We start from the raw sequence: 69,509 nt of genomic DNA, 5'->3' as shown, positions 1-69,509 counted from the left end.
ACCTGCCCGTGGGCTTGGGTTTTTTTACTCCATTCCTTCCTTGTAGTACAAGGAATTAGCAGTTACCTTCCCCATTCTAGCTTGACCAGCTGCCTGTGTTTAAATAGGTAAATACATTTCATGTGCTACCTTTGTGTTTTGGGTTTGTTCCTATTAGTGGGGCATCTGGGCCTTGAGTCCAGTGGATGCTGGCTTTGTGTATGTGAATGTCTGAAGTCAGCCACTGAGCTGTCTCCCCCCTCCACTCGCTCCCTATTGTGTTTCCATTCTTCTGCAGTTCTAGGAGTGTTGTAAGTAGTGTCCAGTCTTACTAGGAGCTGGATTGGGATTTAAAGAAATATTGACAAAAACAAAAGTGTGCTGTCTTGACTATTCTGTGTCCCTTCTCTTGTTCTCTAATATTTGGAAGTTTATTTATCTGGCAGAATTATCCATCCAAAAAAAAAAAAAAATACTCAGCTCAGGTAGATGGAGCTTTATTGCTTTCTTTTCTTTGTGCCTGCTACCTGAGAAGAGGAGGATGTGCAAAAGAAAAATAAGATGGAGGGCAGAAGATACGGGGTCTTGGGGGCTTTAAGTGCAAATTGGGCACAGACTTTGAATTCCCGCTCCTTAAAGACTAAAATGGTGTTAAAAGCAAAAGCAAGCTCTGGTTAAGCATGTGGCTGAACGGGCACCCTAGCAAACTTAAGAGTATTATTTGTTTACTTATTTATGAAGGAGTCTATGCTATAGCTAGACATACCCTCTTTTTGCCTCCAGTTAAATTTTTTTCTTCTCAATGTACACTTAGTTTTGGTAAACTGGTTTAAACAGTTGTTACTTTCCTTCAAGCTTTAACTGATGGTACTACATAAATGTTTCCCTATATGGAGTGGATAGACTATCTGTCACAGATGTTTAATCGTTCCAGAAGTAGACTAGTACAAGATTTCTTAAGGAATCCCAGTGTTCTGTATTCTTTCCTGACTCCTAGAATCCGTGACACAACAGGGAAAATATGGTTAGCATATCCTGTTAGCCACTGAGCATATCCTCTTAACCATTCCTGCATTCTCTGTCGCGATAAAGTCGTTGTTATGTGTAATCACCATCAACTGGAAAAGAGATCTTTGAGTAAATCTGCATTGCATGTTCCTGTTTCTCTGCGTAGAAGGTGTGGTGGAGAATGTTAACAGTAGCACCGGTTACAACAAGATGGAAACAAACAGCTGTATGATGCAACAGTCCTCATTCTGCTTGTAACAAGCATAGAAAGGAGTAAACAACAGAAAGAAATGTGCAAATCATGTGCAAAAGTCACATTTTTAGTAGCTGTTTTTCGTATAGCCTTTTCATAGAGCCTCTATTTCACTGTTGAAAGGAGGTTGCCACACTTTTTCTTGTTACAGGTGTCTCGTCTGATTTTGGATAAGGTGTTCATAAACTGAAGACCATTATTAGCTTCACATCTTATTGTTTTAAGCTTGTTTTTTAAGAGCATAATTCCTATCAAAGGATTGCTGATAGTATGAACTTATGAATAAATGTTAACTTTTGGAAAAATCTGTAGATATGTAGTTAGTGGTTGAAAAACCTAAAGCTACAGCTGTGGTATTGTCTCCAGATCTTAGGGGTTTGAATTTTTATAAAAACATATGTAAAGAAGCAACCCGAACTTGAGCTAAGGTAGTAATGTTCTTACAGGTCTACTACTGCTGTAGAAAAAAATCTCTCATGCTTTGGGGACAAAATCTCAGTATATAAAAAACATTAGCTTGTATATATATAGAAAGGTACCTCTTAATGCCTTCAAAGGCTACTAGCCACTGTTTATGTTGTTTTTTAACATGTGTCTGACACATAAGGTCAAAGAAATCACCTGAGCTGTTGTGAGGGGCTGAAAGTGGCCAGGACTTGAGTTGTGTGTCTTATACAGACTGTGTGGTTTCAAGCTTTCTTTGTAAAACCCAGAGCCTGGAATTTGGCAGCTTTACTTGCAGAGAGAGAAATGTCACTCCTGACCTTCGGTACCATTGCTTTTAGGATTTATTGGTTTGACAGATCATCTGTAGCTGAATGCTTGTGTAGCCTGGACTATTTGATAATGAGGGCTTAAGGTAATATTGATGATATTATGGAAATTATCTTGAGGGATTGGAATACAGTCACACAGCACAAGATAACAGACAGTTGTCTGTTACATTAGCCACACTGTGAAGCTTGCATTGATCTTTTCAGTTTTTAGAACCACAGAGTAAATTTAGGTTGGAGGGTACTTCTGGAGGTCATATGGGTCAACCTCCTGACTAGAGCAGTGCTGACGTTGAAAGGGGGTGAAATTTTTCAGGGCTGTGTCCAATAAAATTTTGAGTATTTCCAGAAATGAGCATTTAACAATCTCTGACTTCCTGTTTGGTTTTGTAGTATCTTCAGCGCAGACTTTTATCTAATGTACAGTCTCCCTTGCTGTAGCTTGCCTGTTGCCACTTAAAGAGTGCGGCTTCATATTTTCTGCAACCATCCATTAGGTAGCTGAAGGCTGCAGGTCCTGCAGCTGAATTTCCAAGCTGAAAAAACCCAGCTCAGCTGCCTTGAGCCACGTCATGAGCTGCAGCCTTGTAACAGATTTGGTGGTCCTCAAATGGACTTCCTTCAGGTTGGTCATGTTTGATTTTGTAATGAGGAGCCCCAGACTGGATAGTCATATTCCAGGTGCATCTTACAAGTGTTGAATACGTGGGGAAAATAACTTCCTTGAACTTGCTGCCCGTGCTTTTACTGTGCAGGCTGGTACAGTGGTGGCCTTTATAGCTGCAAGTACTGCTGACTGCTATTCATTGTGGCCACTGTTAGCCCCAGGTCTCTTGGTTTCTTATTTCTTATGTGCAGGGCTAATGGACTTAACAAACTTTCCATCAGCACATCACTTCAGCCAGTCAAGATCCAGTTGAATGGGAGTTCTCTCCTGCCATGTTTTGGGGTGTCCTGCTCCTGTCCTCCACTAGCATTGTTTCGTGTCATCTGCAAACATGAGCGTGCTCTATCCCACCACACAGGTGGGTAAGACATAAACCAGTAGTCTCCAGTACCAGCTCCTGAGGTACTGCACTTGGAGCTGGCCACCTCCTAGATTTCAAATTGTTGACTACTGAAGTCTGAGCACAGAAGTCCACCCCATTTTCCACCCCCATTGTATGTTGTCCATCCATTCCACAGGTAGGTTTTTGTGGTAAGTCTGGGTAAATGCCCACTGCTTTCCCCTTGTCCTTATAGTTCATCACAGAAGACACCCAGGTTGGGCTAGGGTTATAGTGATGACTGTTACCAGTCACCTTGACCCTTGTGGGACTGGACGTGGCTTTGAGGAGGATTCCATAATCTTTCTCCCCTTCATTGAATGGGGATGATGTACAGAAGGGTTCATTACAATCCATCAAATAAAATGATCTTCCATATAGATGTTTTCCTAGGCTTCATTAATCATTGTGGCATATCAAATTTGGAGAAAAAAACTACAGCCTATCTGAACTGCAGTTTTTAAGATGCATGGAAAACTAAGTGGCAGAACCAGAGGTTTCTCAGTGGGCTGCTCATACCTAACTCCATGTGGGCCAGTGAGAAGGTATGTCAGTTCCTTTACATGTAGATACACGTTCAAGCTGCTCAGGTCGAAGTCTCTCGGTGTTACTGATGTGTGGTCCTTTTGTACACAGTTTTTTGCACTGGAAGAAAGACAGAATACAAGGATCATGAACAGGGGTGTGTCATCTCGGAGAAACAACACAGTCTGCAGCCTTCATTCAACAGTAGTGTGTGTACTAGGCAGGTGTCTGAGGAGAACTATCACTTTCATTTTTCTGTTGTTCTAATAACAGTTATTAAACACAACACAGAGTTGTAGCAAAACAAAGCAAGAAGTAATCAGATATTCACTAGTTGCCTATCAGACATGTCTTGCTGTCATCCTAGGTACATTTTGCATACATTTAAAAATAATGACTGATTGAGGGAGCCACTGTACAATAGCAGTCATTTTGTGTGTTGGAAATGGAAGGTTTTAAAAGGGTGGGAAAAGTTTCTTACAGTCATTCCTGAAATAACTTCTCAAAACCCCTGTAAGATGTTGAGAACTGGTCTGCTAAAAGCAGGATTTGAGCCTTACTCCGGTTAGATGAAAATGAAAAGCAGAGAAGTTCACATCCTCTCCAGCTGTGGTCACTGAGTATGTGTTTGGTCAGCCTGCCTGAACCAAACAGGAACTCTGCTTGGAGCACCAAGGCAGTGGGGAGGTGCTATAAATCCAGCCCTTATTGGAATTCTAGCCATGCTGGCTTTGGGAGGGTGATAAATGCTTAGGACAGCTGGAAACTGCACAGCAAGACATTGAGAGCATCAAGCCTTATGTAACGAGATGGCTCAGTACAAATTGAGTGTGAAGTTGCAAGGTAAAGGAAATGAAAGCAGCAAGGGTTTATTGAAAAGCAGAGATACCTGTAAAGAGACATGCATTGAATGCCTTTGAAACAAAAGCCCTGCTGCAGTGAATAGTTGTAATCATAGGTGGGGCATTGTGTCTTAATTGGAGGCTTTCCAGAGGTGAATTTTTGGCAGTCTGCGCAGGTGCATCACACCACACCTCGCCTCAAAAGTCATTTAAAGACAAGTGCCAGAGGGAACTGCTATGGGTGTTAATACCCGAGAAGAGCAACCGCCTCTGAACACACAGGTCCTGAGATGATGGCTGATGTCTCTAGCCAGCCTGGCATCTCTTTTTAATGGATGGGTGATGTGCCAGCTGATCGAACTGCTGCATCCTTTTCCAGGTTGATGCAGTCTGTGCTCAGCCTTGCAGCAGCTCAGCTCACCCCCCGGGCAGTGGGCACACTTGTTGCTCCCCAGAGAAATGAGGTGTTTGCAACTGCTGTTCTGTGATAGCAGTGGGGCCCACGCAAATCTGTACTATGAATTTGAGAAACAGCTCAGGTAAACACATTCTGTTTACTTCTGTCAGCTAATGATTTAACTTTTCGTTTATACAGCTGGAAATTTAGTTAGCCAGGTCTTGTGTGTGTCTCTGCAATGGCATTATCAGAGCAAAATACTGTAAAGATCAAAATCTAGACATTACCAGTGCATTGATAGTGTTGCATCCCATTATTTTCTTTCTGGACAGTCTCTCAAGCAGGAGAGAGGCAGGAGTTGGATGCTTTAGCTTTTCCTAGGCACAGTCTTGGGAGAGACAATCGCTGCACACCAGTGTCTGAGAACACCTGGTGAAGAAGTGGGATCACCTGGTAGCAACCCTGCCTAGTGCTGATGAACCAACCCCCAGGTGAGTGTGTGGTGCTTCTGCTCTTCACCTGTTGCTGGAAGGAGGTGATCTACTGGTGCAGCTGCAAGCCATTATCCAGGTTTGTATCCGTACTGGTAAGGTTTGAAAACAGCTGGGGTTGCTTTCTTTCTGGGCCTCACCATATGTCATGGCACTGGTTTCCCCCGGCTTCTGGTATGAATGTACTTGGAATGGTCAAACCCCAGGATTTAGGGGTGTTAGACAGTACACAAAGCTGAACAAATAAATAATGGAAGAGTACACAGCAACAGAAAAGCTGTCCAAAACTTAGAGGTTGGGTTTTTTCTTGCTAAGGCAATTCTAGGAAGCTGATGGGTCAGATTCCAGTTAGGAACAAAAAGTGGATGTGATTTTGTGTAACTCCCATTTACAAAGTGTGCAGGGACTGGTGCTGCACAAAGCAACACCTGAGATTTCTGCAAAAAGGAACTTGCTTTGCTTTGTCCTTAAGAGCAGCTGTTCTACGTCCCTGTTTCTCTCTCAGCTCTGGTGATCTCAAAGAAACACAGTTGTTTCCTGTGCTGTTTGCTTTCATCCCTCAGGGCCTTCCCATTACACTTTGGGCAATCCCTGCTCTCGGGGAAGTGTGGTCAAAGGAAATCAGGACAAATTCTGTTTGCAGACTCCTTTTTGCTCTTCTGAAACTACTTTCCCTTCCCAACAGTGGAGGCCTTGCCTCCCACCCCTCTAGGGCTGCCTGACTACTTCCAGAGGAGGTGTGAGACTGCAAACTGCAGGAAGCATGGAGCTGCCATTCCCTACCTCCAGCACGGAGCATCCTCTATGCAAGTTGGCACTTTGGTGCTGTCCTCTCAGCCCTGGCTCATCCTACAGCTTCTCCACCAGCCGGTTGCTGGAAGCAGAGAGGCTCTGCGGCTCAGCCTTCCAGGCAACCCTGGGCTGAGTGTGGGAATGGTGCTGAGGGCATGTGCATCTTCAGACTACTTTTGACACTCTGTGAGCTGTTGCCTGTGTGGCCACAGTCAACAGGCTGTGTGGGGCATTGCTTGGGTTCCTCACTGTGGCTGCACGGACCAAGTTTGGTCTTACCTTTCCAGCAAGTTCCTCCCTCCTGAAGTCCCATTAGGCTCTGGCTTTCCTCCACAGTGAGCCAAGTGTCCGTGCCCATTGGCATCATTAGGACCAGATTTGGACAGCAGTGAAAAAGGGCTGCTTCCTGGTTTGCTCTGGTGTAAATCCATGGGTTCTGTTCTAGCAGTAGGGTGTGTGCTGGTACTGCTACACAGTTCCAACCTTGTGGTAAGAAACTTTTAGGGTAAACAAGGATATCAAAGGCCATTCTCCTTTTTCCCCTAGATCCCAGTTATGATGAATAGCAAGATTAAAGGTTTCATTGGCTCCATGTTTTTAATTATTTCCCCGATATGAACATACCACCATGTCTTCCCCCCCTCCTGCCTCCACCTGATCACTACGAAACCTTCAGATCTGAGCTTCGAGAAACTTAATGAAACCACATTCCCAGCACTTGTCAGATGATTGGCAAGCAGTTCCTGACCCTCTGCCTTAGCTTGCAGGGGCCAGGAATGAAGTGTCTTTATCAAAAAGAGCAGTGGTGCTCTGAGCCTGTCTGGCTAAAGGAAAGTAGTAAATTAGTGTTCATGGTGGAAATACCTTGTGTTTGGGTGTATTTCTCCCTCTGACCTCTTGGTCAGGTCAGCCCCCGTGTGTTTTATTTCAGGTGAGCATCAGAGTTTGAATTCATGGTGGCAAAAGGGTAATGTGGCTTGGAATTTGATATTCAAAAATGACAAAGAGTGAAGCACATGAGCAGCCCTTTTGTTCCCTCTGGAGAAGGCTGGTCTCAAGCAGTGCCAAGAGGCTACCTTCTCCATTTACCATGTGTGTGGTGGGTTGACTGGGCTAGACCCGACCCACATGTGGTTTTGCTAAAACCTCTGTGCCTAGTGCCTGGGCACCAAACCCCTGATCCACTGCCACTCCTCCTCTCGGCTGGAAGGGTTAGCTTTCTTCAGACATCAGCTTCATCTAATTTGAAGCTTAGCTTTTTCATCTCTGGTGCTCATCAACAGAAAAATAAGATTGCTTTAAGTTATCAAAACTCACAAATTACTTTTTTTCTTTCCTTTTCTTTTTGGACAGAAAGTATCTTAAGCCTGAGAGAGATTTCATGCCATATGTTGCAACTGACTACCAGAACAGGAATGACCTGTAGACAGAAGATCAGCCTTGGTGTGAAGGCTTGTGATTCTTGCTTCAGGCAGAATTCCATCCACCAGGGAAGCTAAAAGCTCTAGGTCTGGCTAATGTTACGTCTCAAAGCCCCACTAGGCAGTGAGCCAGTTCAGCAGGTGAGTGAGAGGGAGTGCATCTCCAGTGTGTGAGCTCCTTTTTTCTCTGTCTGCAGAGGTTACTCTAAGCTCTGAGTGTCTGGCTACACTACCTTGCAGGGACCTCAGCAGGGCAGCCCATGGGAAGAGTAGAGAAGACCAAGTCCCTCTGCTTCCTCCTGCCCTGCCTTGGGCTGCTGGTGACCAGAGGAGCAAAGCAAGAGACACAAACTGCTTCTGATGAGCAGTGGCCAGGAGCTGGCACGCTCTGCAGAGCCTTGCAGGGGGGCTTGTGACCAGGCAGCATTTCAGGGATGGGCTCTGGACTCCCTGGTGATGCTTCTCCAAGCCCAGCATCCCTGGGTGCTACAGTGGCCCAGGAGCTCAGCCAGGCACTCCTTGTGCTGACGTGAGGGCTGCCTGGGATGTTTTTAAGAGAAACACTGCAGGTGCTTTCTAAAATCTGATGTAATTCTAATTTTTGGAAGTGGGAAAAACTGAACCCGTGTTTTATTTCTTACTGACGGTTTTTGAAATGCCCAAGTTTTCACTTTGTCAACTCTTGCATAGAAAACTTTCTTTTTGAGAAACTTTTAAAAACCTTCTCTCGTTCTGTCCATTGGTGACTAGCTGATTATTGGATTTTCTCCCAGAATGGAAACTTGGCTGTTACCAGCCCAGTACTCCTGAATGAAAAAGATTTTTTTGTTTGTTTGGGTGGGGTTTTTTTTGTTTTGTTTTTTGGGTATTTTTTGTTAGAGCATTTAAATAAGTATGAACAGATGTCCTGAGAAAATTGCCCAAACCTTGCTTGTTTAAAACCAGATTATGGGTTTTCTGGGGAGGAATCAGTTAAGCGGGTACAACCCAGTCTCACCTCTGAGAAAAGTTTTCCCTATTTCCTGCCAGAACATCCCCCTTGCAGGCAGACAGGGTGCAGGGGCATGCAAATCTCAGCCCTATCAATGGTTTTGATGTCATTCTTTCTGCAGACAGTCGGTTACAGACTTAGACCTTCACCTCAGAGGAGTAGGATGTGCAGAGCATAAGAAAAGACCATCATCCCAATGGTCCCAATATACATCTCCTTCTCTACCACCCAATTTACCCTGTACCTAATCAATCTGCTGATCCTATGCTTTTCACTTCTGGGCCACTTAAACAACACTCCTATCGTTACTAGCCTAGAGTTATGATTTCCTTTGGCATATGGTTCTTGATATGAAAATGTACTCCAACTGGTTCCTTGGCTGCAACAATGAACTGGTGAGTTTTAATTTCTTGATGCAGCTATCAATTTTCACATCAGGAGGTCCATGACTAGATTTTAGAAGGGCGGTGTCTCCTGCCCTGTCCCTAAAATGTGCTCAGGTTCTGTTGCCACAGTTACTCTGCCAGGGTTTGTTCAGGTTGCCCAGTTGCTGGCAAACTGGAACCAGGGAAGAGCCCTGAGGAACTGGAGTTACCTGATGGAATTGAAGGGAAAGTAGAAGGAGATGCTAAAAAAGATTGAAGTCTCCTGGCCCCAGAGCCTTTGTTTGCTGCTCAGCTCTTGTTTGTATTATACTGTATTTTATTATAAGCATATACATAGGTATCTATACATGTGTATTTATAACTGCATAACCTTCCAGTGCTTTTATTTTGGACCATAAATGAAATGAAAATACTTTTGAATCCTGAGCAGAAAAAACACTGTTCCCTGCTCAATTGTGCAAGGGGCCAGAGTGTTTAACAGAGATGAGGTACTAGGGAGAAGTCGAAGCAGAGGTGAGATGTGAAGTGGATCTGCCTGCCTGGGCACTCCTGCTGTGCTTGTGCATGCCATAGAAATATCTGTGTGTTCCTGCTTTTGTGTCCCTGACAGGCAAGTGCACACCCAAAGAGCACTGCTGTTTTCATCCTGGTCTGGAGGGAAACTACTGGCACTGGACATAGCCGAGATAGTGGTGACAGGAATCTGCAGCTCTGATTCTGCTGGGAATTCATGTTACAGCCAAAGCAGGTCCAGGAGCAAAGTTCTTTTGGTCTCAACTTACCTCCTCCTGTGCTCTACACCTTTTGATCAGAGGTGCCTGGAGAGGGACTCACCAGCACCCCGTCAGCCTACACGCCGAGCACAGCTCACCCACAGCTGCTGCCTGCAGAGAAGCAGAGGGTATGGCAGTGCTATCTGCAGGAGAGGGTTCTCCAGTGTGCCATCCCACATTCAGACTGGTCCCTGAGCTCTGGCTCATGCAAGAGTGTCACCTGTTTATCTCCAGTGTGCAGAGCATGGTGTCCACAGACAGACGTATCTTGTACCACAAACCTGGGCACAAAAGTGAGGCCTCCGCTCCTCTGCAAGCATCTGGGGAGGACAGGAGTTTTCTCGCCTCAGGATTCTGGTCTTCCAAGTCATTATTTGGAAGCAGTTATTCACTAGGGGGTCTGTGTCTGATTGAGGCTGTCCAAATGGCTGCAGTAGGATCTTCTGTCATGTGGGAACTGCAGGCTCTGCAATGGCTTTTGGTTTCTGCCACTGTAGTTTCAAAATATATGTGCATTTCTGGGAGAGAGCTTAGTGGCTCAGGCAGGAGTCACTCCTTTGTGCTTACTTTGGCTTCTTTCTCCGCTGAGCAGTCTCCAGGTTCCTGTAATGTGCCAGCCGGTATCAGCCTCTATTTATCCCCTTTCTGTGCATATTTGTGACAATTTTGCTTGCTACAGCCACGGTCGCTTAAGCTGAATAACATTTTCAGGCTGAGCAGGCCAGTAGCAGGGTGGTTATCAGATAGAGGAAATGCATCGTATTTGCTCTGGCCTTTGGTTCCCAGATAATATAACGGCAAATTGTGTTCCTGGAAGCTGGGAGGTGGCTTGCAAGATTACATGGCCTCAAAACACACGAAGGCAGTTTGTCACATGTGACAGAGGAGTGGAGGGGGAGGTGGAAGTGGGGAGCACAGTTGATCTCAGTGCTCGGCAAAGGCCAGATGTGGCTGGTGGCTTTTTCACATTGGGAGTGAGAAGCAGCAGCAGTTGTTCCCAGGCCATTCTCCTCAATGGATTTTGGTGGGTTTGGAACATAATTCATTGGAGAGTAGCTGCTACTTGAAGAGCAGTAAGAGATTGTGCTTGTCTCCTATTAAACATTTCCCTTTCTTCTTTCCCTGTCATCATTCATATAAGTGGGTGCCTTTTGAAACCCTCCTCCTTTTAGGTTTGAACTACCTCTCCAGGTGGCTGGAGGTGGCTTGGTGCAGTGGAGGAGAGAAATCTAATTAAGTCATCCTCTGCTAAGCTGGACATAGACATGAAGCAAGACCAGACCTGGAAGTAGGTTTTGTGCTACCACAGCACTCAGGGCCAGCGCTCCTGTGTGTGAGCCGTGCACAGTGGGGTGGGTTGGGGCCAGTTCTTATGCACGTCTGACTCAGAGAATGTCAAAGTGCCTTATCATCTCCAGAGGAAGTTTGTTCCAGCTTTGTGTTGTTCGGGCTGTAAGCACTTCCCCGGGAGCGCAGCCTCAGCTGCTGGTGGAAGACTGGGATCAAGCTGAAGTCAGAAATCTTGGCAAATGTTGTAAGATAAAGAGAAAGATACAAGAAAAATGCAACATAAATCAACAGCCTTTAGGATCGGGATTTTCCAGCCCTGGTCCTGCCTGAGGTGTGAGGCACGCTAACAGTGACACCCCTCGTCCAGTGCTCTGGCTCTTCTCCAAAAGTGGGTATTGGGGAGAAGTGGCTAAGCCAGCTGTGCCCCACTCATGCCCCATGTACCAGCATTGTGCTGCTCTGTCCCCTTGGCAGCCTGCCTGGACCTGGAGGCTGCTTCAGGACCTGCTCCAGGAGGCATCACTCCAGCGTGGGCTGTCCCAATAAACAGTGGGTGATGGCCTGCCTTCCTGGGATGGGACTGGGAGGAGTGTGGCTGCTCTGGCTGGTGCCATCAGCAGCCCTGTGCTCTGAGGGGGTTACTGAATAGGCAGCCTCTCATTTCACACCTCTTTCAGGGGAGGCCTCCCACAGAATAACCCCCCTGTGCCTTCCTGGGGGGTGGCATGAGAGCAATGCACGTGGGACAGGCGCAGCATCGGGGCTGCCACTTGCCAGCACTTGTAGCGCTGGGAGGAAGGTGCTCTGCAGCCTCCCAGAGAGGTTCAGCTTGCACAGTTCCAGGTGAGACACACTGCAACAAAAGCTCTTCCCTGGTGTTCTCCTTATTCATATAAATATTTGTGTGTGTATCTATCCAAATATTTTTAAATGGCATTACCTTGGTAGATCTGTGGTTGAAGTTGTTTTCCTGTTAATACAGAGTGCATGTTATCTAGGCTTGTTCCTTTTTTATTTTTTTTTAGATTCACATTCTTCTATTTCTCTTATTTCTTTGAAAATCTGTTTCGTAAGGCCTTGTTTCTGCCTGTCCCCATTCTTCCACTTGCCTTAGATATGGTTATAGACTCAAAATCTTAGACATTGAGATTTCATCCTTCACTTTTTTCCCTTTAGATTTTTTTATTGCCTCTGGTGGGTTATTTAAAGTCCCTCTCAGATTCTTTACCTTCTGCTATTTCAAAAATATGTATTGAAAACATCTTTTTTTTCTGGAGTCTTAACTGATTCTTTGTGGTATTTGTTGGTTCTTTTCTCTTTCTACCTTTTTTTTTTTTTTCATCTCTCAAGTAACATCTCCCAAAACCACATAGACTTCTTCTTATTTTACTCCAGAAGATGCGTAAAGTGATGTTTTACTTTAAAAATGCTTTCCTCAGGATTTTCCGGCTTGCTTTTGCACTTGTAGATTTAATATTTCCCCTCGCTGCTTATGTTTACACTGAACATTTGTTTTCATTTTCAAGTTATTGTTGTGTTCAGTGCAGTCTTATCTCACTGGGTGGAAGCCAAATAGTTTGTAATTAATTGCACATTTTCCTATCATAGTCTATTAGTTCCTGCCAATTAGCTTGTCTCCTTGTTGATAAGATTATTGCTATCTGTATGCTGTAGTAATTCTGCTTACCCAGGGATATTCACGCAGTGATGCTGTTGAGCACAATAGTTTTGAGAATCTCTAGAAATGTTTCCTTAATCAATCCCCTCTCTCCTTGCACCAATCTGTTGCACAAGGCAAGATATTATTTGGTTTTGCTGTTGTTTTTAATCCCTACATTCTTACCATAACTATTTAACAGCTACACTATTCACTGTGAGATGGTTTCTGTGCAGGGATGTTCTCCATTTCTCACTGTACCGTGTAATTCCTCCTCTGGAATATCTTCCCTGGTTTTCAAGAATCACCGATTTGAGGACTGGAGCTGGTTTAGTTGGACCATCCTGTTTAATCGCTGCAGAAGAGGAGCAGACCTGCGTGAACTTGCTTAGTTCCTTTCCAAATGATATCCTGTGGTAATGACCACAGGTTCTAAAGTTTAATTAAGTATGCACAGTGGGAGGAAAAAGTATTTCATTTTGCTTTAAATCTGAGTTATTCATTGAATTACATTAATTTTTATGCTGTAGTGAACAATATATTCATCTTCTGTGTCCTTTCCTTTTTCCTAGACCTCTGTTGTCACCCTGTTTTCATCCAAGGCATCTGTTCCCAAAATGAGGAGTCACTGCGTATTTGATCACTCCTTGGTTGAATTCAGTCCTTATGTCTGCCTGTCCCTCTTCCATTTCCCTGTTTTTCCTGTGAGAATTCTGGTGCTGTGTGGTTACACCATAGATTAATGTGCTGACACCACAGTGTTTGCTGGTTCATTCCTGTTCTCCTACTGCCTTCCCAGACTGCCTGTACACAGCTCAGGTTTTGCTGCTGCTTTACGCACTTGATGCAAGGACACTGAACCTGAAAGCATTATTTTTTTGCCCCCTATTCTATCTTGCCTCAGATATTTATCAATAGATATAATAAAAATATTTTAAAACCTTGACCCACATGCATCCTCGGACCATCACAGCTGTAACACATCTACTATGAACAATGTCCTGTACTGTTTGCCTCTTTTATGGCCTCTAAGCATGGAGCTAATTACCTGCTGTAATCCCAACACAGCTCATTTTGCAGCCCGGTACTGGGTTTGCACAACTGGGGCAGGTTGTCTCCCTGCTGTGTGATGTTTTCATCTGCTGCCTGATTGCCCATTCCCATTGCAGCTTCTGGAGCGATGGGGCAGCAATGCTCCTGGGAAAGACCAGTGGCAGAGATCCCTGCGCGAGAGGGAAGAGAGTTTGCAACCTGCCAAGTTTCTGAATGAGGCTGTTTTGGGCCCTTAGTAAGAAGCAGCAGAGAGTTTAGCTGAGTTTATTTCCAGCTTTGCTGCCTGCCACTGCTCCTGGCCACAGCACAGCCCTGGAAATTGCGGGTCGGGCTGCGGTGCAGGACCTTGCCCTGTGCCCATGACCTCCCTGCCAAGGAAAGACCCCGTGATGGGAATTCGCCGTGAATTTGTGTTTCATCTCTTACCTCTTCCCAGCAGGTCTCGGGGCTTGCACTCCCTCAGACAGTGCTGTTGAGGCACCTGTGTGTGGTGGTCTCCCCTTTCTCCAGGGACGGTGCTGGGCGGAGAAGGCGATGGAGAGCGGGAGCCCAGTGGTCCGGCCCGGGAAGGGAGCGCTCCGACGGAGGCGGCGTGAGCCCTTCTCACAGGCGGGGGGAACGAGCCCCTTTGCACTGGCCATGAAATCAGTCATGTGTAGGTTTTTGTCCAGCCCTGGGGGGTGGGGGGAAGGAATGTGGGTTGGGCGAAGTCTAGGATTACACCACCGCTGAATTTTTTCTTTCCAACACTTTAAATAGCCAGCACCTTTCGGTCCTGCCCTCGCCTCTCCCGTCGGCTCTCGCCCCGACAGCGCCGTCCGCAAGGTAACACCTCTGCCCCCGCTTCCTTCTGCCCTGATCCCCCTGCGCCCCGCACCCTCCCGGGGCTGCCGTGGAGGAGAGGTCACGGAGCATTTTCTGCCTGTTTAATAATTTTCTAGCGTGGAGGGGTCCTCCCAGCCCTTCCTTTCGGCTGCTGTCAAACGCTTGCCAGTGTTTCTTGCTCCTCTTCATGTCCCCAAGTGTTTTATAGGGGACTATGCAGACGGAGGGGAGAGGCTGTAAGTGCTGCTTTGCCCTTTTTTAATTCTCCCCGGATGGGGGAGAGTGTCATTTGCTGCCAGTGCCTTTTCCTGCTCTCCTGGCGAAGGAGTTGCAGGCAGGGATGAATGGCAGCATAAGGCTGGGGCTGGGGGAGCTGCCTTTGCAGGGCAGGAGCAGGCTTGAGGGCTGGCACTGTGTGGAGGAAGGTGCCCTCCTTGGCACAAGGTCCTCAGCAATCCCAGCTTTGACAACGGGGCAGGGGTAAGGAACCACAACCCTCACCCTTTGTCCTGTGGGACTCGGCGGCCAGCGGGGCATCCTGCCCGGGAGGAACAGGCTGAAACACCTCCTGATCCTACTAAATGGCTGCAGCAGAGCTGGTGCCACCTGTGCTGCCCATACCTGTGACCTGAGGCACCACTGTGCATCAACAGTCACATAGGCTGTGCCCTGGCTTTCTTGGGAGGACAGGTGTCCTCTTGGAGGTTTTTGGGGGAAGGTGGGACAGTAGGAGTGGTGCCCACCTACTCTCTGCTGATCTTCTCTCAGCACAGATCTATTTAGAGATGGTGCCAAAGCTTCCTGAGAGCAGTACTGTGGGGAGCCTTGGCAGGCAAAGGGCAGATGTTTGGAAGAGCAGATCCTGGGAAAGGTGAGATCCCAGGTGGTCATGACTTTTGCACCCTTTCTCTTCCTGCTATTAGAAGGATAGCACCATTCTGAAAATCGCCTTTTCACTCAGCCTTGTAGATTGTCAGCAACAGTTGCTACCACCGAAAAGAGAAACTTGTTTCTCTTATTTCAGTTCGTCCTCTTCCTGTGTCTGAGTCTTCTGTGTGTTTTGTGGCTTTCATTGCATGGTCTGTCAAACTAGGCCTTGGTAAGCAGCAACAGGAGAGAAGATAAACCCTTATAAAATACCTTGTCAAGTATTTTATCCTGCTGTTGTCCCCCTCCAGCCCTAAGTCTGTTCCCTGTTCTTGCTATGGTGGAAGCTTCACCCTGGCTGAGCTGCTGTGTCCTTAGTGTGCTTAGAGGATGGGGTTCCAGAAGCAGTAGTGTTTTGAGATGAGTCAATTTAAAATAAGGAAACTGATAGTGGCTTTTAAGAATTGGTTTTGGACTCAGTAGTGAAAGTGTACACATCCCCTTAGTGTCTTGTGCCAGCAGGAATCATGAGGAGCAAGAAAAGAACACTTTGACATGTGTTTGTGCATGTGTCCTTGCCCATCTCTTGCCTCCCACAGCCCAAATTTCTGCCTTATTGCATGGCTTGTGCTGAATGTAACAAAGGAAACTCCTTCTGTAGGTGGGATGGATTACACAGTCCCCGGCGCTGTCAGCAATGGTGAAATGGTGCCTGCACACCCTGGCATGGAAACGGAGAAGGAGAAAGAGGAGGAGGAGGAGGAGGACCAGACCCTGGAGCGTGGACAATGGAACAACAAGCTGGAGTATGTCCTGTCTGTGGCTGGGGAGATTATTGGCTTGGGAAATGTCTGGCGCTTCCCCTACCTCTGCTACAAGAACGGTGGAGGTAAGTGCAACCCTGGCCGTGACCGCCCTGAGGGGCACCTGGTCACCAGTATTTCTCCATGATCCCTCCTGCCTCTGTGACATCTGTGTCTGGCCCTGCCCAGTACTGGCAGCAGCTTCTCAGCAATGCCCAAGTCACGAGTCTGAAGAGAAGGTGCCAACCTGCCAGCATGGTGCCACCATCCCGGCCCCCAGCGGGGGCTGTTTTGACCCAGTGGGACATGGATAACCGGGCAGCAATGTTCCAGGGTCTCTGATGGCTGTAGCTGTGTTTTTCTGGGGTGTGTGGAGCTCTGGTCCTGCTGGTGAGGTGGGTGGCTATCTGCAGCGGGAGGTAGGAAGAGCAGGGAAGGGGCTTGGATCTCTGAAACAGTGTGTCTCATCCCAGGTACTGCTTCCTTGAGGAGCACCAGACATCCTGTGCAAATCAGATGGTGGGTCCTGGTGGCAGACCAGGGAGTGCTGTGGGAGGCCATGGGGCACTGATGTCTTTGCTGGCTCTGCAAGGAGCTGCAGCATTTTCAGGAGGCTCTGGGGGATTCCAAGGAGCTCTTGGCCATAGGTACTGGTTGTGTCTGTGGAGGGGTGACCCTGTGGTGCTGGAGCCAGGTGTCAGGGACAGGGGAGTGTTAAGGGGTTTTCCCCAACTCAGTTAAGAAATATTACATCCCTCCTGCATCCCAAGGAACCCTATTGGCATCTGCCAGAGATGCAAACGTGTCAGAGAGGGGACCCCTGCCTCTGATCCCCATGGGAGGGCTGTGAGGTGTTTGGATGGATGTGCCTGATGCACAGACATGGAGAGTGTTGCTGCTGGTACCAAAGTGCCAGCACACCAGTGCTGCTCAGGCTATGCTTGGCAGTGACCAATGGCTGATCCCCCATGATGCTGGGCTATAGTGCAGCTTGGCAGTGGAGCTGGGATCACTTTGCAGGTGAGCTGTGGGCTTTGACAGGTCTTTGTGCCTGCTTTTAGCTTGTGGTTGACTTTAAGGGAGAAAATTGTTTAAAAAACCAAAACCACTCTTTCTCAAATTTGGCTTGGTGAAATGTAGAGAGAGGGAGCTGCTCTCCCTGTCTGGTGATTAATTGCTAATTGGGCCCTCCGGAAGGGCAGGGGAGAGGGAAAATGGCACTTGGCTGGGAACTGGCAGGGAGTGAGTGCTGGGGACTCGGGGCTGAAATCCCCTGGCTTGAGCTTGGGGTAGTCTCATGGGCCTCACTAAACTGCTTTCATCCCAGTGGCATAAAAGAGGATTAAATGCTGTTCAGCTACTTTCACGCCATGCTTTGCTCAGTGCTTGTTTCTTTTCGCCAGGTGGTCAGGCAGTTTCTTTCCCTGTTGTAAAAAAGATAGTTTTCCTCATTTTCTTTTTCTATGGGAAATGTTTCTTGGCTGCTTGCTGAGCTGTGTCTTTTCTCACCGCTGCACCTCTCTTGGATACTACTCCATCAATGGGAGTGGGACCTGGAATCCTGTCCTGGCACCTTTTGCCCTGGGTGCCATGGGGGAGCTCAGGGAGAGCTCTGTGGAAAGGGGAGGTGCTGTGTGTGGTTGGACAGCAGAGGCAAGACACAAAGGGATTTCTCAGCCTTTTTTTCTTGGAGAAATGGGCCTGAAGCAAAGCCCTGTAGAGCAGCAAAGGCCATGGGGAGTTTGAAGTCTCAGGCAGATTTTTCATCTCCAGTCCCCTTTCCATGAAATTAGAGCAAGGATGGGGCACACGACTCTTGTGCAGAGAGGAGAGCGTTTCCTAAAAGTCTTCTCTGAGGGCAGAGCAGTGTGACAAGGCTGTGCATGACACAAGGCTCTCTCCTGCCTCACAGAACCCAGCCTATCCCAGACACTGCTGTGTCAAATCCCTTGTAATGCCTCAAGTTTAATTTTAAAAGCTGCCAGAGGTTTAGTCCTTTACTCCTTCGAGAAGGCTCATCCAGGCATTTGCTTCTGTCATTCTTCGATAAAGGTGCAGGGCCTTTATTTAATTTCCAGCCCCAAGTCAATCATGGCCAGCCTACAGCTCTTGTACCAGCTCTGCCCTTCGTCTGCCCTGCTGGGTGACTCTTTCTCTCCACGCTGAACTGCGGGTAGACAGTGGGGATAACTGCTCTCAGCTCTTGCTTTTCTTGCCTAAATATGAGCCTCTTCACTAAAAAGGTATCTGCAAAATCTGAATTATGCAAAGAGCCAGTCACTTTTCCTCTCTTTAGGGATATTTTCACATAACAAAGAAAGAGGAGTCCCTTACATATTTAGGGCTCAGCACCTGACACCAAGGCCCTCCATAGTGGAGGAAAGACAAAGAAGAGGAAAAAATTGTTCTTTTTGCTCTTGTTTGCTCTTGCTTTCACCTCCTGTGGCGGGGTCAGGTCCTCCCTGGGCAGGCTGATTGGGAAATACTAGGGAAGCCTGTCTGGTGGTGTGGCTGCCGGCACCACATCCCCCACCAGTGCTCCCCAAATCCGCCATTCCCAAGGCCCACCACTGCTGCCATCCCTGCACGTGGGGAGGGGGACATGGAGGACACGTGTGCCAGTGTTTCCTCTTTTGCTCTCAGCGGGGTTCAGCTGCAGGGAGGGTGGACAAGGCTGGACTGGAGAGATGTCAGCCCAGCGCTGGGGGGCTGCTTGGGCGTGCTGATGGCCCCCTGTCTGCAGCACAGCCCCCACTGTGTGCTGCCCTCCCTGTCACCCCCTCCTCAGAGTCACTGTGCAGGGTGGATCTGCTGGGCTCCTCTCTTCGACTTTTTCTCCTCTGCCACCTAAATGAGATGGGGAGGGCACTGGGGCTGGTGCTGGGGCCATCCCACCCTTGTGTCCCCCCACCTGCAATGTGAGGGGAGTGGGGCAGATCACAGACTTTAGCCCAAACCCATCTCTGCAATTCCTTCCTTATCTCCACCATAATTCAGCATTATTTCACAGCCCACACATCAGGACCCTCCAGTTAGACTTCCAAAGCTTGAAACCTGAGATAACCAGAGGTGCTGAGGAAGGTGACAGGCCAGATTGCAGGCTGCAAATAAGGGAAACCTGGGCTGGAAAGCTCTACCTGCCACCTCAGAGACCTCTACCGGGATACCCTGGGTGCAGTTTAGTTAAATACAAACTTTTTTATGACAACAATCTCTCTTGGAAATAGGCTTGACTTTTATGATGACATGATTTCATGCAAGCTGGGAGTTGAGGGGATGGTGTTGAAACAACCATTTCCCCTTCCATTTGCCCTCATCAATTATTGGTAGAGGGATAGCATGTGGACAGATGCTACCTGGGGCTAGCAGGTATCATAGAACCATTAAGATTGGAAAAGACCTATAAAATCATGGAGTCCAACTGTTAACCCAGCACCCCTTCAACTTCTGTTTGTCCACAGGGAGCTGCCAAGATGCCTTCCCTATTTATTTTGCTCATGTATTCTTTTTGCAATAGTAGGAGGGCTGTGGGTCTGAACCCAGCTGGGACAAGTGGCAGGGTGGGAATCCTGGCCAGTCCCTAAAGCCCCCCTTCCCTCTTCCTGCTCCTGCATGCTAGCTAAGCTTCTTAGGGAAATCTCTTGGGTTTTGAGTCTACTTGTGCACCAGGGTTGTTATGGACTGTCCTGCAGGCCTGTCTCCAGTGCTCTGTGGGGTAAAGGCCATTGCTGCATTTAATATGAGCCTGGGGTAATCAAAAGCCTAATGCATTTTATCTCTCCTGCCCATTTCATGACAGGGCTTGAACAGGAAGGCAGCCCTGGCTGCTGGCATGGGGTACATACCTTCCTGCACTACTTGCTTTTTGTTTGCATGTCTGCTGCTTTTCTGTGAGCAAAGACTGACCAAACCCACAGACTGGGTGAAGATGTCAGTCTCTCTGTGCTCCTCAGTGCCTTGGTGTTGTCATCCATGGGTTTGTCAGCTTATTCAGAATAATCAATGTGAAAGGAGTGACCAACTTGATTAAAAGTCTCAATGGCTTTACAAACAGGGTGTTCTTCTGTACTTCCCTACTGCTATTGATAACTTGCTTTTTACACAAAAATCAGGCCTAGAAGCTTTTCTTCCCTCTGGATCTTTTGTAAACATTGAACTTCTCATGCAATTGCATCATTCCAAGAGATGAAATGTGAGGAAAATCCCTTTTTCCTGACATCCCTTCCATGATCTTCCTGCACCCACAGTCCCCATCCCTCCCAGGAGGAACCTGCCTGGTGACAGGTTAGAGACAGCCTGACCCCAGTTACCCCATGGGGCTTATTTTTCTATCTGCCACTTGAATCTGCCAGGTGCCTTCTTCATCCCCTACCTCATCTTCCTCTTCACCTGTGGGATCCCTGTCTTCTTCCTGGAGACAGCGCTGGGACAGTACACCAGTCAGGGAGGGGTGACGGCCTGGCGCAGGATCTGCCCCCTCTTCGAAGGTGAGTGGAGTGAGCCTGGGAGGGCATGGAGAGGTGGGAAGACTCTTGGACCCCGGGGAGATGAGTGGTGATGTCTCTCCCCACAGCCTAGAGCATTACTCACCTCCATGCATACACTGCCCACCCCTGCCCCCTATCCTGAGTGGGCCACTGACTGCCCCCTTTCCAAAATCACCCTGGAAAAATTGATCACCTTTTCCAACAAACAGCTCCCATTGTTACATTGCATCCCAGGTTCCTTCTTCATGGCCACAGCTCTGGCTGGGAGCTTTGTGCCCAATCAAGGTTGTCCTCCAAGAGCTAAATGGGGAAAACACTTCTGGCGGTTATGAGGAACCTAAAACATTCTGCTGGGTTTTTTTAAGTCAATGCTATGTCATTTTCCTGAGTTTGCAGGTGGCTTAAAACCTTAGTGGTGAAAGGTGTCAGCTCTCTTAATAAATGGCTAGCAGTCAGATCCTCCATTTCTAGCACTATTTCAACACAGTCATCCAGCATCGAGCCACTTTCCATGATTTCTCTGAAAGTCTCAGTTGCTGATGGCTCTGGTGGCCGCCCCGCTGGCACTCATCCAGCAGCGTGCTCAAAATGCAGAGCAGCAGATGCGAACATTGGGTGAGCACCTCCTAAAGGGAATCCTGTTCCTGTCCTCTGGCATGTGGGTCACCTGCCTTTGGGACTTGCTTTCTGCAGGAATTGGCTACGCCTCACAGGTCATCGTCATACTGCTGAACTTCTACTACATCATTGTCCTGGCCTGGGCCTTGTTTTATCTCTTCAGTTCGTTCACCATCGACCTCCCTTGGGGAAGCTGTGACCATGAGTGGAACACAGGTGGGTGTGGAGCCCCCTCCCAGTCCTCCACCACATCCTGGCTGAGGGAAACCTGCTGCTGCCCACGGCCAAACCTCAGGAGAATATCTTGCCCCTGTGTAGGTGGGACACAGGGGTGGAGGGTGCTGGGTCACTGCAGTGCTGCTGGCACTTTTGGGGAAGAGGCTCAGTAGTTCTGGGTCTTTGCTAGAGAACACCACTGCCCAGCCACTTGCAGCACTTACCCAGTGCAGTGCAGTGGTGACCTCCCTGGGCTCCAGCCACCAGGAGCACCTTCCTTCTTGGATCTTCCAGTCAACCTGTTCTGTGTGTTAGCCACCGACCCCGTGCTGGTTGGGACTGTGTCCACTGGAAGAAAAATTAAATGCAGTCATCTTAAGTGTCCCTGGCATGGACTTGTTTTGTGCATCTTTGGGACTACACAAAATTTGTCCCAGAGTCAATGTCAATCAGTGTCAGCACTGTGGATGAAAAGGGAGGGATTTTTCAGATCCTCTGGTACTCCAGGCACTGCTGCTCACACACTCTCTCTCCCTGGGCCTTTCCCACAGGGAACTGCATGGAGCTCCAGAAGGCAAACTCAACATTCAATGTGACCAGCGAAAATGCCACCTCCCCTGTCATCGAGTTCTGGGAGTAAGTAAAGGACAGCCCTGTAGACCCCTTTCCTCTCAGACATATTTTCCCTGGGCAAGGGACAAACTCTGCAGTGGCACATTGTATTAGCCCATCCTTGCCAGAAGAGGACACAAGAGGGGGAGCTGGGCAGGTCAGAGTGAAGGCTCTCAGGGGCAGCACTGTCAGTCAAGGGTAACCTTGCTGGGCTCGTGGTGTTTATCTGGGGCTGAGCTAGCAGGCCTCAGAGCCATCTGACTTTGTCTTTCTCTGATGCTGTATTCCTGTCCCTCTGGACCTTTTGGCCTTCTTGATCTCACTGACCCTCTTTCTTTTGAATCCATGCTGCTATGTGATACCAGCATGTTCCCAGGAGGCTCTGGCATGGTGGGTGGTTACTTTTGTATGTGCGCTACTCTTATTTTAAAAATAGAAAAAGAAGTGATGTTTTCACTATAGAGTGACTAATATGCCAGCTACCCAGAGGATAAAAACTCACCAAAATCAAAATGAAGTTGTAGGATCAACTTATTTCACACTTAAATTTGGTCCCTCGTTTTCATTGTTTTCTCCCCTTGTGTTAGTTACCCTGAGATATGGAGTAATTTTATTTCTGGCATGAAGGCATAGGCCTGCTGGCTTGGAATCTCTGATGGTCCTCAGCATCCCCTGGGAGAGCAGGCCCAGTTAAGCACTGAGCCCTGGCTGCTGGACTGTGCCAGTAACCCCTCTGCTGCCACTGTGCATTTCCCTTGTGTGTTTAGCTGGATGGAGAGCTCTGCCCTCGCTGCCCTCAGCAGCACTGCTGGCTGCTGTTGGTGCATGGAGCACACACACAGTACCTCCAGGGCATCTCCAGCTTAGCACAGGCATGCTGCTCTTGAAGTTTTTAAATTTTCTTTGTCTCCTGCATGCTCCCTGAGCCTGTGCTCTCCCTCTGCCTGCTGCACACACATGGCCTACCTTAGACTACTTTTCTGGAGGCTGGATGCTGGAAAAGTTGATGTTTCCATCACTGCTGTGACCGTCCCGGTTTTACTGGGGAATAAGCACACAGGATTGGAAATTTCCACTGTCCCTTCTTTCTGATGCAGCATCTGTTCCTGCCTTCCCTCGGCAGGGTGGTAGGAGGCTTCTTCAAGAAGCTCTGACCTGTCCAGTGGGCTGACAGGCTCCAGAGGCCTCTTCTGGCTGCAGTACAGTTCCCAGTTAGTTACGGTCCACTGGCATCCTTTGCCCACTGGTTACATAGTCCATGTCCTTAGAAACAGACAAAGAGCAACATGACGAAATGTATCTTGGAGAGCAGTGTGATTTTTCCAACCCCTCTCTGATCCTCTCAATCCACCAAAAGGTTGTGGGGCAGGAAGGGCAACAGTGTGTATTAGACTGTGGTTCTTCTGCAGCACGACCTTCATTTTGGGATAATCACTGTCTTTTGCAGCAGGGTGGGCATTGATGCTGGGTTCCAAGGTAGTGCATGTCCCTCTCTGGCTGTCTCAGGCTTGGGGTTTTAGGATTACACTGTGGTGTAATCCCACTCAGATCCATCTGTGTGGTGTAGGAGATGGAGGAGGGTGAGTCCTTAGTTTTGTAAGCGATAAGGAACATTTGACATACACATGACATGGAAAGCTGCTGTTGTCTGACCTCATCTGAACCAGGGTCTGTCTAGCCCAGGATCTTATCTCCACGCTGGTTGAAAGAGGATGCCCAAGGTGGCCTCTTCTGACTGTGCAGTGGGGATTATGGCAGTCTTGGTTGGGTCTTAGTCACAGAATGGGATGCTGTGCTGCTCTGTGTCCTGAGATAGCTGCTTCTAAAGACAGAAGAAGTGTACTATGGAGAAGTGGTTGGACAGCACTGCTTCTTTGGTGGTCCTGATGGATTCTGCACGGTAAGTGTGGTGTATCCTTCGCTTTGAGGTTTGAAGCATGTCAGAAGTGCAGATGAACTTTGTAATGTGCATGAAAAAGGCCTGGGCAGAGCTTGTGTGTTCAAAATGTTGCATGATCTTGCAGAGAGCAGCTCTTACCATGGAGGACAATACAAATGAAGGGTGGGAGAGGACAGGAGAAGAAATATATTGGCCCAACAGGTCAGCCCTAGAGCGAATGTAGAAGCAAGTGTCTGTGCATCACCTTCCAGGCTGACAGTTTTTCAGGGGAGAGCACTGCTTGATTCCTTGGAGGCTTGCAGCTCAGACCTGAACCTTGTTAGTAAGACAAGGTTCTTGTCTCCCCAGAACCATCAGGCACTGAGAACCAGGGGGGTGTTGGGAACATTAGTGGCCAACATCAGTGACACTTGCATGTTCCTTTGCTTCCTCCCGATGCAGGAGGCGAGTGCTAAAGATCTCCGATGGCATCCAACACCTGGGTGGTCTCCGCTGGGAGCTGGCTCTGTGTCTCTTGCTGGCATGGATCATCTGTTACTTCTGCATTTGGAAAGGAGTCAAGTCCACAGGCAAGGTGAGTCCTTGGTTCAAGTCAAGACTCTTCCCTTGATCACAGCTGGAGTGCTTGTTCTAATCACCTTTTATAGGTTCAGAGAGGTCCTAGAGATTCTCTGGGAACCACTCCTGTCTGTGTAAGCTGCCAGGAGTCTGTAGGGCTCAACTTGCAGCAGGAGTGTGAGCCAGGCCCTGTGTTTTGGGTAGGAAAGGATGGGAGCACTGAGGCATCTCAGGGCATTAACTTCCAAGATGTATACACCCATCTGGTCCCTCTCCATCCACAGGCCCAGGAGACTCTGCAGTCTTCCTATGTGTGGGGTGGTTGCATGTTCGCTTCCCTCCCACTACAGTGTGAGCACGCAGCGTGTTTTTGCCTCTGATGGCAAGTGCAGCTGGAAAATCTTCAAATTCATTAGATATTAACAAAGGTAGCTCTGATGGCCTCAAAGCCCTCTCTGCCTTGTCACCATGGGGGTTGTCTTTTATTCTTTTTGTTTGTCCCAACTCTTCATACAGTTGCTCGTATTCTCCAGCAATAAAGGTTTCCTTTTTTATTCCCCACACTAGTCACCAAAGAGTTATATATTTAAATGCTTTTGAAAAGGATTGGTGTGACTGCCCAGCTCCATTCCATGCTCTCTCTGTCACAAAGTGTGCCACTCTCATTTGCACTGACCCCATTACTTTGTTTCTGCTACCGCCTCCTGACCCCATTCCCAGCCAGCTTTGTCTGGAGCCAGCAAGAACAGATGAAAATGAAAAGGTTTAGTGTGTTTCCTAAATGGTGTCTTCTCTGCATGTCTTGAACAAGACATCATGTGTGAAGGGGTGTAAATTTTAGCTGCACCCATTTCCATAAAGTTGATGGCATGGATGTTAGCAGTTCCCCCTGCTTCCAGAATAGTCTGGGTTATTAAACATGGCAGGGAAATCAAGCATCTTGCAGAGATGATATTTTCTGGTTTCCATGGAGTAAAATTAGAAGAAAAGAGCAACCACTTGCTGTGGTGACCTGTTAAAAGAAAGCAGAGGCAGTCTAATAACAGCAAATATGATACTGAGATACAGCAAACATAGTGTGGGAAGTGCCGAGAACAAATTTGATCTATTTCAGACAGAAGTACCAGTGATGGTGAGATCTTCTTGAAAACAGAAACCTTCTTTCAGTGAAGCAACAGTGTCCATAGGCTTTATCAACCCTCCACATATTTAATAACCTGACTAAAATGATGACTGTGGGAATACAACCCCACTGGGGAAGAGATACACCTTCCTTGTGTGGATTTGCCTGTGGAGGGTCAAACAACACGAGCTGAAATCACCCTACTCAGAACACCAGCAGCAGTTTGCATCCTCCAACGCAGGACCTGCTTGACCCCAAGGAGCACTCACAGATGCAGGAGGTTGTCACAGATGGAACCACTTTGCTGAGGCGTGTGGATCAGATTCAAATAAAACCCTGGATGTTGTTGACCAGCATGTGACAGAACAATCACACTGATCCCTGCAAGGTTCCTAGTGATGTAGTTAGTGCTAGCGATGCCCAAGAAATAAAAAGATTGGGTCTGATCCAAGCACTGACTAATATCTCGTTGGATCCAGATGTTCCTGTTGTTAGATAGAAGTTTGGCACTCTTAATACAGCAAAACATTCTCCAAATTCAGGTCTCTGGTCTCAGTGGAGATATGTGACTGACTGTTGAGTGAAAAGCTTAACACACTAATTTGCACAAGCTGTAAAGCACATAGGATGCTACCAAAATGTGAAATCAAAATCATATATCAATTTGTACTCTGAGCTCCTAAAATTGATGTTATTTAGAGATCCAGGCGAGAATGTGCAACCTGGCAACCTGGAAGAATGGGCACTAGGGTTCAAAGGCAGTAAGTTGTTTTTATGATTTTTGATTTTAATCTAGCTTTCACAGACTGAGAAAGATTAAACTTGCATCCTGTTATTTCCTGAAGGAAACCTTTGGTTGTGTGGTAAATACAGTGATGATGGTTAAACTTGCAGGACCTGCAGGTTTGATAAACTGTCACGGAAGAGCTCTAAATCAGAGGCTCCTTGAAAATTTGAGAATGAAATGAATGATGGTGTTTGCCTGTGTTGAAGGATGCTGTCCTTGGGTTTCTTCAGTGTTTAGGGTGCAGATGGGGATGGATCTGCTGCCACAGCCATCTCAGGCAATCCTGAGCTGCAGCAAGGAAGTGTTTTTCACTGACCACTGTGGTATTACCTGAGACTGCTGTGATATATAGAGAAGGGCACATGAAATGCATAGAAAACACGGAGCTGCAGGCAGAAATGATAATCTAGTATTGTGGTTTTTCAAGGACAGGCTATCTCTCAAATCCTTCTATCCTAAAATACAAAACTGAATCGCTGGAGAGTGTGTATCCTGACTCAAAGGAGGACTCACATTGCAGTGAGGAGCTTTGGACCTTGCTTTATTCACATGGAGTGTATCAGAGTGGATCCAGAAAAAATCTCTTTCTGAATCACCACTCAGATCATAAGAATTACCCAGGGGCAGAGTGAAAGTGGTCATACTGTCCCAGGAAATCATACGCTTGTTCTTTGTAGGACCTCCTTTAATGCAGAAACTGCTGCAGCTGCGGCACAGCCTGTAACTCCTGCTAAGGGATGGTGGCCTTTAGGTGGATTTCGAAACAGCTTATTCTGGATGGATGGGCAGGTGTGATGAATGGATCATTTCACATCATTACATTTTGCACTTCCTCCAGAGATGAGCCTTAGCTCTCCAGTGCACCACCGAGGCTGAGGAAAGAGCTGTGGGGTTGCGTCCAGGTGAAGCATGCTGGTGCAAGTCCTCACTCAGCACGTCCACACAGGAAAAACCTGAAAGAGCAACATTTCTTTTTTGGCCTAGCATGATACGATGGGCTGAACAACCTCTTTTCAGGGTGGCCAATAACTCTTGAAGGTGCGGAAGCAATGCAAAGGGATTAATGACATTACCTGAATTTCTGGGGAGGCTGTGAGCCCTTGGTATCAGTTTGTTTGTACGGGAAACATAGAATACAACGTTGTGTTGTGGTGGCATGCTACAGAAAGTAGCCTAAACAGTCCTGAGAGTGCCCTGGTAATCCCCAAATTGAGTGTTACATTTACCAGAGGTCAAGTCCCTGAAAGGATTACTGGATACCGGCCTCCAGCTTTCCCCCGAGGGATGTGGCTCCTTTGCTAGAGGAAGGAATTTCAACCCTACCTGAGTACATCTACATTGCTCATGGGGCTGGTGGCATAAAAAGCAGGAGGACACAGGTTAGAGGTTCTGTTTGGGTCTGCATCCGTGATGGCAATTCTGAGATGTGCTGCCCTGCTCTGCGTGAAATACCCGTGTTGGGTAATTGTACAGGGGTCAGTCAGAGGCAGCCTCTGTGAGTCCCTGCAGTGGGCAGAGGTGGGTGCCAGCCCTGAGCTGGGCACCCCCCACTGTCCCTGGTGGTCCTTTGGTGGCAATCACATTTCAGAGTGTATCTCTTACCTGCACATCCCTCTACCCTTACTACTAAATCCTGTGGAGAAGAGACTGTCTGTGTTTGATTCAGACTATTTGGAGTAGGGACGTGCAAATAGATACTGGGGGCAGCTCCTTCTCTGATGCATGTAGATATTACACTGCTGGCTTCAGTAGAGCTACTATGCCTCTAGCCTGGTGACACCCTGGCTCATGGTCTGGATTGCTCTTGGGACTAGAAAGGTTTTCTCTGGCTCCAGACATGTAATGGCATGTGACAATTTTTCTGGGTGCATTTTAGAATGCATTTCTTTCTATTGCAGGAGACAGGAAGGTGCTGGGTGAAGCAGCCTGATGTGTCCCCTGGCCATCTCTCCGAGCCCAGGGGTCAGTGCAGTGCTGCCAGCACTGGGTGCTCTGGCCCATGCTGCTCTCTCACACTTGTCCCTTCATCCCCCTCCCAGGTGGTGTATTTCACAGCCACGTTCCCATACATCATGCTGATTGTTCTGCTGATCAGGGGAGTCTCCCTGCCCGGGGCATCCCAGGGAATCCTCTTTTACCTTTATCCAGACATCAGTCGCCTTGGGGACCCCCAGGTAAGGTGGAGGGGGGACTGAATGGATGAGCTGTGCTTGCATGGATTCCTGTGCATGGTTTCCTACCCTCATTCTCTCCTTTTTGTTTTCCCACTTTCTTTCTTCCAATTTCTTCCTTCTGACTCCTCTTTTCCCCCTCGGTGGCCATAAGGCAGGGCTGTGATATTGGTGCATACTCTGACAGTCCCTGCTTTCTTGCCCTCCGGTGCTGTTACCTGAGTTGAGCCTGACTTGCTCAGGGGGCATGGGCACTGGGATTTAACCCTTCATCATGAGTGGTGCCAGCTTTCCTCCCCCTTTCCTGGGGAGGCTCCTCTGCTGCAAAGGCAGATGGTGCCACTTTGCACTGTGCTGGCAGCTTGTGGGGTTGAGCCCCGCTCCTGACATGTTTGCTTCAGCTTCCTGGGGAAGCATGCCGGATGCATGGATGGTGGGAGCCATGGCATGCTGCAGCAGCAGTCCCCAGGATCTGGCTGCCCTCCTTGCCTTCCCATCCCCGGTGAGAAATTCCTGCCTGTTTGACAGGAGGGTCAGCGCCCGACTGCTGCTTTTAATCTCTTTGGGACAAGTTCTTCCACGTTAAATCCTGGCTCCAGCTGAGCTGCTGTACCAGCCTTTGTGTGAAGGTGTTTCCAAAGGAGATTAAAGGGTGCCTGCTTGGAAAATAGGCCAGCAAAACCCTTGGTAACCTCATTAACTCTTTCTAGTCTAGCACCAGTGTTGCCTTGGTTATTAATTTTGTGAATGGGAACATAAGTGCTGGGGGAGGTACAGCTCCAGCTGATCCTGCCCTCCCTGATGGAGGAGAGAGGATGCCTCTTCCCTGGGGGCGGGGGGTATAGCAGTGTGTCAGAGGCTTCAGGTCATCCCCGGGCTCTGCCTGTGCCCAGGGTGCATCGTGGCTCCGTGCAAGTCAGTTTGACTTACAGCTTCTGATCCGGGGAGGTAAACACAAGTGTCCGGTTTCCAGCTTCAGGCAGTCTGGTTTTTATCATGGGAAAGACTCAGAGTTCCTACTCAGCTTTCTGGAAGTCACTCTCTGGTCAGGGCTGTGCCTGAGCATGGGGTGAGAAGCCTATTTTGCAGTGCCAGCTCCTCTCTTTCTCTATTTTGTCTGTGGACAGGAGGTGGGTAGGACAGCTGTTCCCTTGGCATGAAGGTGCAGGAAGGCTTGGAAGGGGGTTAGGACAGGTCTGTGTTTGCAGTGTTTGTGCCTCCATTCATGCTGATGAGGTGCAAGAGGCTTCTGAAATAATATTTTTGAATGGTGCTCCTTCCCTCATGAAAAGTCCTGTTGTTACTGTGGCTGCGTTGCCCAGGGGACTGAATTAAACCACCTCAGGCGTGGCATGGTTGGTACTAGTTGTGTCCTCATTAGGTCTGTCCTGGCAAACTTTTTCAATTACAGCCTGAGCTTTAGAAGCACAGTTTCCTTCCAGCCTGGAAAATGCTAATGTGCCGGTGGAAAAGCAGAGTAACCCTTCAGAGCAAGAGGAAAACTCTGATGAACCAGGGAAAGGAAAATTTGCTCCTTCGTCCCTCCCTCCGCAACTCCATCATTCCCCAGTGAATGCTTCACTTCTGTGGGAAAAGGAGTCGGCAGCAGTGGTTACCTTCCTCCAGCAAGCTTTAACCACCCTACTGAACCGATTAGCAAGGCTTGAGGCTTCTCTTTCATTTTCCCATCAGAGGGAAGGTTTAGTGCCCCAAGCCCCACGTGTGTGTGTCTGTGCCCCCCTGTGTCTGTGTAGGGACAGTGTGAGTCCTACCATGCCCTTGGGACCAAGTCGATTATACTTGATTTGTGTTCATAGGACAGTGAGCTGTTTACCCACAGCCCTGCACTGCCCGGCAAAATGGAGGATTCTTTAGTGCCTGGGAAGGGATTCTGGGAGTTAAAAAAAAAAATTAGGAACACCCTCTGCAATCTGAACCTTATGATAAAGGCTTCTCAAGGGGAGGTTTAAACAAAGGGCAAACAATAAACAAGGGGACAAAATCAAAACTCCTCTAAGTTGTATGAAAAACTAGGTGAAAAGAGGGGATGAATTATTTATCAGATTCTATCAAGGGAGCAGCAGCAGATGTGTCAGAATATCAGGCTGTTGTGTGGGAAATCATTGCTTTTCACCTGCCAAATGACCTTGGATAGAACCGGGAAATCCTGCCTATGAGAGTCAGGCAAGCTGATTGATGGTAGTCTCTTCTGGCCATGAAGTCTACAGTGCTCTAAATCTTCCCGCACCTTCATTTTCTAAATCTATGAAATGCTTATAATTAAAATGGTAAATGAATTGCATTTGACAGGTAGATCAGACTATACAGAGAAACTGCCAAATAAAAGTTTTGAATAATGAAGTCCAGTTCCACTTAAATACAAGCAGATAACAGCAAAACCACCAAAGAGATCATCAATTTTGAACTGTGTGCCTCCAAGCGAAATAAAACCCAGAAAAACAACCCCACAGTTAGTTTTTTATATATATAATAGTTAATATTATGATATTAGCATGTCAGCCATAACTAAGTCCAAAGTTTTTTCCCCCATCTTGATTGCATTTTCTGTGCTCCAGAAGGTTCCTTCTTATTTCATAGAACAGGTTGTGTTTTAACCAAAAGGGACTCATGGGGTCGTCTACCATTTCTACTTTTGTTCACTCCACCCTTTGCAATTATCAGTTTTATCAATTATCTATTTCAGTAGAAAATACTGGAAATTTATGAATATGATTAAGGAGAATGATCACTAGTGCAATCCACTAGTGATAAGCTGAAATGAGAGGAATTTAGAGAGGAATAAGGCTTAAGTGTGTGAAAATTGTCATTTAAAGAACTTTTCTCAGATGCTGGCAGGCTCTCTGTTGCTTGATGCTTTCATACCACTGCCAGGCACTGTTTAAATAGACAGATTTAAAGTGAGGACTGATGGGCTTGATGCAGAAAGTGCCAGCTGGGTGTTTGGGTTTGCTTTAAAGAGAAGAAATGTAATAGTCTCCTTTCACTCATATCAAATCTCAAGTGATTGTAGCTAAATTTCATTAAATTTAATGAGTGAGAATGGAGAAGGAGGTAAATTCAGCAGCCTCTGAGCATATCTGTCTCTGGAAAAGAAGTGAATGTTTCTCAAAACCTCCCACTCTTGTTTTCCTCTTGAAATTTCCAGAAACCCCTCCACCTTGCTGTATGTGCTTGCACTTTATCCAGTCTTTAGATAAAGGAAGAACTTTCTGTGACAAGCTGTTTTCCAGCCACCCCAGACGTGCTGAAGGCCCTTGAATTTGGGGGCTGTATCCCAGTCCTGGGGGCAAGAAAGCGCCAGAGGTGCCAAGGGCCAGCAGAAGTGTGCATTACTTTTCAGATATCCTTCCCTACATTCCTCTCATTTCCTTTCACCCCGATGGTTGCTTTTTGGAGCAGCGTTTGCCCCTGCAGTTTTCCCCCCGGGGGTTTTGCTTCCCAACAGGTATGACAGGAAGGGGAGGCAAGAGAAGAAGATGCCCCCAGTTTTTTGGGGGGGTCTGTCTGCTCTGCCTATGGCTGGAGAGGGAGAATGCTGATGGCTGGCTCATGGTTTGGACTGGAGCAGCTCTTACTGCTGAGGCTGTGCTGAGGATCAGCCTCTTAGGCCACCACAGGGAGGATGAGAGGTGTGTGCATCTTGCAGGGCTGTGACCAAGGGCCCCTGTAGCCACACTGGGGAAGAGGTCAGAGCCCCAAATCCTCTCCAAATTCAGGCCCTTCCTGATGCTGCTCCATGGCCAGCAAGAGCTGCTGCTTCCCAGCGAGAGGGGAGGGCGACCATGGGCTTGCTAAATATTATTTGTTCCCCTTATTTATTGTTTTCCCAGCAGGCCTTTGACTCGGCCCTGTGTGCTGGGTTTGTGCTGTTGCCGGCCCCCCGCCTCCCCTTCCTGGCGGCCGGAGTGTTTGTTTTCCTGCCGGAGGACAAACCGCTGTTCCTGTGTGTGGACACATGCACCAGCTGGGCTGCCCTGGCACGCTGTTCTTGCTCCCACCATGTGCCCTCATGCCCTGGCAGAGGGTCTGCAAGACCAGGCACTGCTCACACTCTTCCTGGGGGACAGAGGGCAGGTACTGGGCAGCAGGGAGGAAGAGCCTGTAGCCCGCACAGCAATGCCAAAGGGGCTCAGGGCTGGAATCATCTCCGCCTTGCTGGAGCAATGCATCCACGTGGGGTGAACCACAGCTGTATTTACCTTGCAGGGCTTCCTCCTCCCACGCCTCTTCCCAGCCCTGCCAGCATGGGACTCGGGTGGCTGTCTGGCAACAGCCGTGCAGCCCTGCTGAGTCTGATCTCAGAGCTGACATAGCAGGAAGGAATAAAGCTGTCTGTCTGTCTGCCCACGAGCAGCAGGGCATGGAGGACCATAAAGCTCAGCTTCCCAGGCAGCAAGGAGCATCCCTCGGAGCACTCCTTGCCCCTTCACACCTCCCTGGGGCAGGCAGCTGCATTTTTGGGGATGAACCAGAAACCTATTTGTTTTCTTGTGGTGTTTAAAGAAACCCCAGTGGTGGAAGGGCCCTGCTGGTTGTAAAGTGTCCCTATGGGTCTGCAGTTCCCTGAGGTGTGGGAGTGACATGAGGTCAGTGGTCTCTGATGGGGATTATGAGGGCCTTCAGTGCTGACACAGGGAGATTAAGTGGGAAAGAAAGCCCCTGTCCCCCATTCCCAAGGAGCCTAAGGATGTATTTTCTAAGCAGAGCTGGGGCTTGGGACTGGGAACATGATGCTTGGCTGAGTGTTGGCTGTACAGAAGGACCAGGAACATTTTACAGAAATGATAGTGACTTGTTCCTTGCCTCCTCTCCCCTGGGATAAATGGGAATGAGGGAAAGCCTGGCCTGTGCAGCAGGGCCCCAGGGCTGCACAGCTCTGTGCTGCTGCAGTGCTGTGGGGTGTGGGCTGTGTCTTGGGGCTGGGGCCTGTGGGCTAGTCCTGAGTGAAGGGGGAAAGGCAATCATCTGGAAATGGTGCTCCGGGAGTCTTGCAGCAAAACCTTAGGAATCACGATCTCCCCTTTTAAGGCTTGAGTGATATGTTTGTGTGGTGCAGTGGGTGGCTGGTGGGTAGTGCCAGCACCACAGGCTGACTTGTGAGCCATGATGTTGTGAGCAAAAGAAATGCTGGTTGAACTGTAGCTCAAGACCTGGGCGGTTTTTGTTCTCTACTCTGCATTACACCGAGTGTGACTCTCCACACAGCATGTACCCACCCTCTGCTGTATCATCACTGCCTGCTGATGGGGATGCTCTCAGCATGGCACCTGTATTTGATGTATGGCATACACTGGGGTTCAGTAACATTTGCTCAAAAATGGTCTTTACTGTTGTAAGTGCTTTGAGATCTTCCTAAGGAAGGATCTGTTTCAGTACAGGGTGCTATTAAATTTCAGTACAAGTAATAAAGCAAATATTGCCGAGAAAATTAAGGGACGAAGGAATGGCTATAACCATCTTGGATAACTGCAGCTCAGGTGTAAAGGTTTTGGCTAAAAACTGAGAGCAGGAGGTTATTACAAACTCAACAACATGTTCAAAGAAATTGAATTATGAACTAAATAAACTGGATGGCTTAGAAAACTGTAGACAAGAATAAAATCAAAATACCCATGCTGCCAATATACCAGTGAAATCTGAACAGGATAAACTTTACCAGTCTCTTTGGGAGCAGCAGCCAGAGAACAGCAGGATGTTTTTATCTGCAGTGGAAAGAGAGCCCTGTCTGACCCCAGCGAGCCCCTTTAGTCAGAGAGGTCTGGGAACAGTTGAAAGAAACATTTTTCTGAGTCACTGCAGGGAGAGAAATGAGCAGAGGCAGCAGGTTGGGAAGGAAAGATTTTTTCAGCTGTTTGCTGAAGTGAGTGGTCTGTGTAGCCCCCGTGAGCCCATGGGGCTGGATGGGCAGCACTGCCTTTGGTGAGAGGCTGGAGGAGGCTGGACCCTCTTCCAACCCCACTGCTCCTACAGTCCTGGGAATTGCTGCTGCTGCTAAACTCCATCACTAGTGGGTCAGGAGCATGTCTTGTTGCATCCCACTGACCCCCACTGAATTTGGGAACTGCAAGGAGGCTGGGAAGGTCATAAATGTGTCTTGGTTTCTGGCCCAAGAGCTGTAGTAACCTTTTAAAACACGAAATAATGTGCGCACAGCCTGAGCTGGTGCTCGCAGTCATGCTGACTAAGTAGGATCATAAGCTCTGCAAGTCAAGCTTAGCTTTATTTACAGTTTCTGCTACAGGCTGCCTTGCTTCAAATGGGAGCATATGCTAAGGCAGGTCCTGTATTCCCCAAAGATACCCCTTTGGGGCTGGACTCCCACACAGTCCGGTGTGCATCCCAGAGCATGCAGCAAAGTGGGGAGCCTACAGACCCCGTGCTGGTCTCTGCTACACAGTCGGGGATTTTAGAAATGAGCCACTTCATAAGCCACGGAGCTAATGAAGCTTGGTGTCTTGATATTTGGCTTCTACCACGGATGGTAAAGCAGCAGTTCTTTTCCTGCCCCAGGGGTATTTCTCATGTCTCTCGTTTGTGTGATTTATCTGATATTTAACACTGGTTGACTCTTCCTCCCTGTAGCTTTCTGCTCAGTGGGGACCCTGAGTTCCTGTCTTTTTCCTGTTCCCTAACTGTTCTGAAATTCATAGGTAGTTGATATTCTTGAGGTTTCTAACAACTGTTAAATCTGGTTGAAACTTGTCAACTGGGTCTAATGTTACGACAAGCATGGGGTAGGCAGTTTAATGACAAAAGTCTTATCTTGACAAATTAAACTACAAGAGCTACAAACCCCATGAGAGGGTGTGTTTTGAGCTGGAATTTGATGGAAAACAAGAGCTCTAGCAATAACTAGCAAAATAAAAAGCAAACCTAACAAAACATTTCACCCCAATCTGTGCAAAGATGTTTAAATTATTGATGCAAAGGTGTCAGCTGGTCCAGCTCACCTCAGTCCCTTGCTGTGCCTAAAAGATAGCTGCAGAGTGAAAGCTGTGCCCTTACTGCCCACAAGCACAGTGATGCTTTAGGAATCAATTTTTTAAAGGGCTTTGATCTTTTTCTAGTATTTTTGAAATGAAAAAAATAACTAATACTGTGCTCTCTAAACACATCTTCCCATTCATCTCCTCCAAAAAGAGTAAAATATACTGAGGTCAATCACTTTTCCGACTTCCCAGTGCCTTGAACTAGGTGTTCCAGTCCCACCTCATCACCTGTCCCTTCCCATTCTACAAATCAGAGACTTGATCTCACTCCCTTTTTGATCTGAAACCCAAAGTCCAGGATTTCCATGGACCAAAGTGGAGGATATGGGGTCAAACATCAGGTTGCTCGCAGGAAAGTCAGAGAGAGCAGTTTCACCAAATCCAGCCCTAGCAATGCTCCTCTTTCTCTCCCTATGGACAGCCTTGCTGGGGTTTGCATCAGTGGGCAGGGAGAGGATTCATTGTGTGCCTGTGCCTTGAGCTAAACCTGGAATTTCCTCCAGAAAAACCACAGCTAATGGTACCCTAGCATGCCTTCATGAGGCCTATCAGCCCAGGAAGGGGAAGAGGTAAATATGAAACCAAACCTCTTGCCACACGATTGCACTTTGGCCAGTGTGGAAGAGGAAGGTCAGAACAGTGCTTTGGTAAGGGTGGCCTGAGCAACAGGGGTGGCTGGGCAGGTGCTGCCAAGCTGACCATTGCCTCAGGACATGAGACCTTGGCTGACAGGTACAAGTGTGATTTGAAGTCATCAAAACCAATGTGGTGCTTTCCATTAACACCTGTTCTTCTCAGAGGGGTCCTGGGGCAAGGCTCATGTTTGTCTGAGGGTGGCACTGCTGGGAGAGGACCGTATAGCCAAACGGAGACTTTTCTCATAAAGTTGTCCCAGTGATACTTTTCTTCTGCTTTTCTTTCCTGACTAGCTTATCTTTTGTCTAAAGAATGTGGCTACCCTTCAGCAGTGGTTGGATTATTGTCTCATCTCTGTTTTATAAACCCCTTGGGAAAAAAGACCTTAGAAAACAGAGGTTTATTAAATAATGTTTGTCATTGCTTCATTCCTCGCTGTTGGTTCCCGCTTTTGCTGTTCTCTGCAGAAGGCAGTGACAGTGGCTGCATTGGTGACTGCACACAGCTAGGCTTTCAGATCAAATTTGGCATTGACAAATGTCAGCCTTGGAGCACTGGGATGTGTTATTGACAGTGAGAGCAAAGCGCCTCATGGGAATAACAGTGGTTTTGCATGTTCTTTTAGGAGCTGTCTTTTGCAAACAACTCTGTTTATTTCTAGTACTCCTCTCCTCCCCAGTTAATTTGCTTTTAAGTATTGGAGCCTTTCCATTAGGTCTTGGAGAAAAGGGCCACCACCAGAAGCTGTATCCATGCTACTCAGAGGGAGACCAAGCTTACCCAAATCAAGTTCCCCTTCTCTGGTAGCAGAGGGTTCCCTCAGCTCTCATGGGAAGTATTTATCCAGTCTCTCCCTGCTGGAAGGCTCTCCACAGTTGCAGGGTTCTGCAGATTTGTCAGAGAAAGAAAGAGGTGATGAAGAGCTACATGGGATGTGGGTTGACAGGGCTCCTGATGCATTCCTTCCCTTTGGCACTCTTAGGCCCCTTGGGTGCCTCACTGAGGACTGTAATTCCTGGCACACAACCTGCCTCTAGAGAAGGCTTGTCTACGTGCTGGGTACTGCTGACCTCCCAATCCCTGGCCTTTCTGCTGCTTTCAGCAGTCTCCAGGCTCTGCCTCTTTGCATCTGTGCAGTGTCTGCGCTGGCCCTGTCTTCTCACCTCTGTTTACATCTCCCTTGCAGGTCTGGATGGATGCAGGCACTCAAATCTTCTTTTCGTATGCAATTTGTCTGGGATGCCTGACGGCTCTGGGCAGCTATAACAAATACCATAACAACTGCTACAGGTAACTGGAGCATGGCTCTGCTGCCTAGAGCCTTCCCCTCCCTGAACATCAGCGTGCAGAGGCTGGTGAACTGCTGGAGGCTACTGGCCTTCTGAAGTGTCATGATTTCTGTTCCTACTCAAGGTGTAGGAAGACTCTTTCCAGGTGTTTTTGCCCCAAATCCAGCTCTCTGTGCTTTCTACCCAAGGGACTTTTCTGTCTGTGCCATGTTTGACAAATTCCCTCTTCCACACCCAACAAAGTTAGATCCTCTTCGCCAGCTTTGTGACCCCAGCCCAAATGACAACCTCCCCTATTACATGGATGCACAAGTAGCAGTAGGGGAGGCAGAGCTGTGAGATCTTAAATGGCTGTAGACTGGACCCCTTTCACCTTGTGATTTATCCCTCCGTGGTTCACTTGGACCCAGTGACCTGCACAGCTGTCAGTGCTCTGGGTTCCTATGTGCTGCCTGCATATAAACCTGCAGAGGGGACTTCTGTTTCTTGCATGCTGGGCTGCATGAACAGAAATGGGCAGGTTGCCAAATAGAGTCAGGCTGCCAGGTTGAAGTGGTCAGGTGAAAATACCCTCATTTTGCAGTAGGTGTATTCAGCACCTGGAGCTGCATCCCCAGGGGTAAAAGGGTAGTGTGAGAGGAAAGAGGACACCTCTAGGTAGACCTGCCCACCTCTCCTCCCACCGTTTCTCTGCTGATTCTGTTGCTCCCGGCACTGGGTTCTCCCCCTATCTTTTAAACTCAAAATTGTGGTTGTTGCCATGGAAGGTCCAGGCAGACCACTGCTACATGATCCTTGCTTGGCATCTTTCTCTCTCTTCACCCTAGGAGAAGTTGATTCCAGCTGCAGGGGTGCCTCTCCAAAAGCAGGTGGGCTGGGACTCCTCTTTCTTTCCACGTCCCATCTCCCAGATTCAGTTTTGAGAGAAAAAGCTGTAGGAAAAGAAGAGATAATGGATCTGTCTCTGGCCTGCTACATGTCCTTGGACATTAGCCCTTTGCACCTCCAGTCTAATGTGTAGCATGGGGATGATGACAGGGACTGCTCAGCAGCAATGTTGTAAAGGGCTTCAGTAACTGCAGCTGGGAAATGCTGTGGTAAGGGGAGGGATGTCTGTTTGCACAGAGACCCTTTATGCTATTTGGCTTTTCTAGGAAAACTGTTCTTAGTTCCAGAACATGCCTATTCCCAGGCATGGACCCAGTTTCAATGAGTTAGTCCTGTGGTCTCCAGACTTGATTTGGATAGGCAGACAGACAGAACCAGGCTATAAGAGGGCAGAGGGACAGCAGCATGGTGCCCCACTCTTTTATGCCAGGCCCAGGGTAACCTTCAGTGACCTGGAACAGGAAAGGATGTGGGGAGGAGGAACCATTATTCAAATGGTTCAAGAAAGTACCAAACAGCATAAACCATTTCTTGTTTTCTGGGACAGTTAGGAAATTCTTCAGTGTTCCCTGGCTTTTCACTTTTTCAAGTGCAAATCTGCAGAGAACTCTTTCCTCTGGCCATTTTCTGCATGTTTCTCTCTATCTTGACACCTCTTCCCACCTGCTGGATGGCTGGAAAACACCTTCCAGTCCATGCCTTTCCAAGGAGGGTTTGACCTGTCATGCACACATCCAGGGGAAAGAGAAAGAAACACCAGGAAGGGACAGGAACTACTTGAAAAAAGTGGGAATTTGTAAAAAGTGACTCAGAATATAATTTGAATGGAAACCAGGCAGTATATAGAACTGGAGAAATGAGGTTCTGGCATGGCTTCCCATTGGGTTAGCTGGGCTTGGTGGAGTGTGACCCTTCTTTCCAGCTGGAGATTCATTGGCCTCTTTTAGTCTCTCCTGCCTTAGAAATCAAATGCCAAGGCAGAGCAATGGTGTTAGGTGCTGTGCAGTCCTTGACAATGCAAAGAGCTGCGCCTTGGAAGGAATAATCTGAATTTGTATGATATAGAAGCTCTGGATGAATTGTACTTTCTCTGTAGTCAACATTCAAGGAGGGGCAGGGAACCCCAAAAAAGCTAGATACCTGAAGACTGATGCAGAAAATCACACTAGGTTTGCAGAGCAGCATTTAATAAAGTCAGAGTGGGCCACGAGATGCCAGAAGGAGCACGTTCAGTTTGGTTCAGAATATTTCAGAATGATGCTGCAAATGTTATTGTTGTCCCCAGGGTTGCAGTCACAAGAGGACTGGGGAGACTGGAGCATGAAAAGGAATTGGATAGATAAGAGCTGTTTAGTTTAAAGAGTAGATGGATGAGAATGAGATGAAACAGAGACAAAAGGGAATAGATCAGAGAAAATAAATTGGATGGCTCTGTTTATCTTTTTCTCATAATGCAAAGACCAGGAGATACCTAGTAGTGCTGAGAACCAAGAGGATTGTAACTGGTCTGAGAAAGCTATTAAGGAAAAAAAGCATGCCCCCTTTTCAGTCAAAAATAAACTCTGGTACACTCTGCTACAGGAGGCACCAGGAGAGAGAGAGGGAAAAAAAAAAAAGAAAAAAACCCTGGCATTCAGATTCAGACAATCTCATGAGCAAGGACCTTAGGTGTGGAATGCATCTGCTGTCCTTGGGTGAGACTTTCCCCTGGGGAAATCCTGGTGTGTTGTCCACACTGGGGCAGCTTCCTGCAGCTCCTGCTGCTGAGCTGAGCTGTGTGCTTGGGAGAGACGCCCTGCTGTGGGCACAGTGGCTGGGGCAGAGGAGCGGGTGCTGCCCTGGGGGCTTCCATGGGGTGTGGGCCATACCTGGACCCCCACCTGGCTGATGCTCTGCCCCCTTCTCCCAGGGACTGCGTGGCCCTCTGCTTCCTCAACAGCGGCACCAGCTTCGTGGCTGGCTTCGCCATCTTCTCCATCCTGGGCTTCATGGCAGAGGAGCAGGGTGTGCCCATCGCCGAGGTGGCAGAGTCGGGTGAGTGGGGACTGTGGTGGGATGGGGCTGTGGGGGTGCTGTCCCTTGAGCCCCCAATGACAGGAACATGCCTGCAGGGCACCTTCCTTGCTATAGCTGCAGGTTCCTATCCTGGTGGGCAGCTTTGCTCTCTGCCAAAAACCAAGAAGAAACAAAAGCACACTCATGAAATAGTGAGATAAAACAGCTGTGGTTTGAGGTTAATCTAAGTTGCCTCTAAGGACAAGGGATTAGGCAACTGCTGCCCCTTATAGGGAGGGTGGTGAGGTGACTGCATGGCGTATGCCCAGGCTTGTGCTGTGCTTCCTGGGCTCAGAGACTTCCCCTGGCTCCCAGACCTTGCGATGGTGATGCAGCCAGTCCCCTTCCTTCCCCTCCTGCTTTTCCTCCACCCCTCCAGGAGTCTGAGTTCCACGCACAATGCAGGTATAACTGGAGTGAGAGGCTGCATGGCCACAAGCTGTACCTTGGCTGGGTGGCTGCTCAGGCAAGTCTGCCCCAGTTGTGTCATGCTGCTGCCCTGGCACTGCCCGCTCTGAAAGCCCTTCTCCCTGCAGGGCCTGGCCTGGCATTCATCGCCTACCCTCGGGCTGTGGTCATGCTGCCCTTCTCCCCGCTCTGGGCGTGCTTCTTCTTCCTGATGGTTGTTTTGCTGGGACTGGACAGCCAGGTAAAGGTGCAGGTGTAGAGTGATTCCCTGCCAGACAAAAGCTGCTGTCTTTCCAGGACAGGCTTCATCTTGGCTGAGGGGGATCCACCGGGACTGGGAGGCTGGTAAGGATGGGTTGACAGAGATGGGATCTCTGCTTTTTGCAGTTTGTCTGTGTGGAGAGCCTGGTCACAGCTCTTGTGGACATGTACCCCACCATCTTCCGCAAGAAGAACCGCCGGGAGACCCTCATCCTGCTGGTCTCCATCATCTCCTATCTGGTTGGACTGTTGATGCTCACAGAGGTATTTTGGGCTCAGACCACCTGCATGGTACTTGATGGGGCAGAGGGGGTCCTGGTGGGTGGTGAGGTCAGTGCTGGGGCTGGGAGCTTGCTGGTGAGTCCCACCCTGCTGCATAGCCTGAGGAGGCCGCCCTGCCCTGCCCATGCCATTCGCATTTTCCCTTCCAGCCCTCACCCCTTGTGCCAGTCACAGTCCTGACACTTCTCCTGCCAAGGCTGATAGCTGGAGCTCTAGACAGCCCATATTTTGGCTATAGACTTATCTTTACACAAGCCAAACCTTTTACAGCTCTAGCCTGTTGCATGGTAAGGGGAGTGTCTTTGTTCTGAATGGAACTACATGAACATTTGATGTAAGGAAACTCAGTGGGCCCGAGTATGCCCCTTATCTATTATACTGATATACTCTGTATTACTCTTGTGATTAATTGCCTTGGAGTCAAACTGTTCTGGTTTAAAACCTTTAACTGTGCCTACCAGTATGTGTGTGTGTATTGATGCTGCCCTGATGCTCTTTGCACTTTCTGTTTTCATTTGGGCATAATTTTGAAAAGGCTGCTTCTGATGCTGCAGGTGCAACATCGTTGCCTGGGCTTACCCACCTGCCTGTTTTGTAGGCAGCCTTGCAGACCTGGGCAGTGAAACAGCCAGGCTGCACACACAGTTACTTCCCTCTGCAAATTAGGAGCCTAAAGTAAATCAGATGGATTGCGTATCTTAAGGGGGTTCCCATCCTCACTTCCAGCTACAAGAGCTGCTTTGGTTTTGTCTTCTCCTAAAATATCCCCACAATCTCTGGCAGTCTGTTGCCCTGCCCTGCCCTGAAATGAAGGGTTGCAGAGACTCCTGAGAGCAGGGTGGCTGCATGTCCCCATCAGGCCTCAAGCACAAGGGACATGCCCTTTGCAGTTGGCTAAAACCCTGCCCCAGAGAGAGGAAGATGCCTCCACCTCTGGGGAAGATGCTGAGTTTGTTTCCTGCTCTGGCTCTTGCTCTTTGCCTGATTTCTCTTCCCTCTCTCCCTCCCCATCTCACTTTGCTGCCCACTTGGCCCTTCCCAGGGTGGGATGTATGTCTTCCAGCTCTTTGATTACTATGCTGCCAGTGGCATGTGTCTGCTCTTTGTGGCCATCTTCGAGACTCTCTGCATCGCCTGGGTCTATGGTGAGTATGAACCAGGGAGGGATCCCCAGCTCTAGTCTCTCAGGCTCTCGCCTGGTTCATCTCAAAATGCTGGTCTGTAGCTCGCTCAACTTGGTAATTGCTTTGCAGCACAAGGCAGACATCTAAACCCTCGCTTTGGTGCCCCTGGACTCAACCTGAAGGGGATTTCTCACAGGAACACCCTGGGGCATCTGCTCAGCAGACATCCCCTGCATGTTCCTTTGTGCTCCTGCTTTTGAGGCCTTCCTTTGTTGGAGACTTGCAACTGTCTGAAAAATCTTTTCCCAGCCTGTATATAGAGAGACCCTCAAACACTTTTGAGAGCCCTCTCTTAGCCTTGATGCTCACAAGGGACGGGTGAAACCTGGGTTCAGGTCCTAGCCTTGGAGATGATGAGAGGCTGGCCCTGCTGACCCACTGGACTGTTCTGGGGAGAGAGGAAGTTAGTCCAGGACAAAGCATGAACCTGGCCACACTCCTGATGAGCTCCCCGAGAGGACTGTTTGCAATGCTGAGGCTACTGCCTCATCTTCTGGGGAGCACCCCAACAGTGGTGCAGCAGGGCCCTGCTCTTGCAGACCCCACTGCCCTACTTCCCTGGTAGCAGTGAGGTATCTCATCCTCCCCCTCTTCCGCAGGTGCTGAGCGTTTCTACGACAACATCGAGGATATGATCGGCTACCGGCCATGGCCCATCATCAAATACTGCTGGCTTTTCATCACCCCAGCTGTCTGCATGGTGAGGGCCCACAGGAAAAGGAGCTGTGGGGAGGAAGATGGGCAGAGCTGGGTGCCTCTGAGAAACAGACACCTGCATACATGGAGAGGGATGTGCATGCGTGTAGGGGGTTATGCGGCCTACACGCATAACCTGTGGGAGCCTCTTGTTCTATGTGCTTGGAGCTTTGGGGGGCAGATGAGGTGCTGAACAAGGGGGAGTGCGGCCTGAATCAGCTGTGATAGAGGTGTTTGGTGGTGGGGTGAGCTTCTTGATGCTATGCCTGGTACTGCCTATGGGGGCTGTCCCAGCAAAGCTTGTCTGTTGCTGTCCTGGGTTGCTCTTTGTTACCACAACACTGTGCAGGTGTGTACTCACCAGGAACACCTCTCTTGGCTCATGGTGTTGATTTTCTTTCTCTTTTTTTTCTTTTACTCTTTCACCTTGCCAGGCAACCTTCTTGTTTTCTTTGATCAAATACACCCCGCTGACTTACAACAAGAAGTACGTGTACCCGTGGTGGGGTGACACCCTGGGCTGGCTGCTGGCCCTCTCCTCCATGGTGTGCATCCCTCTCTGGATCATCTACAAACTCTCCACCATCAAAGGCTCCCTCAGAGAGGTGAGGTTGGTGCTCTGGGACCAGGGCATGGGCTGTGCTTCTGTGTTGAAGTCCAGCCTTGCAGGGGGATCATTTGTGTGTTGCTGGTTAATTAGCAGGGAGCCCAGAATAAATCTCTTGAATGAGTCCATTGCTATAAGAGACTTGGGTTTTTAAGTTCTGTGTTGCTGGAGGGCTGCTCCAAGCTGGCTGTTACCTCTTCATGCCCTTTTTTTATTGCTTCTGTCTCTTTGCAAGTACTAATTGGAAAAAGGTCATTAGATGGAGAGGACAAAGATGATCTCCATGTTGCCCTTAACTGAGTCTTGAGGACTTGCTCTGAGAAAGCTCCAGATGCCCTGAGCATTGTGGTCATCTGAGTTCACCAGTCTGTGGCTGAGGCCATAGGTACAGAGTGGAGGGGATCACTGGAGATTTGGAGTTCCCATCACAGTCTCAGTGTCCTGGATCTGCCCTGCTTCCAGAGCTGCTGGGATCCATTGCTGGCTGCACTAGATCTTATTGAGAGGGCAGGGATCTGGAAAGTCAGACCTTGCTCCAGATGGGCATCCCATCCCTGCCATGGCTCATGGTTTCAGGGAGAGATTTCACAAACAGTCCTGAACTCCCAGGATCCCACCCATTCTCTGCACCCTGCGAATGTTCGAGAATGTGTTGTGACAGCAATGGGGCTCTGACCCCTGTGTCCATCACAGACAGGGAGGAGTGGACACAGGTGCAGGGGCTTGGCAAGGGCCATGCAGTGTAATGTGGTATGAGAGTAGCCCCTTGTGCACTTGCTGTCCCAGTTAAAGCCAAACCTGTGTGCACAGACTCATCCTTTGCAGCCTGTGCTGGTGGAGGAGTTGACCTAGATGTACTTGGTCACCAGTTTTTCTTTGGACTGCTTTGTAGCTCTGACCTGGAGCAAATGGAGGACAGAGCTGTCCTACCATGTCTCAGATCTCTCACATGCTCAGTGCTTGTCCTGGGACAAGTGGTTGGAAGATGAGTTTACCCCCTCAGTTTCTGAAGTGCTGACTGTCCTTGTTTTGGACATCTTGAGCATATAGGGATCAGACCTGCAGCCCTGCCTGGCTGGCTGAATGAAACCCAAGACTGGAAGGGAAGGACCCACATGACCTTTTGTCCTTGCAGCTGTGTTTAGTGCCTGTCTTTGCCTTCCAGAGGTTCTGCCAACTCACCTGCCCACTTGAGGACTTACCTACCAGGCCGGGCATGGGACAGCCCCTTCCCGCCACCAGATCTGGCCTCCTGACGCTGACAGAGCTCGAATCTAATTGCTAGGACTGGTGTGGCTCTCCCTCCCCTCCCCTCCCCCAGGATGGTTTCTATACAGCATTTACCACCTGTTGGATAACACAAGGATTCTTCACTTGCTGAGAAGAGAGGGATTTCTGGGCTGAGCTCCCCTGGCTGGAAGATTTGAAGGGCTGAGGAAGAGTCAGCCATGGAGATGGTCTGTGTGGAGTTAGCAATGCACCTTAATTCTCTCCCTGAAGAGGGCTTTGAAGGGGCAGATCAAGCACCAGTGTTCCTGAGCATCCCCAGGCTTCTGGTGGGCAGAAAGGAAGGACTGACCCTGGAATGGAGAGTGTCAAAGAGCCTCAGAGTTATGGCTCCAGTGTGGACTTTGGGAGCTTCTCCATTTATTCCATTAAATCCATGTTTTTCCCCACTAGATCCGCTCTGTCTCAGTTTTGTCTCACCAGCATCCCTTGCCCGTGGCATGTTAGGTGAGATGTGTGTCAACAGAGCTGTGCTGGGCTTTCAGGTCTGGATCTCTGTTGCACTGGCACAGTGGAACAGGAGGGTGGCCAGAGGAGAGGAAGCTTGGTAAGCCCTTGTATGTGGCAGCCCTGGGGTACCCTAGGTGAAGAGAAGAGTGCAATGGCATCTTCTGATGGAGCCCTTGCCAGCTCCCAGACAAAAGTGTCGTCCATGTGATGAGTCACTGGGCTACTCTCAGGGTCTGAGAGAAGCATGGATTGGTGTTTTTTTCTTGCAAGTGAGGGATCATGGGAAGCTTTCCCTCGTCTCTTCAGGTCTGTGTCTTTTTTATGCTGACTTGCCTTCCAGGTGCTTTAGGACCAGTCATTTCAGTTTTCCTGCATGTGGAAGAAGAGCTGAGTGGTGGAAACGGAATCTGCGTGTTATGTCAACAAACAGGGCCCCTCGTTTCCAAGCTGTTTGGGTAAAAAACCATAAAAATCAAAGAGCTTGTGTTTTAAGTGCTGTAGCCCCAGCATCCGAGGAGGGCAGCCAGAGGACATGTAACCCTGGGAAGCTGGATGGCTCCCAGGAAACCCTGAGGAAGCTGGAGCCTGGACAGAGCTGAGCCAGCAGCCGGCGGCGCTCAGCTTTCCGAAGCACAGACGGACACGGGTGGGCACCACGCTGCAGCCAAGGCTTCTGGTGACGCGGGCAGAGGAAGACGCGAATTAAAGTGAATTAAAGCAAATTAGAGCAATCCATGCCATTAGCCACAAGGTGGCCCCAGGACCTCACCTACCGCCACCGCTCGGGATGGGGTCCTTGGCTGGGTGACGATGAGACCCCTGGGTCACGATGACCCGGCCATCCCCCTTTCTCCCCTTCCCGGTCGCCTGTCGAGGTTTTCTCTGCAGAATCTGCCTCCGACAGGGAACGGTGACCCCAGCTGTGGCTGTGTACTGGTTTAGACTTCTAGGCAATGGCAAATTCTTGGGTTTGGTTTCCCTGGGCTTGGTTTTCCCAGGCTTGGTTTTCCCCAGTTTTTTAGTATTCTTGGAGCCTGGTAACCTGAGATGGGAGACAGGTCCGTGATGGAAAGGAGTCATGGACTTTTGCTCCTAGAGGCTGTGAAACTCTGACGAGCACCAAGTACTGAGGGGATTGCTGCTGGGAGGGTTTGTGGTGGTGTAGATTTAACCTCCAGGAGGGAAAGCCCACTGATGTATTTTCCTCTGGGGCTTCACTGGCTTTCTTCTAAAGTGGCTTTAGAAACCTCAGCTCATTTCCATCCTGTTTTCTCTTTTCCCAGCCTATATTCCACAGGGGGTATGAGGTGGGCAGGTTCCTTTGCAAGGCTGCATGTGCAACCATGGGATATGGTACTGGGTCTCAGAAATTACTTTTAGAAATGAGAGAACAGAGTTCAATACAGAAGTTTTTTCCTGCCTTTTTTTTTTTTTTAATGAATCATATTAGAAGCTCCAGCAACAGATATTTTTATTCATGTAATTTTAACCTTAAACACAATTTTACTTTCATTTTCCAGTAATATCTATAAGAGGCTTGGCCCACTGGGAAGAAATTTTTACCATAATAGAAAACAGTAATTGTGCACAGCTGTCTCCAAAATATGGCTGATGTAGAAAGTCTGCTTGGCTGCATGTAGGCAAATTTGAGTTTGCTGAAAGCCTTGTGACTTGTTTTGTTTCAATATAGCCTGGTGTCCAGTGAGCTGGGCATGTGGTTTATTGATCTGGTTATGTATGAGCCAGGAAACCTCCCAAGCCTGTGTTCTTACATGACCCAGTTGCTGTAAAGCTTTGGATGAGCTAGACAGGTCGAATAAGCAAGAGGATCAAAGGTTTTGATGAACACTTAAATAAATATCTTGTTTCTGATAGGAATTTAAGACAAAATATTAGAACCTATGACACCTGGCTTGAAATATGAATCAAGTGTATTCTGTATTGCTCATTGATAAGGTTGATGGACTAAATCTGAAATTAATATATTTGAAACTTCCAGACATGAAATCTTTCACAGCACTTTTTAAGACCCCATGGTTAGAGGGAACTTTGGTAAAATTTGGAATATGGTGATTGTTCATGATTTGGATTGTGGTGAAAGGGATTTTCATTGAATTCAAAATCAGCCCAGTATTCCTTGCACTCTGTGGAATTTACACCTATTCATACCTTCTCTACCTGGAGAGATGCTGTTGTCCTTTTAGACAGGAGGTGTGTGGTCATTGGAAATTTCCCACCTTCAGAATCCAAAACCTGCAACTTAGGCTGAGAATTCAACCCATTATTTTCTGGATAATGGGCATGAGATCAAAGACCCTTTTTTTTTTTCAGATGAGAAGTTCACCTAAAAATAAAACTGTCCCTGAGATTCTGCCCCTGGTTGCTAGTGCTTGGAAAGGATGACCTTTCCATCCATCTGTCTGTGAAAACCAGGCTCTGCTTTTCCCATACTGTGATGTTTGCATCAGTGGTGCCCAGGGAAGTCTCAGCCCTCCTTACCTAGGGATGGAGATGCCCAAATAGGGCTGGGGAGAGACTCAGGGATGGACCTGTGGACCTGTGGAGCAGGATGAGTCTCAGGGCGAGCATCCTGATTCCTGGGGTTTTCAGCATGTTTTAAGAGATGCCTTGAGAGGTCCTGTTCCTTTTGCCATTAGTGATATATACAAGACAGTTTTCCATGGCTGTTGAAAAATTACGTATTGTGAGTTGCTGTTTGGTGACAAGAAAGGTGGATGTGTTGGGAAAAGACAGGCCATGGTGCATAAATGGAGAGAACAGAGTAAGATTAACATGTTAACACATGAGATACATAATTCTGTGAAGCAGAGATCCACAAATAATCTGTTAAGTGTGTCCTACAGGCGGGTGCAAATGAGCATATCCCATGGAGCAGGGTGTTTGACTGAGCCCTTGTCTCCTAACATGGTTAGCAGCCTGCAGGATGGGGATCTGCGTGGTGCAGATAAGGGAAGCGTGTGTGGGAGCACAAAGACAGGAAGCTGTTACTTCTAAGAAGTAACCAGTGGTTTGCTTACCCCCTTCTCCATCTGACCTGCCCAGAGTTGCATCATTTTGGGCAGCCACATGTGCTTCTCTGTGCCTGCAGACTGACCTTGTCCTTCCCGTCCTTGTGCCCTGTACACTGGAGGTGTTTGCTGTCACAACAGATGTCCCACAACACCAGGCTCAGCCGCCCTGAGGAAGCAGGGAGGGAAAGCAGGAGCAAACAGGCACATACCCATGTGTCCTCTGCCTGCCTTTGTACTGTGATCCTCCTTGGTCTCTGATCAATAATGAGCAGTGCTGTGAGACTCAGAGAAGCTGTTAGACTACAGATGTTCCCCCAACATTGTTAGTCCTCCTTCCTGACCACCTTTATCACCAGCACTGGGCTCCTAAGCCATTTGCCCTTGCCTCATCCTCTTCTCCAATGGGAATGCTGTGAAACAGGGGATGTCTCACCCTGCCTGTACTTCCAAAGATGAAGGCTCCTGGCAGCCTCCTCTTCCCTGGGAGCCTGGTGAGGGAGCGGTGCTGTGGCTGCTGGAGCTCGTCATGGTTCTGTGGGGTCTCATTAACACTTGTTAATTTGGTCATGTTAACTAGTGATTAGTTTTGGTGGAACTGTTGTCAGAAGTCACAGTAGAAGTTAGCTGTGAACATAAAAAATAAATTATATGAATGCCTAGGAAGAAATCCTCTGCAAACAGTACTCAGTTGGCTAGGCAGGCTCTTGGCCAAAGAGGCAGCGGCTTTGTGCCCAAGGGAGAAGCATTTCTCCCATTTTGTTAGCAAAGGTGTTAAAAGGTGGGATTGGTCTGGACAAGTGAGGGCAGTGGTGGCTTCTCCTGCAGGTGGCACAGCCAGTTGGGCAGCCAGGGCTGCAGGGTTTGCTGTCTCCAGCACAAATCCCAGTGACTGCCTCTGCAGCTTCTGGTGTTTGTAGAGCAGGAGCACATTTTGGATTCACCCATAGGGTGTCATGCTGACAGACCTCTCCCAAAAGCTGGACTGGGAGGGGGGGAGGGAATGGACTCGTTTTGGCTTGAATCCTTGCATCTCATTGGCTCAGGGATGAGGGAAGCATCGTGGGGCCCAGGACTTGCTGCTGCCAGGGAGCGTGGCCCTGGTGTGGGCTGGTGTTGGCAGCCTGCTGCTCTGGGCTGGCTCTTCTGCAGGCATGTCAGAGCTGGCTGGAAGGGAGGAAAGGGTGGGGAGACCCAGATAATGGGAAAAACCAACACACGCTATGAGAAAAGAGAAGGGGAAAAGGGAGGTAAGGGTGCACTGCCAGCTGGCAGGGGGTGAGCAGGGTGGGGAGGAGCAGACCTTTGAGGAGGTACAGGGTAGATCTGAAGTTGTGGTTACCCATCCATCAGAGCAAAGGATGGTGTAGCAGGCTGAGTCCTGGTCTCCAGCTGCCCTGGGCCTGGCAGGTTGAGGGTATCAGGTCACTTCAAGGATAGTTCTCCTCTTATGATGGGAGGGGATGGAAACCCATGCAACTGGCTCTGAGCGAGCTGGCAGCTGCAGACGGAATGGGTACCTCTGTGTGGTGGGACAGCTGTGCTTTCCCATTCCTCCTGTGCACCCTGGGGCACAGCAATGGGGCTTCCTCTTGTCTTGGTTTTCCTGCTTGCAAAATCAGACAGTGCCCTCCCTTCTTTTGCAAAGCACCTCAGGGTGTGCTGTGGGGAGAGCTATGCAGATCTGTGTGCTGCTGATGTCTGAGCTGCACACAGCAGGGCAGGTCCCATGTCTGAGAGGGGTTCATGCTGCCTGGGGAAGGGGGTGCTTCGAACATTTCTAGGATTTATTGCAAGCAGCACTTTCCTTTTTGGGGATGGAGTGTTTAAGAGCAACCTCATCCACACTCAGAGAGGAGGAGCTCTGCAGTGAGGCTGTCATGCCCCTTAGCAGCCCTGTCCTACCTACACAGCTGTGCAGCCCAGGGTGCCTGCTCAGGGCTGACTCTGCCAGTGAAGGTGGCAATTATTGGTCAGGGAGTGCATCACCCCTTACCTTGTCCTCTCCTGAACACAGTCTCTTCCTCCTCAGCTGAGCTGGTCAGAAGGTGGTTTCTGGTTTTCAGTCTGGGCCATCACTCTAGTGCAATCCCTCACCTGGAAGCTGCCATGCTGAGATAAATGTGCCCCATGCCTGTAGCAGGATTTAAAAACACCATGAATTATTGCCTGATGGGAAACACTGAAGCCCGAGTGTGACTTCTGGTACCTTCTGGGCTGGAAAACAGAAATAGCAGCCTTTTTTTTCCTCCTGGAGAATGACTTTCACACATTGCTGGATAAAGTTTTCATTTAGGTTGACTTTCTTCTTGTTTTACCTGAATGTCACAGGTCATTTCCCATCTGCAGCTTTGCACAAAACCCGCGCCGTTCCTGTGAAACACTTCAGTGTGGATAAATCAAGTTTTTAGGTCAGTTCTGCTTACCTAGGCTTATCTCAATCCCCTTTTCATATCTGGATAACCTCTACTGCACCTTTTCCTCAGCTGCGCTGGGTCACGCCAGTCCTCCGTGACAGGACAGGCAGTGGCATTGTCCTTCGTGGGCAGGGACAGAGGCAGTGCAGTGGCTGTGTTGTGTAGCCAGCACATGGTGTTCACCTTGCAGTCTTTCAGGACTTCAGAGGCAGCCCCTAAAAGCTAGAAGATGGAGCCTGTCCCCTCTGATGTTGATGCCAGGTTGCGCAAAGGAAGAATCAGCCTGTATTTCTTTGGGTGTGGGACCAATCCATTCAACTAGCCTGTAGGGAAGGTGAAAGCCAGGGCTTTGAAAATGGCATGCTTGGAAGTTTAATCCCAGAAGCAGTGTACTACACTTTGTCCTTGGCTGTCTGTGAAGAAGCATCACCTGCTCCAGCTGCCACCCTAGCCCTCACAGCCCCATTGCCCAGCTGGTACCTCTGGGAGAGGGCTGGGCTGGCTCAGAGCTCCACCACCCTGGGGATGTCCCCCAGATCTCACCCTGAGCTGCTCTGCCCCTCTTTGCATTGCTTAGAAGTGTGGGCTCAGACCACCTGCCTCCAGTGTCAGCTGAGGTAGTACATTATACCCCCAAAGTAGATGGAGATGTTTTTCCTTACTGCCTCCAGTGCTGGCCTCAGCGGTTTATCCCAAGAATCCCACCAGGCACAGGGTTGATTCCCCTTACGCATGTCTCCAGCATTATTTGTCCCCAAGCTAATCCAGTGTGCTCCAACGCAATCTGAGTCACTGGCTTCTGGCACCTGTGGAGGATTTTTTTGAGACAACATTACAAATGACCTCTATAAGCGTGTGCAGGCACGTAAACCTACTGCTTCCCCACTCTGTGGTGGTGAGGGCTCGTGTCAGCTCCCGGTTTCCCACTGAGGGGGCTGAGGGATGCTTATCTGGTGAGCTCTGACACAGCTGAGCCACTGGAGCATGTGCTGGATATTCCCCACCTCCCACCCCACATGCCGCTCTGGTTAGGCCACATGGGTACCTGAAAAGGTCAATAGGAATTTGGAAGGCACATTAACAGGCAAAGCAGAAGACAAAACAGTAACAGCATTAAACATAATATTAAAAAAAAAAACTGACCTGAAGTATCTTGAGAAAAATGGTGTAACTGGAATGCCTGTTGCTAGTGTTGGTCATGAGAAGCCCTGGAAAAGTGTATCAGGGCTAGGCACAGAGGGATTGTGCACTTCTAATGAGCACCGAAATACTATAAAGATTCCTGCAGTACCTCTCCTTGCTGACAGAGCTCTGTCCCATGAACTCTACTGGCACTCAGCATAGGGCACAGGCATGGAGGGAGGGGCCTGCGTGACCCCAGGACAAACATCCCCCTCTTCACACACCCTCTGCCTTTTGTTCACCTGTCTGATAGTGTTAGTGAGTCTTGAGCTTGGCCACAGAAGAAGGTTTAGTGTAGTGCTCCCTGGAGATGGGACGATTCTGCACATTTGTAGGATGACTTTGAGGGATGTCACTATCCTGCTAAAGTGCTGGAGCTCCAGTGCAGTGGGACCATGTGGCAGTCAGACTGGGCCATGCTGCAGGGTCTTCAAGGGGGGAGGTCCCTCTCTGCTAAGGTCCAGATGACCTGGAGTCACTCCCTGACTGCTGTTGTTGATGTTTGCAAACATTGGTCCTTTACCCTGCCTGCCTGTGGCTGATCTCATTTTGCTTTCCTGTCAGGGCCACAGTTCAAGGTCTGGAGGGGTGCATGTTGTGCATGTTGTGAGAGAGTAGGGGAGAAAGTTCTTTTACCCTGATGCACCTCCCTGCCTGATGTCCCACCACCCACACGTGAGCTGGGTGATAATTTGGTGGGGGGAGCTGGTGGAAGGGGAGGGACAGGAGGAGGAGAGAGGGTAGTCTCTGCCTAAACTCTTCCTGTATCTCTTTGGCACTCGGTGGATTCCCTGCCTGGATTCCAGTGGGACGGGAAAGGACAGGACAAGATAGAACGGGAGGGGCTTGCCTGGGGGAGACCTGCGCAGGGTTCAGGTGAGTTGGGCGTTTGCTCATTGAGCAGATCTGGCTGGATGTGTGTGTCACACTGGGAGTGCCAGTGCCTCTGGTCCTGCCTGCTGCATGCCAGTGCTCTGGAGAGTGGTCCAGCAAATCTGCAAGGGGAAAAATCTTCCCAGCGTTAAACAAAGGAAGAGAGAGATGGAAAATAAGGAGCAAATAATCAGTTTGGATCAACCCAGGGAAAAGGTTTTTCTTTCAGTGATTCCTATAGGAAAGGACAGGCAGAGATGCTGCTGGGGGGCTGCTGGGAAGCTGAGAGCAAAGAGATGCCTGAAGGATGGATAATTGGTACTGAAGGTTGTGGCAGCAGAGAGAGAGAGAGAGAGAGAAAAGTACTCAGCAGAAAGATTGAGAAGAGAGATGAGAGCAAGCCAGATAAGGACAGGGATGAAGGGCAGATAACTAAGTGATAATAGGTACAGGAACAAAGATGCTAGGAGTGAAGTAGGCTGCAGGCATTTCACCTACTGCAAATATGAGTCAGTGACTCCCTCTCTTCCTGTGCTGCCCTGCAGAGGTACTGGCCTTAAAGCATTTACTTGGGGGCTGTAGCTCTAAAAGATGTACCTGGTAATGTGCTCCTTGCTCTTCTTTCCACCAAGGCTTCATCAAATTTACCTCTGAGTAGGGGTGAGGCAGGGAGACAGCATAGTTTCTGCATGTGCTAAACTCTGAGGATCTCGGGCATTTTTGTGAACAAACCCAAGCGGAACATGTGGGGGTTTCATAACACCTGATCTGTGTCTTCTTAAATCAACAGTGCTTTTAAAGTAATCACTGTTAGTCAAGGCTTTCACCCAATGCCATTGGAAATGCCATTGCCCTAGTTTTTTCTCTTTGGCAGCTGCTGATATGAGAGGCTGAACCTTGGACCTGACCTTTGAAGCTCTTCAACAGCCCAATTTTGCTGGATTCATGGGTGCAGATGTGGCCCTTGCAGAGGGCAGGCTAGAATGTCCTGTGCCATATCTCTGCTTGACGGTGCTCCTGGGCAGGGCTATAGGAAAGTTTTGGTGCCCCAGGCCGGAAAGCAGACACCTTGCCTCTCAGAGGGCGCAGGTGGGTTGCAGTCCCATGGCATTACAGTGTGGTGTTACAGCAGGCACTGCTGGAAGGCACTTATGGCACTACTGGAGTCATAATCTCCGTGCACCTCTGCCTGCACTGATTTCACCTGGTGTGACTTGTCCTGAGCACCAACTGGAGACGGCTGAGCCTGCCCAGAGTCCGCCAGGTAGATCCCCAGCCTGCACCTGAGCAGGACACAAGGTGCTGGGCTCCCCATGCAGGGCTGAGCAGTGTGGGGACAATCATGGTGGGGAGCTCCTGCAGCTCTGCTCTGCTGCTCTGTGATGTCTGCACACACATCTGGGCTGAGACACTGGGCTCTGCCACATCAGCTGTTGGCTCCCCTTGTCCTCTGTGTGAGAGGCATAAAGCAATGTGGTGTTGCCTTAACCTTGACTGCCTTTTGGGAGAGTTTTGCTTGAGTGCGCTTACCTCATGCTCCCCCTTTCTCGTCACTGACAGCAAGTGCCCTCAGGCTGTGCTTTTGGGAGGTCTGGCAGGGTGTGCCTGCCTGGGGGAGTTTAAATACCACTGCCTACAGCAGATGCCAAATTCCCTGTGCTGCTCTCCCAGCTCTGAACCATTGGCTGCAGTGCTGGCTCTTCTGCTCTCTTGCTCCAGTGGCTTTGCTGCCCATCCTTCCCTAACTCCTTGGCCGCCAGGCTCAGGCTGCACACAGGTGGCCAAGCCTTCAGGGCTGGCAGCCTCTGTCTCTTCACCTGACCTGCCCAGGGCTGCCAGGTGCTGTGCCTTGCTCTGTGAAATTGCTGCCCCAGCGAGGTGGCAGCTCTGTAGCCACCATGTCCGGTCCTGCAGACTCTGTCCTCTCTCCGTGGGGCACCTTGGGGCTGCACCACAGGTTGCTGCCCCTCTGTGCCCCTGTGGGGCCTGTTTGCAGAGCGGGTGCTGGAGCAGCACAGCTTTCACGCTCTGTGCTGTTCACCTGCTCTGCTCCTCCAGCCGGTGACAGGAGCTGTGCTGTCCCCTTGGCTGTCCACAAGGACCTCTGAGCAAGCCACTTGACATCAGCTAGACACCTCCAGCCACCAGGGAGGTGAATCTAGGGGCTCCCCTGGGGCCAAGCTGGCTCTGTGTCTATAGGAGACCTGTCACTGTGGTGCCCTGTAAGAAGGATGGATCCTGCTGTGGATGGGCCTCTTGCTGTGTTGCAGCGAATACAACCAGACTATGGGCTGAGTGGAGGTCTCAAGAGTATCTGGTTTTATGCGAAGACTGGTTTCTGGCCATATTTACACACCGTTTATGGACTTCATCAGTTAGTCTTGACTTTTTTTCTAGGTTAAAGAAAGAAGACCCCCGTGTCTCTGTAGCTCAGAGCAGGCATGGTGAACCATGGACACTGACAGAGAGTGATCTGGCCCTGAGAACAACAGCCTACACTGATTTTAGCAAGATGTTTGCCACTGATCCTCAGGAAAGTCCGGCCACTTTTAGGTACTTAGGAGGATCTCCTGTTCTGGCAGCAGAAGACAGGCCAGGAGCCATTTGGTACCCTTCTGAGCTGGGGGTGTGTGCTCTGAAGGGTAATGCTCTATAATCCTTGCAGCTTGTACTGCAGATGTACATGTCATTAGCAAACTCTCATTTGCTTCTTATCTCACTCTTTCTGGTGCCAGTAAGTAGCAAACTCTCTGACTGCAGAAGCATTGCTCTTATTTCACGTTGGAGAAAAAATAGGCAGAATCTGATCCTTGTAACAGCCTCCTGTGCCCCATGAACCTTGCTGAACAGATGCTTTGAGAATACCCTGCAGCCCACAGAATCTGGAAGTTAATTAGAAAGTGTAAAGAAGCCAAGTAGCTTTCAACAGTTCGAAACGAAAGGCATTTTAATTTCAGCTGCTGTCCTCTAGTTGATCAGTCTTTCTCGTGCTACATCTTTCCTTGTCTTTTTGCTTTTTGCAGCTGGAGTGAGCCATTCGCCAGCAGCACCTGGGTTTGGAAGCAGCCATCCCCGCTCTCTTAGATTGGCTGGAAAAGACTTACTTCTACTGCTAATACTTTCCTGTCCATCTTGCAGAGATGACCTATTCCAGTAGCAGCCCCCACTCACTAATTTAACTGGGTTTGTTCCTCAAGCTGTACCTTGGCACTACTGTTCCTCTCTGAGCCCTGATTTTCTCTCTCTGCTCCCACAGCTGCCCCCGCCTCCTGCCATCAAAATGCAGTGCAGGATTTCGGCTGCTGACTAACTGCTGGCTCTGATTGTGCAACCAGAGAATTTTCTGTGTCCTCCTGCTCCTCCTTTTGTAACAGCCTGCTTTGCTTTCTGATTCCTCCCTCCCCACCTTAAATTGCAGTTTACGTCCTTGGTTGCTGCTTGTTTCAAAATGAAACCAAGAAACATAAATGCAGTGCAGCTGCCTGCATTGTCACCTGTGATTCTGCAGCCCAGGCAGCACCTACCAGTGTCCAAAGGAGCTTTAACACTGTGCTTCCTCTAATAAGTGCTATTGGCTGCTTTTAAAAGACATCTGTTTGCAGTTGTCTCTGTTTCACTATTCCCTCTTGAGATTGTCCTCTTCTCATTTGCCTTTAGATAAATCAGCAGAAGAGGTCAAACGGAGGATGTTAACTTCCCAGCAGTAGAAGTTTCTGTCTTGACAGCAGTCAGGAACAGGTAGTAAGTTTCAGGAAGAAAAGCTTTAGGAGAATTGGCTTCTTCCTCTGGTGTCAAAACTCCATGTGGCTTCACTCTCAACTTTCTCATCTCTCTCTTGCTCCTTGTCTCACCTGAAAAACTCTGAAAAGGTCCTTTTTTTACCCTGGGGGAGGCTGAGGATACCACCATGTTTTGCTTTCAAATGACACTTTCTCTTCATATGCTCCTCTTCTTCTGATTCCTGCCTCTCCTCTTTAGTGGCATCTTGTTTCCAAATAAATCCAAAAAATGCTTTTCTCCTGCATATCTGCATTGTGTGTTCAGCACATCAGACACAGCGGGTGAGTGTCCACAGCACTTCAGAGGTGTCTTTGCTTTTCCTTGCCTTTTGTGACCATACTTGAAGAATCCTGTGGTGGTAGGTGTGGGACAAACAAAGTCCAAAATTTGTGACCAGAGGGAGACTGAGTAACCTCATTCAAATGTTGAAGAAGGGAACTTGTTGGTCTATGTTTATGGATTCCTGCATGCTGCCTGTTCTCCTTCCAGAACTTGTGGGAATCCAAGTGTTCTTATTTTTTCAGCAGTTAATCTTTTTTGGGAAAAAAATGTGGCTGCTTCCATGCACCATGCCCAGCCCTGTACCATTTCACACAGAGCTGCCTGTTGCACTGGGCACAGAGGAAGCCTCCTACTCTGTAGGAAGATGACAGACTGCAGGTCACTCCTGTGAAGGGTACTCCAGGCCTGGCAAAAAGCACCTCCTCAAAGTGCTGAGGGCTGAAAATACAGCAAAGCACCTCTAGAAGAGACTGTTGAGTTCAGAGGGAGCTGAGAAGGGGAGGTGGTGGTGGTGGCTGGGTGGGTCCAGGAGAGGGGTAGACTATGGATTGCATCAGATGGCATCTTAAAAGTTGGAAAAACTTTATGGCAGAGGGGAAAAAGAGGCTGGGAATGAAAGAGTCATAGGATTTTTTCCCCCAAAATTTGGTGAAGAACAGCAGAAAAGGTGCAGGTGAGCAGTGAGGGGCACAGTCTTTACTTTGAACTCATATATTACGGAGAGGGGTATCCAAAGGAGAGGATGTAACACAGTAGATGGCTGCGGCTGCCGTGGGAGAACCAAATTGTTCTTAGCTGGAAACAAGAAGTTATTTGAGTCCCCATCTGGCCCCAGAACATATAGGGCAGGGGCACAGTAGGATTAGATGTTTAGAAAGAGAACCAGGAGGTAAATAAATAGGCTTTATCACAGAAACAGCAGGCAAAGCCGAGAGGGAAGTAGTGGGGATGTGTAATGCTGTGCATGGCTTTGTCTGGGAAAGGAGAAGCTGTAGTTCATGACATGAAGGACCAAAACTTTGGGCACCAGTTTAATCCATCATCTGTTCCCAGCTGAAGAGGTTTGACTTCATAACCAGGGTGCTTTCCCCCTTCTTAAAATAGGAAAATGAAGCCACAGGTGCTGCATCTCCTCTGCTGTTCTATGTTTGTCCAAGCTGTGTTCCTCATTGCAGCATCACAGATTCTATCCTTTGTGTTGGCCTATTCAGGAGTCAAAGGACAGATGCAGAGTCAAAGCTCTGGTCCAGGTGTCCCTGGGGTGGAGGCTGGTGACAGGGCTGAGGCTGCAGGCTGTCACTCGTAGCATTCCCTTCCTGGGGCTTGGTGACAGGTGATTACCTGATTGTGATCTTCCCCTTCCCCCACATGTGAAACAGGTCTAACAGAAGAGAAGTAAAACACAAATATTAGTAGAAATAGGCTGGCTCTTGCATCCACCTCACATTAAAAGAATAAAAGCAAAGAATTAGGTAAGTCATCTCCTGCCATCTTCCTGTGACATCCTCAATAAACCCAGACTTAAACATCATTGTACTTGATAATGTGCCCTGGACTGCAGCAAATTGGAATGTGCCAAGGACTGTGACAGATCAAACACATCTCATTAAGTATGTGTTACTTTTTCTCTCACATTTGACAGTGCGTGGAGCTCTGCTCCTCTCAAAGATGAGGAGGCTGTGCTGCAGCATCGGAATAAACTGATTAGCCAGCTGGCAGGCCTTGCTGCAGGCAGGCAGTGGGGAAAGGGGCCTTGCCTGAGCTTCAGAAGCTGAGAAATGGCTGGCAGGAGGACACGATGTTTCCACTTCCCTATGCAGCCCAGCAGGCGAGCTAAGGGAAGAGGGCGAAGCTGGGACTGGGAGGATCTCTGTGCTGGTGAGCTGCTGCTGCAAGCCAGCATTTAGGGTGTGTGCCTTGATACTACCTTCTTAAAATGTGGGGTTTGAGGTTTGTATGAGGCTGTTAGAGGGCTGATTGACCTTTACACTCCATACTATACTATAGATCTATATGTGTTAGAGCCCTTGCTGGGTTTGGGATTATGCAAGCCATACCAGTAAATAGGTGCTTTCCAGCATATGAACTATAAAGGGCAAGAGCTGGAGATAAAATGGAGATTGATTCCTTAGTGCCCTCACACATCTGCATTTGACACTGAAACTGGTTATGCCCACTGCAGTACTGCCCATATATAAGCTTATATAAGAAATAACTCTAAAACCCTCTCAAATTTATAAGGGATCAGGATCTTATGCAATGTTTTCGAAGAGGCAGCTGTGTTAGCCTGGAGGATGCTCTTCACTGACCCCTGATTACTCTCCTCCTTGGTTTGTGCTCCCCTCGTTCTTGCTGCAGCCTCTATTACAGTGGTTGATGCTTTGCAGGAGATCCATCCCTTTACATTCAGAGTCCATGGATATCTGCTGATGATTTCAAAGCAAATAGGATGGGCCCTTCAGGAAAGCAGATGGGGGAACAAAGACTGTTGTTGCTTTGGGCACTTAGAGAGCAAGTGGTGTATTACACTGTGAGATCTGATTTCCTTTCTTTGCTTGAATAACGGAGGGAGGAAACATGTCTGTGTTAAAGAACTACTTGTTTTGCTGTGAACATTCATTAGAAGTTGTCTTTTCACAAGCAAGCATGTTTCTTTGCCCGAGGGCCTGATATATCCAGAGGGCTTGCATTTAGGAAATCATTTCATTTACGGAAGTAAATGAGATACTTTGATAATGATGCTGTCCTGTGTGGGGTAAGTGCCAGCAGAGCCAACCAGCTCCTGTTCCTGCTTCCCCCTTGCCTCACTGGAAACTACACAAAACAAGTGCTGTGGTGTTCCTTGGCTGCTGGGACAATTAGATGTCAGAGTCTACATGTGTGCTTTTATTTCCAGCTAGGTCATATTCCCTGGTAGTCCCTACTCCCCATGAGATATCTCATGCCCTGATGCTGGTCCGCAGGGAGATGACTGGAGAGAGACTAGGCATAAGGAGGGAGGGAATAGGTCCTGGTGCAAAGGGTGGATAGATAGATTTGGTGGTCCTATAAGGTAAAGGACATCAAAGGTGACAAGATCCTGCTCATCACTGAGTTGCTGACTGGGAGAGGTCCCTGGCCTGAGCTGCCTCCAGAGCTGTGCTCGGACTTTGCCTGGGAGAGAGCAAGTTGAAGTAGTCCAGAGCAGATCTGGGGGCAGTGGAGGTGTTAAGCAGTGTGGGTGATGCAGATTGTTGTCCCTGTTGCTCCCCGGAGATGAGGATGTCCCCTTAGGTGGCACAGAAGGAATGATAGATGTGCCATTAAAAAAACCCCTGGTGAACCACCAGCAAATTGAATCTGTAAGTTACTACTGAAGGAACCAAGCCCTGATTTCTTTGCAGTCTCAGATGCTGGAAATGGAAACAGAGATGCTGCTGCTTTGTTTCCGGTGTAGCTTCCCAATCCCAACATGGCAATGTTTATCCCTTGCTGATGCCAATCACTCTTTCAGAGGCCAAGCTGTGCTTACTAATAATGCCACCAGTGAGATGTAGCTAAAATTAGGACTTCCCTGTCATGGTTCACCAGATTCCCTGCTCACGTTAGGTCTGTGCTTTCTGTCAGGACTGACATGTGCATCCCTACCTCAGGAAACTCACTAGAGGAAGATTTTGAGAAGAATTTTTTTAGCTGTGACAGAGGGAGCTTTCTCTCTTCATGCTTTCATTTCTTCTTATAACCAAATGCCTGTAACAACATGAAAATGTTGTTGAAAAGAAGATTCAGTCTGGTCTGTGTGAATTTTGATTAGATTTAAAGTAAGTAGCCAATAAAAGGACTTTGTGTATGGTAGAGAATTGCATCTTTTAACAAGCAACCACTAACATTGCTTCATTAAGATGATGCTAAACGTAATGCAGGATTTAGTAGAGACTGGAAAATGTCTTAATTGTGCCACTCTGGAGGCCCAGCCACATTCAACATATCTCCTCCAGCAGTGACTTCGCTCTGTTTCCACCTCTGGGCTTTTTCCTGCTGATATTTTCACTGCAGCACTGGACTTGTCTAATCTCAGAACTCCCTTGCCCGAACACGAAACACCTCAAAAGTATGAGGCCCTTTTGCTCATCCCAGGGGCTTTGTTTCCTTGCCCTGTATTCTTTGAAAGGTTGGGCAAAGGTGGAGGATTGGTGCTGGTGCCTGCTTGTTAGTGGAGAGAGCCTGGGTCAAATAAGTGCCTGTGCACTGCTGCATTGTCAGGCTGTGGTAGTGTAATGTGGTGTCCAGGGGGACAAAGACAACACTCCTACCAGTGCCTTGAGGTAAGACAGTAGGTTGTCCATTCTTGTTCAGACTATTAATCTTATTAACATTTCTCTTCTGCCATTTAAAAACAGAAGGAGACAGTTGTTGTATAAAGCACACTGGGAGAAGAAACTCCTTCTGCCTCCATTCCCTGCTTCAGCTTCAGCTCCTGTTCTCTTCCTCTGAACTGCTGTTTCCAGTTTAACAGGCCAGGTTTCAGCAATGATGGAGGTGCAGAGCACTTAGTCAGGGGCAGATGGGAAGGATGAAGAAGGGAGCTGTGGGGAGGGAAGGGTGAATTCAGGGGTTAGTCCAGTAAAGGGGTAGTGTGGGTGAGTTCATCTCACCTGATCAGTGACCTTTCCTCTATCTCTTCAGCTCAGACATAACTTGGGGATAATACTTTGTGCTGACACTAAAGAAACCATTTTTCTGGAGGATAATGGAACCTCAGGCTGACACAAGGAACACAACTATTGTGGTGACAGGTCCCCTCCCTCCCTCTTCCCACCAACTTGTCCTGCAGTGGCTCTCTACATCCCATGTTCTCCTTTTCTTCTGTCCCACAGAGCCATGACAAGAGCTGTGCCTAAAGAAGGAGAGCCCAATGGGGCCATTGCAGGTCCTGAAGAGACAAAAGTGGAGGAAATGGAAGAGAGAGGCCAGTGGCATAGCAAAGTGGAGTTTGTGCTGTCTGTGGCGGGGGAGATCATTGGTCTGGGTAATGTGTGGAGGTTCCCATACCTCTGCTACAAGAATGGTGGTGGTAAGTTCACAGCATGCATGAGATGTTCTAGATCTGTAGCCATGACAAGAGATACGTGCATGCCTGAACCCATTTCTCCTATGCCTCATGTGCCCCAACATGCACTCCCTTATCTTCTCCTCTAGCAAGTTAGCTCCTACCAAAACCAGGAGGAATAAAAACTGAGGGGTGAATTCAGCTCTCCAGCAGGTATTGTTTCTGAAAGCAGCAATCTGAAGTTTGGATGCTGAATTAACTCTGGTAACTTCTTAAGGCCCTTGGGTATCTCAAGAATTTGGTGGTCTTTGGAAACTATCAAATGCTGTGAATGGTCAGAAAGCCACCAGCAGCCTCCTCCTACACAATTCCCTTTTCCTACTCCCTGTGTCACCTCCACCTCTCTCAGGCCCTTCCTCACAGAGGAAAAGCTTAGATGGTGCTGGTATCCTTGCCAAGGCCTGATACCCCTTAGGAGGACATTTCTCCCTCTTTCTCAGGAGCAGTTCCCCCAGCCATCAAACCACTGCTAGGAAAACCCATCCCCAGGAAGGATTCATTCACCTTCCCCTTTGTCTCTTTGCATGGCTCTCCTTTTCCAGTAACACTGCAGTAAGATCATTACATGGTTAAAAATTAAACTTTCTCATAACAATAAAATGAAACGGAAGGGAATAATTGACTGTCACTAACTTTTCTCGGTGAATCAAAATCAACTTTGTAAAAGAAAAGGAGGAATAACAAATTACATGTCAAATACAGCAATAACTTCTCTTTTGTTCTTGTTCTCTAGAGACACCTTGAAATAACACTCTGGGACTTGCTTGTTCCCCCCACTTTAAAATTCCTTTCTCTGCAAACCATGCCACAAAGTCCTTTTTTGTCCAAGGTGCCGTGAGCTTTCACCAATAGATGAGTGGTTCCACTGTAGTTTATCCCAGGACTTCCAAATTCCAAATCAAAGAGGAGACAATACAATGACTCCTCTAAAACAAAGAGGGACTGGGTAAGAAATAGTTAAAGAAAATGGAATTGAGTTTTTCTTAAACCTGGGATGGTTTTTAGCAGATCCTCCAGTCTCCTTTTCCTATGTTTTGATGGGAGGCACCAGAGGCACCAAAAGCAAGTCAGACCAGCATGGGTTAGTAAACACTGGGGGTGCCTCTGATTGAACAGCCCATTCTGCAGGGATGCTTTGAGAGAGGAGTCATGGTTTTTGCATGGAAAATTTCTTCCTGAGCTCAGATGATATCTTTGCATAGTTTATGCCTATGGTATCCGGTTCAGTAGTCCTTGCAATTTGTATGATAATTAGTGTAAGTGAAAAGGCTACTTTTGTTCACTTTAGATACCTATTGAATAACTTTTTTTTTTTTTTAATTAAACTACTCTGGAATATCTAAAGCTGCAATTCAGAGGGCAACAAGGCTAGGCTTGGGAAAGATTAGGATGGGAGAGGCCTTCCCTCACAGCTCACATGCTGCCTTTGCAGAAGGTATGCCACTGCTGTACAAGGTACAGTTCTCTCTCCAGGGCTCTAGGGAACCAGATGGCTGACAAACATCTGGGACAAGGCACTGTCTTTCCTATGACACTGAGAGATATTCTCATCATTGGAAAAGTCCTTGAAATGGCAAAGAAGGCATTTTCCACCTATAATTGTTGCATCCCCGTCCCTCCTCCCCAAACTGGAGACGGCTGTCCTGTCACCTTTCTCCACCTTCAGATGTACTGAGATGGTTATAAAGCTGTAAGAGAGATGCCATAGAAACAATAACACTAATTTGCTGTAAAGCAACCAACTGTAGCCTTACCTATGGCTGCACTATCAAATTTGATCTAATTGCTCAGCATCCTGAACTTGCTGTTGTCTCATAAGGAAAAAGAATCTGCTTCTGGGGGCCCCTCAGTCCTCCAGCGGAGCAGCAAGTTGAGGAGGGGATCACAACTGGACTTTCAGCTGGTAACTGCTCTGGGATGGTTAAAAGAGACAAGGCAATAGAGGTTTAACAAAGCCCTCATTGCTCAGAGACCACAGTGGGTCAACCTCTGAGACAAATGGTATCAGAGGAGAGAGTCTGGAATCTGCTGAAAGACTCATCTGTGTGCAGGATGATAAAGCTGTCTTGCAGATTTGGCAAACAGATAGATGTCTTGCAGCACCAAAAGCAGCAGCTGCCTCTAGTTCAGCACATGCAGCTCCCTGTCCCTGCTCTGCAAACCTGGACTGACCCTGAGAACCAGCCTCCTTCCCTCTGGCCCTGGGTCTCCTGCAGCTACACACAGCTGTGTTTAGGGGAAAATTTGGATGTTCCTTGTTATTGTAACATTATTGGCTCAAAAACAAGGGCAAGTGTTCCCAGTTGCTAATTGTCACAGGAAGGGACTTCAGTGCGGATGCCTGGTGCTGGCAGGAGAGGAAAGGGCCTGGAGGGGGACAATGTCTGGGTTTGGCTGAGAAAGGGACCCTCATTGTGGTTGCAAGCACTGGCAGCGAGAGCTACCCATGACCAAAAGTTTACTGGGTGGAGTGGCAAGACCTTGACACTTGTTTCAGCGAGGAAGACAGCTGCCTTAGCTTGTTTGGAGCAGAGTGAAAGTGTGAAAACCTACACTAAAGATCAGGAGAAAGGCAGTGAGGTGACAGAAGGAAGGTCAGCTGTGAAAATGACATCTCAGGACCAGTTTTGAGCAGAGCAGTGAATTTACTGGGTGTTTTGGTTCGGCAGCAGAACTGAAAAGAAGGAAAAAAGATTCAGACAGCTAACAGGGCATTAAACTACTTTTTATAGGGCATTCAACTTTGATGGTTTTGTTTTTGTCTTTTCTGATGCTTTGCTTATGTTGGTCATTGTTTCTGGAAAAATCCTGCTTTTGCTCTCCTTCTTCTTCCATTTCCTCAAGGGTTAATCTGAGTTCTATTTTAGGCTGATTTCTCTTAAGACATTGTAATAAAAAATTGATTTCGAAGGGAGAAGTTAACCTTCTTCATTTTGAAAATGCTGGAAAGATACTCTGTTACCCTTCCCCTATTTCCATTCTTTTGGTGCAAACTGCTTTTCAAATTTGACATGAAATATACCTCAAGTAAATTTATATCCTGGCAAATTTATTACTTAGTAAGAAATGTCACCAGCCTCCAGGTTTATATCCTCTGGGCAAGTGGGAGTTTTGCTGTGACTCTCATGAAAGGCAGAACAAATGTGGTTATGTGAAACAAAGACTTAGTTGGTTCACCCCACTCCTGCTGAAAACTGGAATGAGGTCAGGAGCATGAAGCAGGGAGAACTCCAGCACTGCCTTTTTTTTTTACTTTCTTTTATCCCCTTATCTGGCTACTCTTTACCTTTAGGTTTTGGCCAAGAACAAATGCAGAAGTACTGCATTTGGCAGTAGACAGACCACCCTCGTATTTTTTTCTGAAAAATGATGGTGTTGGAGACCTTGCCTCTTTAGCAGAGTTTGCACAGTTAATTCAGAGAAATATTTGTGTTTATCTAGCTGATTCCAGCTGTGGCCCCAGGTACCTGGCAAGGAGTGGTGAGAATAAGGTTTTTGAAGAGGTTTCTGAGGGAGCATCTTAACTCTCTCTGCAGGAGCCTTCCTCATCCCTTACCTCATCTTCCTCTTCACCTGTGGGATCCCCCTGTTCTTCCTGGAGACAGCGCTGGGGCAGTACACGAGCCAGGGAGGGGTCACTGCCTGGAGGAAGATCTGTCCCATCTTTGAAGGTCAGTCAAGTTACAGGATTTACTGGCAGCACTTTCTAACAATTAGTGACTCACAGCCTTTTTCAGAAATGTTGTTATTATTATTCTTTTTTTTTTCTTTCTCCTTTATTCTCCCTCCCTTTCTCTCTCTCTCAGCCTTGTTATCCCTCCTGGTGACTGCTGTGTGTGCAGGGGCAGTTCCCTGACCCCTCTGGAGGTGACTGAGGGTGTGTGGTGCTGACCAGGGGCTGTGCTCGTCCAGCTGAACTCCAGTCTCTGCTTTCAGAAGCTCAGAGCCTGGGAGAGAGGAGAAACTGGATGGCCAGCTTGCAGGAGGAGGATGGAAGTGTCAATACATAGACACCTGCATGTAGTGCAGGACAAATAGTGAGAAAAGGATGAGGAAAGCTGGCTGGTTTATAGTGCTTTCCCTGCCCATTGAAGTGCCCAGACTGCTGTGGCAGCTTTTGCAGGCTGGTATCATCCAAACTGGAGGGAATCACGTTGCATGTACTGGTCTGACAGCCCAGAGATGGCATGGGGTTTAGGTTAAGACACAGATATAAGAACCACGACTTCTGGAGCCCCTGGGAAGGTTGTTTAATGGCATTGATGTATTAATGAATCTGATTTCCTCAGTTCTGCTGTCCAGAGGAGAGCTTATTACCCACCTTTTGCAGACAGGGAAACCTGTGCTCAGGCAGACTGCAGGCCTGGTTAGTTTGCTCGAGCACGGGTGTGCAGCCCTATTTGAAACTCCCTGGGGACTCTGGGACCTCCTGCACTGGAGACCTCTGGCACAGGCCTGGAGGTGAACAGCAGTGGCATCTCAAAGGTCACTGACAACCAGTTTTAAAGGAATGAGTTGGGCCTTTCTGGCCTGAGTATGGTTCTGATGTCTCAGCGAGCAATGGGCACAGTCAGCACAAGACCAGTGCTGTGCTCCTAGGTCTGTACCTTGGCCCCTGCACCTCACTTCATGTATATTGGCTGCGAGAACATTTTTTTTGCTGAGTCTTCCCAGGAGTAAGAGATTCACCTGCATTTCTTTTCTTTAAAGGCTAGAGTTGGTTTTCCTGAAGGAGAGGCACTGCAATGCAGTGGCACTGTAGTGGTCAAAACATTTTTTTCACATCAGCGTAAAGTTTTCTGGATGTTCCAACGTAGACCTGTCTAGACATACCAACAATGTGTCCTGTCTGCATGCACAGTCTCAAAATCCCTTCTCTTTCCCTTATGTAGGTCTTACCCTATTGTCTAGTGAGCCATGTTATTAGTGTTGCAAGCCTGATGTGTTGGGAGTTGATTGGCAGTCCCATCTTCACCTCCTTTGCTTTCCTTCACAGGAATTGGATATGCCACACAAATCATTGAGTGGTATCTGAATATTTACTACATTGTCATCTTGTCCTGGGCACTCTTCTACCTGTTCAGCTCCTTCAATTCAGTGCTACCATGGGCTAACTGCAATAACCCCTGGAACTCAGGTACAGCTTTTACCTTCTTTCCGATGCCCAGAAATTATTTGGGATTTGTAGAAAATATTTTTTTTCTTTGAATAAGAAGCTCTTATGAGCTGCAATATGATTTCACAAAAAAAAAAAATCTGCATTTTCTGGCAAGTGGGAGAGGTAGGTGGGAGAGTTTTCAAGCCGGTCTTGCGTCCTCCTCATGTGGCAGGAGCTTTTTATTAGCTCTGGTACAACAATTTATCTTACAGTTCCCTTACTCCACTCCTTCAGAGTTACTGGGACAGTTGTTGCCAATGCCTGAAGAGTTTCCTCTGCACTTGCAGCTTTTAGCTAAATCAGGCCAAGCCTGCACTGGAGAATTTTGCCAGTACAGGTCCCCAAGTGAAGGAACCAGTAACACAAAACTATAAGGGCACTGTTTTCCTGCTTTAATCACATCCATACAGCCTCTATACCTTCACACTGGCCAGGGATCTCATCTCCTCATGCCCACAATTCATATGATTGCACCCAGCAGAGAAGACCTGGCTTTGGTTTTACTCAAGGCACTGGGAAGATGGGATAGACGTGAAGCAATCCTCATGAACCTCATGTCCTTGACAGGACATTTTTAATGTGTTGAACAGGTTGTTTTGTTTGGCAGCAGCTTGGTTCCCTCCCCTTTTCTCTTGTCAGATGATCAGTTTCTGTGATGTGTTAAATTTTTCCACCCCATTGGGCCATTCCCTTAAAGCTTCCTCTGTCCCTTCATCTCAACAGAGGTAACCAGCCTTTTGAAGAGCTGATCCTATTCCTTCAGCTCCCCCAGCATGGTTTGTTTGTGAGGAAAGCCACAGATGTTATCTTAACATACACAAGCTTCCCAGCCACATCTGGGCTTCCTTGTTTTTCCAGTGGATTGTCTTTTGCTGGTGAAATGCAAGATGAGGTGCATTTCTTGGATGCATGGCATCTCCTCTGGTTTTAATAATTTCATGCTGTGTAAATGAGTTGGGGATGGTAGAAGAGAACATCTGCAGTGTGTGTGAACATATGCATGCATGTGTGGACAGGGAATGGTACATGATGGGGGAAGAGAATGGGATTTTCTATCCTGACTACTCATAGTGGTTATCCCTTGATAATCTATATTTTGCAGCCATCTAGATTCCATTTGGCAGGGAATGGTTCTCTCCTTCCCCTTTCCCTTTCCTGAAGCCCTCTGGCTACTGCTGGATTGGGATTCGTAGCTGGGGAGAGCCAGAGTTTAATGAGATGCTTAATGAGATGCAAAAGTTTAATGAGATGCTCTATAGCACAAGGTAAAGGATCTGTGTGCTGCCAGAGTGAGGGTTAGGGTGCAGAGGGGAAGGAGCATCCCCCATGAAGGAGCCTTAGAGAATTTCTTTGGCTCATCAGCTTCCTTTTCTTTTGGTAGATCTCTGTGTGGACATTCTGAATAGATCCAGCCTGGACAACAGGACCTTGCCTGCGAACGCCACCTCCTCAATGATTGAGTTTTGGGAGTATGTGATCGCTTTCCCTCTGTTCAGGCTCCTCTCTCATCCAAAGGCTGCAGCTCTAGGAGTATCTGGGTGGTGGGCTGTGCATCTCTGTAGGACCGAGTGAGGTGCCACATGTCAGACCTGAACATGGGGAGCACAGTGAGCTGCCAAGGAGATTGGCACAGAGCCCAGGGGCGTGAGGACTGGGTACACCCCACGGTGTGGCTGCCCGAGGGTGCTCATGTGCACACCTGCACAGGCATGTTCTCTCTTTGGCACTGAGGTGCCTGGGTGAGTGTGGCCACCGAAAGAGGCACCAATATCAGATGAGGAGTTGCTAGAAGTAGGGGATGCATGTGCTGGGTGTTGCAGGCTGCTGTTGGCAGGTGAGCATGAGGGGCCAGGGCAGACTGAACAGCCCTCCGCAGTGAAACAGAAAGGACCAAACTGCCTGTTCTCTTCTTCTGACCATGTCTTGCTTGCTGCCTAAGGGAAGTGGTCGATCAGGGTGCTCAGGTGCTCCCTGGAGAGTGGGGAGCTGAGATGCATTTGTG

The 69,509-nt window shown here is 48.4% G+C and overlaps 3 protein-coding genes across 4 annotated transcripts in view; all 3 read left to right on the top strand.

Annotated features, from left to right (window-relative positions):
• The window catches only part of KDM5A (lysine demethylase 5A), a 50,132-nt gene extending 48,587 nt beyond the window's left edge, over positions 1-1,545 (top strand). Inside the window, exon 28 of the mRNA XM_017804743.1 lies at positions 1-1,545. This exon is cut by the window's left edge and continues 1,543 nt beyond it. The gene's annotated coding sequence lies outside the window, so the exon portion shown is untranslated.
• An 11,318-nt stretch (positions 1,546-12,863) lies between these two features.
• Positions 12,864-45,639, top strand: LOC108492424 (sodium- and chloride-dependent GABA transporter 2-like). Of its 2 annotated transcripts, XM_017804744.1 has the most exons (17): positions 12,864-13,040; positions 14,117-14,332; positions 14,437-14,502; positions 16,031-16,258; positions 20,525-20,659; positions 21,353-21,493; positions 22,045-22,129; positions 24,447-24,579; positions 28,513-28,647; positions 37,477-37,580; positions 40,377-40,501; positions 41,059-41,171; positions 41,318-41,455; positions 42,516-42,618; positions 43,257-43,357; positions 43,788-43,958; positions 45,126-45,639. In XM_017804744.1, the coding sequence occupies exons 1-17, from the start codon at positions 13,028-13,030 to the stop codon at positions 45,243-45,245; spliced, it is 2,127 nt and encodes a 708-aa protein (XP_017660233.1). In that variant the 5' UTR covers positions 12,864-13,027; the 3' UTR covers positions 45,246-45,639. The 2 variants fall into 2 exon arrangements, with proteins under 2 accessions (XP_017660233.1, XP_017660234.1); XM_017804745.1 differs by lacking the exons at positions 12,864-13,040; positions 14,117-14,332; positions 14,437-14,502 and adding an exon at positions 14,647-14,738.
• Positions 45,640-53,073: 7,434 nt separating this feature from the next.
• LOC108492356 (sodium- and chloride-dependent betaine transporter-like) overlaps positions 53,074-69,509 on the top strand; it is a 38,489-nt gene continuing 22,053 nt past the window's right edge. The window contains exons 1-6 of the mRNA XM_017804606.1: positions 53,074-53,201; positions 55,596-55,751; positions 62,117-62,313; positions 65,886-66,020; positions 67,346-67,486; positions 68,889-68,976. Coding sequence (XP_017660095.1) covers positions 55,711-55,751; positions 62,117-62,313; positions 65,886-66,020; positions 67,346-67,486; positions 68,889-68,976 — 602 coding nt within the window. The 5' untranslated portion in view covers positions 53,074-53,201; positions 55,596-55,710. The remainder of the gene's footprint in view (positions 53,202-55,595; positions 55,752-62,116; positions 62,314-65,885; positions 66,021-67,345; positions 67,487-68,888; positions 68,977-69,509) is intronic.

Source organism: Lepidothrix coronata, unplaced genomic scaffold (assembly GCF_001604755.1).
Source record: "Lepidothrix coronata isolate B3197 unplaced genomic scaffold, Lepidothrix_coronata-1.0 Scaffold10, whole genome shotgun sequence".
NCBI lineage: Eukaryota > Metazoa > Chordata > Aves > Passeriformes > Pipridae > Lepidothrix > Lepidothrix coronata.
The sequence above is the reverse complement of the archived record's forward strand: the minus strand, read 5'-3'. Positions and strand labels throughout refer to the sequence as shown.

What these genes read in the sequence shown, in the direction of transcription:
- LOC108492424 (XM_017804744.1), top strand. An exon ending in GTCGCCTTGGGGACCCCCAG is followed by an intron (nt 28,648 to 37,476) that starts GTAAGGTGGAGG and finishes TCTCCCTTGCAG; the next exon opens with GTCTGGATGGATGCAGGCAC. An exon ending in TCACCCCAGCTGTCTGCATG is followed by an intron (nt 43,358 to 43,787) that starts GTGAGGGCCCAC and finishes TCACCTTGCCAG; the next exon opens with GCAACCTTCTTGTTTTCTTT.